Here is a 72089-nt window from a genome sequence, read left to right as displayed (position 1 = left end):
GATTTCTATTGTATGTAAAAGATTGGCCATTGGTTTGCATCAGGTTTTGCATCCGTGGTAATGCCATAAAGAAATGTACTTTTAGAAATTGGATGCTATTTGACCCTGTAATACCTATAGTAAAGACGGTGAGTTACTTTCTTGTTGCAAATCCTTTATCTCCTAAATTTTAATCCTACATGATCATCATGAGCACTCTAACCTCCATCAGGCTCAGGAAGGCTGATAACAACTAGGATATGCGCAGGAGAAAACACTAGCACCATTAGGCACGCTGCAGGCGCCCTCAGTTCTGAACCAGACCAGGAGGTGAACTGAAGAAGCTGGTCGAATTTTAGCCACTGGGACCATTGCAAATACTACTCACCCAGCCCCATGGTCTCCCTTAACATGTTGCTGCGCATTTTTTATGTATTTCACCTATATACTAAGCCATTAAATTGAAGACTCTGGTTTTGAAATGTGCGACTCATAACTGCAATTGTAAACTGCAGTAAAAAAAAAAAAAAAAAAAAGGGGGGGGGTGTAAACCCAGACTTATAGATTTTACATGCTTATGGTCTCATAAAAGCAAAATTGTTTTCAGTTCTTGGAGTTGTTTGAGATTAGAAAACCATGGCTTCTTCCAGAAAGAGCACCACTGTGTATGGTACTGCAGATACTACAGTAAATAGATGGGGCTGAACTGTAATTCAACAAACAACCTATGCACAAAGAGTGGCACAGTTTCTAAAAAAGAAATCTCCAATGTTTGTCTGTACACAACCATATTAACTTTCCTGCTAGCAGTTAATAACCATATAGGTAAAGCAGAGGGACATAAAAAAGAAGTATTGTACTAGCACACTGTATACTACAGCAGGTGTAAGTCCACCTGTTATCTCCAGCATGCATATACAGGTTCTGTAAAGTTGTAACAGTCACTGACTTGCTTCATATGAGCCCAGCTGGAAAAAATGCAGAGAAGAATAGAACATAAACTCGGCTAAGAAACTCATTCATTTTAATGTTTTTTTTTTTCTTTTAGCATAGATAGAATTACTACCAGGGGCAATCTGTGAAACAGAAGAAACCATTTGATTCATACTTGCCAGGGTGAAAATGAGAGCATTTTATGGTTAAACACATTTTTTGCTTACCAATGTTTAAAAACGGAATAATTTTTGCAGGGGGCATGCAGTGTCAGCCTCCTAGATACCTAGCTATATCCACACACACTCATCAGTGTAGTAACCCTATGTTTAATATCACCCCCAAGATGTTGGCGTGGGGGCACAGTGAGGATCTTATCTCCTTTGCGTGCAGATGGTGTTCCAGACTAAATAAAGTTAAAGTGAATTTGCCAGGTGTGGAAAATCGAATGTTGCCTTTGAATGCGGCCCACCATTTTCATAGGCGAGACCTCAGGCAGGAGAATAGACACGACTACAAAGTCAAAGCGTAATGTTCCAAAGAGTTTACAAGAATAGATTTCAATGCTTTGCATCTGTGCAGAAAAATTATGAATAGGTAAATATTAAAGTATATCTTCCTGCTTAAGACATGTTACCTACTAACACCATGAAGATTTAGCGAGAACCAGTGTTCCTGCAACGCTTTAAACACTACTACAATATACAGATACATGGCCTTGGTCTTTAACAATAATTTCACTGATGGTAATTGTAGTAAAAAGAGATAAAATAGCAATGTATTCTGCAGGGGGAAAAAGAATTTGTAACATTAGACTGGATCAGGTTGTATCTTAATAGCACTATTGATAGTCCTCCTAGTAAAAAAAAAAGTTCATCTAAACTGCTTAGGGCTCGTTCACATCTGCGTTGCCCTCTCCGTACTTGAGGTTTCCGTTTCCTGCCTAAAACAGAGGCAGGAGATGGAAACCTGCAGGAGACTTTCTTACCCATTCATTTGAATGGGTGAGAAAAATGTCCGGCCGTGAGCGGCGGTGAGCGTTTTGCGCTCTCCGCCGCAAAACCGGGTTTTATAATCCGGACACAGAGTCAGACATGTAGTACTCTGTGTCCGGATAAAAAAATCCGGTTTCGCGGCGGGGAGCCTAAAACGCTCACCGCCGCTCACGGCAGGACCCGGTCTATGGTTTCCGTCTTCTGGCATGCAGAAGACGGAAACCATAGAACGGAGACCGTGAACGCAGGTGTGAACCTAGCGTTACCAACAGTCTGAAGTTTGCAGATATTGCCCTGAGCTTTCAGTGGGAACCCCAGTAAAATCAGCTTGTTCCATACATAGGTTCTTCACTGCTTTTCTGTTGTGTTTTTCAGTTTTGCCTTCCCCACCAAATATAAACCTATGGGGGAAATGCAGCATTTCCATAGGTAACATTAACATGCTGCAGTTTAAAAACACAATGCCAAGCCAAAAAAGATATGCAACATAAGAAAGTTATGACACCCTACTAACAGGTAGGAGGTTCCAGGAAGTAGACAGGGCTGAGGGTCTTTGAAAAAGGGGTGAGGTACTTGAAATCAGGGTCAGGTGTTTTGGAGATGCAACTTATTAGCCTGTAGATCTGTCAAATACTTTCAGCTGAAGTTTCCAGGCATGCTTAAAGGGGTTGTCCCATCACAAGGATCCTATCTATACTGCTTGTTAATGTGGATGTAAGACTTTTCCTAAATACATTGCTTCAGCAAAACTGCTTTGTTTGTCCACTATCTTACTTTATTCAATTCTTTGTGGCCACAGCCCTGACCTAGCTGCTCCTGAGTCAAGTGATGTATCTGCTGCTCTCAGGGGGGGGAGGGAGGAGGGGCTAAGTGCAGGGAGTGAGCCTGTGTATCTAGCTAATCCTGTGTCTACACCATGTGACCTAGGTCCTGCACTCAGATAGAGGAGCTGCTTTCATTTCTTTTGTTCTCCCAGTTATCAGGCTAGCTAATTCAATTGTGTTCATTATGGCAGAGACAGGCAGTCTCTGTATGTAACACAGAATGGAGTTGCTGCTGCCTGTACTTCATAGTCCAATATGGGTGGGCGGAGCTGCATGCTAATTTGGAGGCGGAGCTAAACGGCAGGTTGCCTGTAAAACCCCGCCCACCAAATGATGCAAGAAACCAGGAAGAAAGAAGATTTTACAAGAGTGAAGACTGCTGAGTATGTGAGGTGGGAATACCCCTTTCAAAAAGGTCTGTTTTATTTTATACTAACCTCTGCCCACGACTTTGTCTGCATGTTGTTGGCGTTGATGATCCACCTATATTCAGCAATTTGCTGCCGTCGAGGTTCGCCTGCTCTGACATTTTGGCAGTTCTCAAGCTGTCCTGTTGCTGAACTTGTTCCTTATAAGCAGCAAGTTAACAATCAGTTCTTCAAGTTGATATGTTGGAGATAGGAAAAATGGGTGTAAGTTTCAGGCCAGATTCTGATGACTCGATCAGCAGGTTCTGTGGAGTGTTCCCTTTATGCAGTGGTTCGTACAAAAGTGGGCAAGCAAAGTACAATAATTGAAACAGCAACAGGGTGATAGATGGCCAAGGTCATTAATATCCAGGCTGGTACGTCTGGTCTTATTCCACAGAAGAGCTACTGTAGCACAAACTGATGAAAAAATGTAAAGGGCTTTTCCCAGATCAGTAAGGAAGCCTTCACACGGAGTAAACGCTCCGCTCATTCTGAACGTAAACTCGTTCAGAGTGAGCGGCGTTAAAACAGATCCCATTGATTTCTATGGGTGCCGGCATACGAGCACTACCCATTGAAATCAATGGGAGGCTTTTTTACCTATTGCTTTCAATGTGATACGCGCGTATGCCGGCACTCATAGAAATCGATGGGATCAGTTTTAACGCCGCGCACTCTGTACGAGTTTACGTTCAGAATGAGCGAAGCGTTAACTCAGTGTGAAGGCGCCCTAACATTTATGTCAAGAAGAGGAAATGGGAAAAGTAACAAAAAAACAAGTACTATCTTGTTAACTATCACTTCCATTCCAGGAACACAGATCCAGTGTTCCAGTTGGTCTTTGACTACTTGTTTGCAGTGAGGACTTGCTATCTACCACATAGCACCATTACAGCAATGGTTGGCAGATGTAGTACACTACAGAGACCAGAAATTGCCTTCTTATGTTTGTCAGACCATACAACATCACTAACAACCAAGTAAACAAAGAACTTCAGGAAGTAGCGGATCAGCAATGCTGGAACAGGAGGGCATCGATCAAGTGAGTTCTTGGTCATATGTTATTTTATCTAATTTTACCTGATGAACCCCTGTCTATGATAGAAAGGTGTTAGAACACACAATGCATCATGGCTTGCTACATATAGGACTGTATAGCCACAGACTTGTCAGATTTCCCATGCGTACACTGAGGCGTCTACAATGAGCGCATGAGTATCAGAATTGAACTGGTGCTTTGGGTGCCAGGTAGGGTGCCAGCTTTGTGTTTTTTAAGGGTTTTTTGATTTAGAGCGATTGAAGTGAATTAAATTTTTGCTCAAAGTGAAGGAAAGCCCAGCTGCACCTCTGACTGAATGTCTCCATTCCTCTATAGACAGAATTATGCTAGGGAAACCCATTACATTTGATATTTAGAAACAGATACTTACATAGTGTCTGATTTCACAGCACCCCATTCTATATTTTATTGGCAACCCAATATAAAAAGCTAGGTCAGTTCTCCTTAGGCTATGAACAGTGAGATCTATCACAGCCCCAATGCAACATCGCAGGTTGTAATATTTGTGTATCTTCAGTATCAGACACAAAAGCATAGCCTGCAGGCCTCAGCACAGCCTCTACTATTACAAAGCCACAGCAGAAGTGCAAATTCTGTACAAAACCAAAAAAAAGATGCACACAACTAAGAAACCAAGAAAAGTGGAAGTGACCGAGCCGTTTACATTGCAAATGTTAATATTGCAGGTTGTTTACTTGCTAAAAACGATAACACCAGAGGGTCCGAAGCGTTTTCTCAAGTGCAATACCTCATTATTTAATTAGATAATGTCCTGGAAAGTCCTGCAAGGGAGAGACAGTAGTTTAATGGAATGTATACAAGCAGGATGAATTAGGGCAGCCTGTATGTGTTTTATCTTCACTATACAAATTGTGGTAGCACTGTGTACTTCTCCGACTCAAGGAGATGAAATAATTTATCAAGAACTCGGGAACTCTAATCAAAGGCTTGTGCTCGACACTGATCATTCAAATGTAGAAAGTATACTTTCCTGGATCTGCTATGAATTATACATTGCTGTGCGATGGGTCTGTGCCAAGGCAAAAGGAGCTATATGTGCGGTATAAAACCAAGATTGCCCCAGGAGCAGCAATCAGTACCAAACCTTCCCTTTTCCTTAAGTGACAGAAGTTGATGCTCCAAGCGCTAGGCAGAACAAAGGAAATTTTCAGGGATAAACCAGAGCATAGTCCCCCTCCCCCTGCCCTCTGTAACAGAGACATTGGTAGTAATTGAGAACATTGCAACAGAATATTCCTTTTTTTGACATAAGAAAGCCTCTGTTACCTTGAACATTATGTAAGAAATGACCTTCTACTTAAAACCTTGGTAGAGGGGGAAAAATGCTAAATATTCTGGTACATAAATAATATTTATTTTATAAAGGCATCTTGTAAGAGCATAGGAAATCGCCTAGAGTGACCTGTGCAAAGTAAAAGAACATGACTAGCAGATGGGACTCGAAACCAATACATCTATAGACATGCAGTGGTGTAGGTTACAGTAGGGGTTGGATAGTTTATTTTTATTCTATGTCTTTGTGGGGGTTTTCTTCTGAAAATTGTTATTTTCAATAATAGAAATACACACTGTGAAAAGATTTTACCATCAAAAAACACGATGGTCATCTTCTCCGAAGTTGTACATTGTTTTCAGAATACTTGAGCCACTGAGCATGGTACTCAGCAATCCTAAACTCCTCGACGCAGGGTTATGGCAAATGCAGGGTCTAACAGGAAGTCCCCGTGTCCAACACTGTCCTGTCAGGTCCTGTACCAGACATAACAGTGCATAATAGTAGTTTCTCCTGGAGTGATCCTTTAAGAATACATATAGATTGTACAGTTCAAAAGTTGTACAAAAGGTAGTGACTATGTCAGCTTGTAGAATAGAAACATTTTGGTGACCGTGGTTCCTATTTAAAGATTCCAGTCCATTTTTCACGCTATGTGCCATAGTTTTATATATATATATATATATATATATATATATATATATATATATATACCGTATTTTTCGGACTATAAGACGCACTTTTTTTCCCCAAAATTTTTGGGGAAAAGAAGGGTGCGTCTTATAGTCTGAAGGTGGTGCCCAGCATCCGCTGTAATAGAGAGGCGGAAGCCGGTAAGTGATAGACGCCATTACAGGTGCCGGGGCCTGCGACATCGCTGCGCTCCTCTGCCCCGCATGAAGCCAGCAGCGGCAGGGGCTCCTCCGTGCCCCCGCCCCTGGCTTCATGCAGTGGAGAGGATCGTAGTGATGTCTCAGGCCCCGGCATCTATCCCTCCCCGGCATCCGCCTCTCTAGTACAGCGGATGCCGGGTCAGTATCAGCAGCCCCTTCTCCCCCGGGGCCGGTCCCCACCGGCCCCGTACCTGTAAAGTTGCAGGCCGGCTCCTGCGTGGCGATATCGCAGGAGCCGACCTGTTCGGGTGACAGCCGGGAGCCTAATGAAGCTCCCGGGGCTGTCACTGCTATATATTAGTATTGCGGCTGGGTCTATGACCAGCCGTAATACTAATACACAGAATGTCCCATAGACGGCAATACAGTTGTATTGCCGTCTATGGGACTTGCGATCAAGTGACCGCAGGTTCAAGCCCCCGGGGGGGAATAAAATAGTAAAAAAAAAAAAAAAAAAGCTTTAAAAATATGAAATAAATAAAAGTTCTAAATCACCTCCTCTTTTTTTTTCAATACAAGGTGATCTAAGCAATAGATATCCCCCAAAATGGTATAACTAAAAAGTACTTCTGGCCCCGCAAAAAAAAACACTCTATGCATCCCCGTACAGCTGCAGGGTCACCTGTCAATGTGGCCTTGCAGCTGTTGCAAAACTACAACTCCCATATATTAAATATTTTACCAGTTTTTGCTTCAAATTTTTTTTCGCTATTTTCCTCCTCTAAAACCTAGGTGCGTCTTCTAGTCCGAAAAATACGGTATATATATATAATTTTTTTTTTTTTTTTTTTTTAAGAGATAAGAACAATTACAAGTCGAGCCGCGCTAATAGGAGTTGGATGTACAGTTCATCTGAGTGTCCCTTTTTGGGGCGTAGTCAAGTGTTGGATCACCGGCTATATAGGGCAGCGTCTTTGGTCCTTCAACACTTAGGTCGAAATACCACTGTATAATAATACCAACATATCAGTATCTCATTCCACCGCAAGGAGCGCAAAGCCGGTTTTCCAATCTGAGGGTATATCCCCCAGTCAGAATCCAGATCCAATTTTTCTTCTCTTTCTATTTCTGTTCCCCTTTTTTACCTAGTTGTGCATTTGGTCTTAGGTTTCATATGGTTTATTACATACTTGCTGCTATCATTTGTCTCTGAATTTTACTGACAATTTAGTCTCTAAGGGAATCTTGTCTTTATCATATATCTGGATTACTTCTCTATGTTCCACTGATGTACATTATCTGTGTATCAGCTTGTCGTGGATTTCTATATACCAGTACTCAGTAAAAACAAGTGAAATGTAAGTGAAAGCTGCAAAGAAAATGTTGAGGATTATTACAAAGATGGCTTCCTGTATGGTTTGCAGGCTGTTTATCAAAGGTGCAGTTTCATATTAAGCCCTGAGGTTACCGGCATTGGAAGCTTGAAAACAATGAATGATTTTCCCTACAGTTATCGAATGACCACAGACACACCTATGGTTCAGCAAATGCCTTGAGGCTGACATTCAGTAGACTGTGGGCTAGAGTGGCCTATTCTGGGCTTTTTTTGCATTCCCTTGACCAGGGGCAGAATGAAGGTATTCTGGACCCCTCAGCATTAAAGGTCAGGGTCTCTTGACTATTCACGATAGCTATGATATACTTGATGTGGGTCAGTATAAGAGCACCAGAACCTATAGCAGCATTTGCAGTTGGACTTCAGCTATGGGATGCCATGTAATCTAAGCAATATGACTAGAGGCAGGCAATGTATCTAATTAGAATCTAAGTGATATAGCTAAAGGCCAGCCAAAGACATGTTCTGAGGATTAGCATATTCATGACATAACAATCATTAAGCATATCATTTGGATATTTATGCATTAAACTTGTAACATATGTGGGACTGTGAGTGCTAATAAGGGTATTCTCCATAAGAGGACAAAGATAAGATATGTCTATGAAGCCTAAGAATGAGATTGAGAAGGTTTGAAATGCTTCATGGATCCCATGACTATGAGTCTATTCACACATCCATTTTTTTTGATGGACCATTTTTCACAGCCATCGAAAAACTGACATGTTCTTGCTTATATTTGTCCATATTGTTGGTCATAAAAATAGACATGTAAATAGACCCATGGGTTTTAAAATGGATGTCACACACAATGCCGTGCGATTCAGTCCCTTAAAGGGGGTTTTCCATCTCACTGTTTCAGCTTTGTCTGCAGTCTCTTCTTCTCATTTCCTGTATTCCCCCTCCCCCCCCCAACTTGATTAATGGGCCAGAAAAGGATCACAATACTTCTTCAGATCCGATAATATGCACATACTTGTACAGAACAGACTCAGTGTTATCTGTGTATTTACATTGAGAGATAACAGACTGGGCTTTATTAGCAAACTGCAATTAGCTGAGCTGATTGTCCTGCCTGCACTGAAAAAGTGACATCACTTGTCCTGTCTCACGGGTCCCTGGTTACGGCAATGCTGTATAAACAATGGGAGGAATAAGTTCACATAGCAGGCAAACAAAGCAACATTTCTAAAGCAACATAAGCCACCAGTATAGTATCCTTGAGATGGGACAACCCCTTTAAACTGACACTAAATCTATGACTAAATTGCACAGACATGTGAATCCACCCAAAGACATTGGTATTTTAATAGAGGAGGCATCAATATTAAAAGAGTATGACACAGAATTTTTATATGGCTTTTTTCCCTGCTAAAATCCATGTCAAAAACATCTACATTTCCATTTCCAAACCTTTGCTCTGTGTACACATGGAATAGGTTTTTTCAACACAATGATTTGAAAATCTTTAGTGTTGGCAAAAATAGGCGACATGCTGAAAATAAAACCATGCCCAGGAAGAAGCACACAGATGTGTATCTACTGACTGTAGCAGGAAGGCATATTCTAGAGATAGATAGAGGATAGATAGATAGATAGATAGATAGATAGATAGATAGATAGATAGATAGATAGTTTATTGACAAGAGGTGTGATATGCTATACAGTTTTAGACAGCAAGTGAGCAGTTAGTTTTTAACCCTTTAAGGACATGTCAAAAAAAAAAACACCTTAAAGGTGTTTTGTATGTAAATTGCCTCAGTAGTTTTTGAATGAGCCCATTTTTATTCATATGCTAAATAGCTTCCAGCCAGCACAGGAAGTTCCCAGCAGCCTCCTCTCTGCTATTCTCTCCTATATGTGTATACAAACAGGCAGCAGGAAGTCAGCAACAGCAGCAGCCTGTGCTGTACACATACATAGGAAATAATAGCAGAGGGTGCTCACAGACACTTCTGGGGTGTACCAAGAGGTTAATTAGCAAATGAATAAAAACAGGCTCATTCAAAAACCACTGAGGTGATTTACATACAAAAGGTAGGTGTGGAATAGCCTTTCTAAAGGCTATGCAAGGATGTTCTTAGTTAAAAATGACTTTTACCAATGATAGAGCCCCTTTTAGTCTGGGGCCCCATGTGGCGTAAATGCTTCAGTTTGTCTGCAGCATATTACAGTCAAGGCCAAAAGTTTTGAGAATGACACAAATATTATATTTTCACATGATCAGCTGCCCTTTGGTTTTTATGTGTGTTTGTCAGATGTTTTTACAACATACGAAATATAATTGCAATCATATTATGAGTAACAAAAGCTTATATTGACAGTTAGAATGAGTTAATGCAGCAAGTCAATATTTGCAGTGTTGACCCTTCTTCTTCAGGACCTCTGCAATTCTCCCTGGCATGCTCTCAATCAACTTCTGGACCAAATCCTGACTGATAGCAGTCCATTCTTGCACAATCAATGCTTGCATTTTGTCGGAATTTGTAGGTTTTTGTTTGTCCACCCGTCTCTTGGTGATTGACCACAAGTTCTCAATGGGATTAAGATCTGGGGAGTTTCCAGGCCATGGACCCCAAATCTCTATGTTTTGTTCCCTGAGCCATTTAGTTATCACCTTTGCTTTATGGCAAGGTGCTCCATCATGCTGGAAAAGGCATTGTTGATGGCCAAACTGCTCTTGGACGGTTGGGAGAAGTTGATCTTGGAGGACATTCTGGTACCATTCTTTTTTCGTGGCTGTGTTTTTAGGCAACACTGTGAGAGAGCCGATTCCCTTGGCTGAGAAGCAACCACACACATGAATGGTTTCAGGATGCTTTACAGTTGGCATAAGACAAGACTGGTGGTAGCGCTCACCTCGTCTTCTCCGAATAAGCTGTTTTCCAGATGTCCCAAATAATCGAAAAGGGGATTCATCAGAGAAAATGACTTTACCCCAGTTCTCAGCAGTCCACTCCCTGTACTTTTTGCAGAATATCAGTCTGTCCCTGATGTTTTTTCTGGAGAGAAGTGGCTTCTTTGCTGCCCTCCTTGAGATGCACTCACACCTGCCTGCTGCCATTCCTGAGCAAGCTCTGCACTGCTGGTAGCCCGATCCCGCAGCTGAAACACTTTTAAGAGACGGTCCTGGCGCTTGCTGGTCTTTCTTGGGCGCCCTGGAGCCTTTTTGCCAACAATGGAACCTCTCTCCTTGAAGTTCTTGATGATGCGATAGATTGTTGACTGAGGTGCAATCTTTCTAGCTGTGATACTCTTCCCTGTTAGGCCATTTTTGTGCAGTGCAATGATGACTGCACGTGTTTCTTTAGAGATAACCATGGTTAACAGAAGAGAAACAATGATGCCAAGCACCAGCCTCCTTTTAAAGTGTCCAGTGGTGTCATTCTTACTTAATCATGATAGATTGATCTCCAACCCTGTCCTCATCAACACCCACACCTGTGTTAATGGAGCAATCACTGAAACGAGCAATGATGTTGAAATGTGTTTTGGGGGATAAAGTTCATTTTCTAGGCAAATATTGACTTTACAAGTAATTGCTGTTAAGCTGATCACTCTTTATAACATTCTGGAGTATATGCAAATTGCCATTAGAACAACTGAAGCAGTAGACTTTGTAAAAATTAATATTTGTATCATTCTCCAAACTTTTGGCCATGACTGTACAGTCACTGCAAAGTGGATGGTAATGCTAGTGAATCCCATCTAAACATTGTAGAAAAATACACGCAGCAGAAATAGATAGACTATACTGTACTTTATTCTAACTAAATATCCCCTTTTTAATAACAGTTTATCACTGTTTTATAAAATGCAGAACAGTGGCCCTAATGTGCTGACATAATAGGTAGTTTAGGGGTCCTGAATATTGTACTATATGCAGCCCAGACAGAACGCCCTAAGTGTCAGTCTTCACTGTAGGTCAGGCATTATTTTTCTGATGAACCGGGTAGGTTAGGATGAGCATAGTCATAAACCCCGCCCAAGAGCATTGGAACCTTACTGCAATGCGTTATGAGGCAACCAGTATAAAAAGGAAGATGAGATCTAAATAGCAAGATAAATAAACTGTTTACAATAAAATATGCGATTATCACTAGTAAGCAATGCTGCTGTTCTGCAATCTATGGGGACTGGAATAGCATTTTAATGAATTATTGCAAATTTACTAACTTTGCATTTTCTTTGCATCTAAAAATTTAAGAATTACAGTAATTAGGAATTGAGACAACTTTTTGTATCCTTCCCCTGAACAACTATGTTGAACAATCTTTGTTTTCAGATCATTTGAGAGCGGGCTGTCCATTCTCGGCGACCATCAAACTTAACTGAACTTGAATTGTTTTGTAAAGAGGAATGGTCCAAAATACCTTCATCCAGGATCCCGGAACTGATTAAAAGCTACAGGAAGTGACTAGAGGCTGTTATCTTTGCAAAAGGAGGATCTACTAAATATTAATGTCACTTTTCTGTTGAGGTGCCCATACTTTTGCACCGGTCAAATTTTGGTTTAATGCATATTGCACATTTTCTGTTAGTACAATAAACCTCATTTCAATCCTGAAATATTACTGTGTCCATCAGTTATTAGATATAGCAAACTGAAATGGCTGTTGCAAACACCAAAATATTTAGAACTAAAAATGATTAAGATTAATAGGGGTGCCCAAACTTTTTCATAGGACTGTACTTCTTTCATTGGGAGTAAGGGTGGGTGCTGTAAAGAAGGGAAGCTATATGTTCGGCATTTTGAAACATAGAACAGTCTTCTGGTGTTATATGAATGATGCGTTTCTCAAGTTAGATATAACACCAAATTCGCCATTCTAGCTGTAAATTTCCAGAGGAATAAGCAGTTAATAACATAGTATGGCATAGGATGTAGGGGAAACTGGTAAGAAGCTTGGAATGCGGATGAATTCACACCGCCACACGATTACAGAGCAGAGAATGGACCTCCCTGTGCCAAAACACTTTTGCAATCAAGATCATAATGTTATCAATGACATGAAAATTTTGGTTTTAAGGGGAAGCTTCAAATCCAGAAAAGACAGAAAAGTGTATGAATATAGGCTGATGACTTTGTTTGACACACTCCAGGAGGGTTTGAATCTGTCACATGGGTTTATGTCCTTCTACAGGAACAAGCCCTCACATCACTAATGAAAGCATCCATAAAGCCACTCATTGAACTGATAAGGGCCTTGTGAACTGATGATTTGTTTACTTGTGTGTACTAACTACCATCTACTCTCCCACCAAACATTCTATTCCTATGTGTCCCCATTTTTGCATAAATATGCATCCTTCAGAGATTGTGTTTAGAATATGCCTGACGAAAAGGCCTAAGCAGCCTCAAAAGCGTGCAATCTGTCATCATTTTTGTTAGCCATTAAAAAAAGGTATCAACTACTGAAGACTCTCAATTTTTTATATATAGTATGGCGTGGCATATTAAAATGTTAGTTTGACTTGTTTTTATTGTTTAACAGGGCTCCTATAGGAGCAATAAACATTAAAATAATCTTTTGCTTGGCCTCCATTTCCAATGTTAACAGGTCTGATTAATCTGTATACAAGTACCTTTGTGAATATAACCAGTAACATCCTTTATGTGCTGGGTGACCACTGCAGACAATTACTGCTGTTACTGAAGAGGTCATAGCTAAGCCTTGTGATTGGCTGAAGCAGTCACCTGGTACAAACAACCTGGGGATTTCTAAATGGAAGACCAGGCCTGCCTCTGCTGGAAACAGAAATGTGAGTAAGGTTTTAATGCCTATGGCTCCCTTATCGTCACTATTAAACAATGAAAAAATGACTTGGACAAATCCTTTAATATACAACTGCAGCTGCTCTAAATTCTAAATGGTTTTCAACCGATATCATCTCTGAAAATAATAGAAAATGTCTTCTTTCATATGGCACCAGAAGCACTTTTCTAGAGCATATATTACTATATATATATATATATATATATATATATATATATATATATCTGTATGACATGGTTTCCCCCAGCTTTAGCTTCCCATATTATAAAATAGCCCACCATCCCTATACCTTGTAAAAGCAATGTAGAGATATCAACTCTCAAAAGAGAAACTCAGGAAAGAATAAAGAAGCGCAGGATTTCACAGAAAGGAGCTGAAATTTGTGAATAAATTATATTAGAAAATTTATTACTTATACAAATACTACCAGAAAATCAAAAGCTGTTTGAAACTTGCACTTTACAGGGATCCTGCCATCTTACTGTCAAGGAAATGGTACTACTATAAGACAATGCTAGTGCTTGTGGCTGGTCTCTAAATGAGTTTCCTAGTGACAGACGCCGTTAAATATTCCTATGTCTTATTTTGAACTCACCAAGCAAGCATGTCAGAGTATGACAATATTGTAAAAGATAGAAAAACACTGAGCACACTTTATAGTGTAGATAGTCTATTCACCTTTTTAGATAATTGTAATGAATGTATCAGACCTGGTGGCCTCTCACCTGGTTTGGTTGTGACAGCGTTCACAACTCCGTACTAAGGTGTATATGATACCAGGTATGGGGAGCAGCACTTCTCAAAGGCACCAGTTGTGTCAACCGGGGAAACAGCAGAGGAATAAGGCAGGACGGCGCTCACAGGTCCAATAGATTTTATTAATAAGAAGAATTGCACAACGCAAATAATCACAGCGTTTCGGGCTGGACGCCCTTTCTCAAGTGCGTATCTAATTAAAAACACACAAATCCATATATAAGGTAACATATAGAATCTATTACATATAAAATCACAAGCAGTTAAAATTGTAATGTTGCCAAACTCAGATATAACACTTCAAAGCTGATATACAACATAAAGATATATATATATATATATATATATATATATATATATATATATATATATATATATGAATATAGCACATTGGGAGCATATATAGCTTATCCATATACTCATTGTCAGAGTATGACAATAAGCAAACATTATGTAAGATAAGGGGTTCCTGTTCTAGGTACAGATCTTTTATTCTTCTCCGAGCTAGAGCAAGGATTAGAGCAAATGGTCTTTTACTACTGATTTTAAGGGGCCCTTAGATCCACTTTTCTATCATATATGTCTTTGGCGCCTTTCTTGCCTTCCCATTAATTGATCAACATCCCTTCTTCCCCTGTCCATATCGAAATAGTAGTAGTAGTAGTCACTTCTGCCAGAGTGTAACTTGCAACTGTTATCCTTATTCATATATTTGGGTATTCAGGTCCCAATCAGGGTGGGGGAATTTGAAGCCTTTAACACTGAACCATTGCTAATAAAATGCCAACAAAAAGTTCACATCTGATGTAAATGACTCCTTTCTGTTATAGGTTGCATTAATTTGGTGAAAATTATATTGACTTGGCAATAGACATGCACACAATGCCTCGACTTGTAATACATCCAATCCATCCTTAACTTTCATAAAGTTGAGGAAATTTACAGGGACCTGGTGTAGAGGAAGAGAGTGGTCTAAAAAAAATGGGGCTACCAAACCCCTGGCCATATTACCTAGCATTTGTCTACAAAATTGAAGTGAATTAACTTTAGCAATGTACTCAGCCATCATAGGAGGCACTGTATCTCTTCAGTAGAGAGGAGTCAGTTTAGGACAGAGCATTGGTGTCTGGTGATCTCATTTAGCTGAATGGATGGTACTGCATGGACTTTATTTGATTAATAGATGGACTTCACATTACTTTATCTATTTTTGTAGCATATTAAGATGTGTCACATTGACTCACAGTATTGGGAAAGGGATGGGGAAGGCTTGGTGTTATTTTTCTTTCTTGCTTATTTTATAAAAAATCTTGATAAAGATTAGAGATGAGCAAGTAGTACCGATTGAGTAGGTATTCAATCGAATACTATGGTATTCGAAAAACTCATATACCACGCGATAAACACAGTAAAAATTCGATTCCCCTCCCACCTTCCCTGGCGCTTTTTTTACACCAATAACTATGCAGGGGAGGTAGGACAGGAACTAGGACAACGTAGGCATTGGGAAAAAAAACGTATACAGTCATTGGCTGGCTAAATCAGCAGCAATAATAATAATAATACTGAGACTTGGGCGTGTTAGATGCACCCAGACATGCTTCCCCTGCTGTCCCAGTTGCATTCCAGAGGTGTTGGCATCATTTCCTGAGGTGTCATTGTGGACTTGGTGACTCCGATTGGTCGAATTTTGGTTTCCCTGAAACGAGCATGTTTTTCCCATAGACTATAATGGGATGTGATATTCGAACGAATAGTCGAATATTGAGGTCTACTTGAATCGAATTTCGAATATTTCACTACTCGCTGATCTCTAATAAAGATATCAGATTAAAAATAATAAACTAGTTTAACTACAAGTAGCTCCGATATATAGTTTGTGTCCATTGAGAGTTAAAGGTTAGTTAGAATATTGTTGCTGGATAACAAAGGGTCTACATGTATATCGTCATCATCCTTGACCAAGTAAGATATTGTAATTGGACAATGAGTAGCCCCAACAAATGTACTCTTCATTCTCAACAGCACAATAGAGCTTGACAATGCGTGGAATTCATGTATGAAGATAGTATCCTTGAATATATAGGGGTCAGACAAAGTAATGCATCTGGACAATGAGGAGTCAATATCAATAGTGAGGATGAAGTAGCAGAATAATGAGTGGTCCTCATATACATGTTCATTATTCCATCCTGAATTGCTAATGGTCGGGCTGGATTATGTACAGTACTGTGTAAAAGCTTTAGGTAGGTGTGAAATGCTGCAAAGTAAGAATGATTTGAAAAACAGAAGTGCTAAAAGTCTATTTTTGTCAATTAACAGAATACAAAGTGAATGCACAAGCTTGAAATATAACTCAAATATTTGGTGTGACTGTCTTCTGTCTCTTCGTGTAATCCAAGACACTATTGATGATGTTGAGATTGGGGCCTTGTGCCGGCCAAATATCACTTCTAGGACTCCTTCTCCTTCATTCACTTTCTGTGTAAGGCTTTTCCTATTAATATTATAACTCTATTTCAGTTTCTAGAAAATTAAATGTAAATATAAGTAATTTAAAATTTTGCAGAGTGTTATAGATTTTCTCTAATCATCTTAGTGGAGACCTTTTGTTACCTTAATCAGTTACCAGGGGACAAGACCCTAAATGCAGGAACTTTCTATGGTCTGAGACTTGTCAGAAACTCCTTGTTGTGGCCGGCTTATCTTCTCATGTAGATCCCTACCTGTTAACCTGTCCATAGTAACGAAATAATGGCTGTGTTTCTGACAAGTGTCAGACAATAGGAAGTTTCTGCATTCATGGTCGCATTTATTGGCAACTTAGTAAGACAACAGACGTCACCACTGGGGTTGAGTGATCAGGATCGGAAAAGATCGGATCCCAATCGGCGATCGAGCAAATTTCACGATCGGGATCAGCTGGAAAATGATTTTGAAATCGATCCTGAAATCTCAAGATTGGCTCAACCCTAGTCACCACTAAGATGTTTAGAGAAAATCTTTAAAACTCTGCTAAATTTCAATGAAGTACAACCTTAAACTTCATTATGGTTATAGGAAAACCCTTTTCATTTTGTTGACTGACAAGAATAAATATAAAGCACAACAAGCATTCTTACGTTGCAGCAGTTTTTCCCCACATGCCTAAAACATTTGATTAGGGCTATAGCGGAACCATGGGGCACCCTGTTGAAGGACTGGTTACAGTTGGGTGTTGTTTTTTTTTGTAACAGAGCCTCAATTGATCTCTCCATCTGCATTACCCTTTGGTGAACCTAAGCCTATATATCCAGATGCTATTTAACGCTCAGTCATGAAATGGATGAGGTTATCTTCTATTGCCCAGCCAATGACACCTGTATTGACTGCTTTACATCATGTGGTGTGGGCTGCTCAGGTTTATTACCCAAAATAGTAGTTTTCTGTGCCATATTCTTCAACATCCGTGTGCCATCATTTTGAATAGAATTCTTATAATTAGACAGTGTAAAGTACAACATTGTTGATAAATATGCCTTTAAAGGGATTCTATCATTAAAACTCAATTTTTTGTCCCTAACATATAGGAATAGCCTTAAGAAACGCTATTCTTCTCCTACCTTTAAATGTCTTTTCCGCGCCTCCGTTCCGTAGAAATCCCGGTTTTTGTCAGTATGCAAATAAGTTCTCTCGTAGCACTGGAAGCGGTCCTCAGTGCTCAAACAGCACTGGGGGCAGTCCTCAATACTGTGTAAGCGACCATTTTCTTGTGGCCGCGGGTATGCGGGCTAGACTATGTGCTTCATCCACATTGTTATCCTGCTTACATTGTGTATACAAGCTATGTATATATAAGATAGTATTGGATGGTAGGTTCCACCTGTCTGTACATATGCCAGGCAGTGTAACATTTCTGTGTATAATTAGGTAATAAATGTATCTGGTGTTTAGTACAACAGCTCATTCATATTAAGATAAAAACTAGGAAAAGATGCTGGAAATCATCCCACTGTGAGCAACAAATCCTGTCTCCTGTTCGTAAGTTCTTTTCTCTCAAGACATATCTGAGCGAGCCGCTATTATCATTTCTGATATACAAGCATTTTGAGTATAATTTATAGGTGGAGAGAGTCACAGATTTGAGATACCTGAACCTGACATTGAATTTCTACATAGCTGCAGGGATATGGCTGGGTTATTGCAGGCTTCAAAAAACTTCCTCAGCATTGACTCTTCAATGTAAGATCAGCAGTACAGATTTAGTGTAAGATTCAGAAATAAGAAACATTTGTTCCCCACTGTCACTTGTGTTCAAAGCTATTGACACCCACCTATATATAGGCTACAATTGGGGTTGATTTCAGTTACACATCTGTGACCGAGGATTCACCTTTTACAAGGGGCTGTAAACAGCAAGTAATAAGATGCTGTGTAAGGATGCACAAGGCTGTCAACACTCCTGCAAGATGAAGTCATTTCACTTTTCTGTCCTGTCAATAACTTTTTATATAAAATTGAAAGCCCCATCCTTGCCATTAAAATGCTGCAGAAAAGTGTTTGCTGGTGACAGATTCTTCCGTATGTGGAAGTGATAACAATCCTAAGGGAGTTTTCCCAGCAACACAGACTTAAAATGACTAGGGTGTGTTTATAGGCTGCTGACTGGGATTTCCAGCTCTGAGTGACAGAGACAGAACTGCTTTATATAGTGTCTGGACACAGAGATACCTGCAGAATAATAAAAGATCACATGCAGCAAAATAGTTTGAGGCTTAAAAGGACTGCCCAAGACAAGATAATGATGGCCTATCCTTAAGGCAGGTCATCAATATCAGGTTGTTGGACATCTGACACCAGGCACCCCCACCAATCAGCTGATATCTGCACTGTGTACAGTCACAAGATCGGCCGTGTTATGCTATTGCACTTGAATGGCAGCTGGAGCTATCTGCTTCCACCACAGTTTTTAGCCAAGAAACTCGCTTAGATGCAAGATAGTGCAGTACCATTCTCTTTTCAGCATGCTGAAGAGTGTTTGTCACTGACTCCCAATGAAAACAATGGGAATTGATTGTAGGTGTTATTTAATGTAGATTTTGGCACAGAGACATGTAAAAATCTACTTCCAAAAAATCTGTGTGAATTTATCGTAACACTTACTGCGAAATGTAAATAGCATCCAGCATAAAAGTATGTTTAGTAAGGGTAAATAAAAGTTTCTGTATTTTATGTTCAGAAAATAAAATTTAAAGTATATTACAAAATGTATTAATGCTAGATTCTGCCAGAAAATCTGAAGTTGTTTGAAAGTATAGATATGTTTTAAAGGGTAAGTGGTCATTTATTCAATTTGCCTCATGGACAGTAGACAATGGGTGGACCTCCAGAAGCTAAAATAAGTGTTATTTTCATAGCTTATCTGGATGAACTTGTTAGATTTGTGCCTTTTGTTTCATTAAAATTATTAAATTCTGACAACACTTTTGACTTTTGAGACAGAGGTGAATTACAAGATCTATTTCCATTTTTAACATAGTTTTGCATGACATGAAAAATACTGAGGGTACAATCTAAACAGTTTATGACCATGTCACTTCTCAGACACTGCCAAGCCACATTTCCAAGAACCTTTGACATTTCAGTCATCTAGGTGCAGTTGTTGCTAGTGTTGACCAGGGGCGTGACTTGAGGCGGAGTGGAGGATGTACTCACACCTGGTCTAGGAACCTTAGGGGGCCCATAATGTGTGTCTTCCCAATATGAGGAGACCCGTACTATGAATGATATATTAAAGTTGAGAGGCCTGGAACAAATTTTGCACCAGAGCCCAGAAGCTTCATGTTACTCCTCTGAAATTGACAATTGTTCCTGTAATGAGTTACAAACTATCGTCTAAAAAAGAAAACAGATAAAGAACTTAAGGTAGTCAATGTGCATATACAGTTCCAGATTTCTTGCATATGTTTAAAGTTGTTTGAAGATGGTACCACTGATGACCTACACCTAGGATAGCTAATCAATGTCAGACCAATAGGGATCTGACTCCCAGCAGCCCAATCAATCTACTGATTGAAAGGGACTCTTCATTAAATACCAAGCACAGCATTGTACATTGTATAGTGGTTGTGCTTGGTACTGCAAGTCAATCCATTTAACTAAATGAAACGGATCTATCATGAGACCACTAGAAGATCACATATTGAAAAGAGGCTGCAGTTTTGTCTCAGTTTTGTAATCAGCTAATCTCCTGGAGGCATACAGTAGCTTTGAGATCTGGCCAATAGTAGACATTACAAATCAATATTACCTGCACTATTTCCAGAGATATCACTAGTTGAAAACACAGTCAGGATTAGAATTAGAATATTTAACTCCAGCTCCTACTGAATCTTTAACCAGTAACATCTATGAATTTCCCCCTTAAAAACACCAGAAGATTATATATATATAATCTGTTTGAAGTGACCCTGTTAGGAATCTCAATTTATGTAATCCTGCTTGTATCCATCATACTTTACAGTGCGGCACTCCTCACAGTCATTGCTTTAAGGTTGCTATGCCAAACTCTGGCTGGGTCTACAGCCAGTCATAGCTTTGAGATGCAGAACCAATCAGAGTGCTGCCTCAGTGTCTAATCCATACCAGAGGCGGGGTATTTAGTCCTGTCAACTCCTGGACTCGAGTATGGCTTGGACCCATTTATTCTTCTGTTATCAATTTGGAAACCCTTTGTGCTCCTGTTTTTCTCCTTCTGCTGTAGGTTGGCTAGTCTGGTCTGGTCTTTAGTCAACAAGTGTGGCTATTTTCTGACAGCAGTGTTGGTGTGTAAGCTGAGTCCCTATCTGCTAAGTACATTCTGCCTTACAGCAGACTAGTGAAAACATCAGGGGTCTAAGACTACTAACCAGGACAAAGTTGGATTAGGTATAATTTTATATAATTTGTATATAATATTATTGTTGCCTTTGATTTTACAGTTGACTGCACCACCTGAACACCATACAAAGTGAGATGCAGGCTACAGCTCTCAATAGAGAAACAGGAGAAAGAATAAAGAAACACAGAATTTCACAGAAAGGAGCTAAAATTAGTTTATAAGTATATCACAAAATGTATTAATGACACAAACACTGCCAGAAAAAAATAAGTTGTATAAAAGTTTAGTTATGTTTTAAGAAAAAAAAGTGCTCAGTGCAAGAAAGTGTGCATTGATCTGTGCATCAAGTTGCCAGTACATTTTTCTTTTATCGCAAGTTTCATAAGCTGTCTCTTCACAAAAAAAAGGTCTAAAGTTGCATTGCCAACAGGTAAGAAGACTGATCATTCATGCTTATTCCCAAAGTGGCTGCATTTTTTCCACTACAGCTTTAGATAAACTACCTCTTTCCACGCTTGCTATACAGCTCTACTGGGTGTCCTCTACCCTTTCCAACGGAATGAAAAAAAAAACCTTACATTTTACAAACATTTACTTTCATGTTCACAATCTCTCTCATTTCTTACTGCATCTCTAATGGTCCTAGGGATTCCTATCAAGGTCATTAAAGGAAATCTACCACCTCAACAAATCATATTCAACTGCTATCAATGTGTTACAAGGTACATAATGGTGATAATCAACATACAATTGTTGTGTATGTCATTGTTATAGCTTGGGAGAAAAACAACTTTGAAATCATATGCAAATTAGACAGTTTGTGCACTAGGGACGGGCCTTCAGTCTTGGGAGCACTGTTCTTGCTGCTACTGTACTATGTGCGATGTCTTAGTAGTGGGAAGATCAACGCTCACTGCACTGTTAGTGCTGGCATTAGACAGTAGCAGTCTGGCAAGAACAGTGCTCAAGAAAACTGAAGGCCCGCCCACCAACTGCCTCATTTGCATAATACTTCAAAGTCATTTTTCTCCAAGCCTACAAAAGTGACATAAATTACAAAAGGTATGTTGTTTGTCACTGTAATGTGCTTTGTCTTGCTGCGGCTGCAGTTGAATATGCTTGGGAGGGACAATAGACTCCCATTAATGTTCCATTATTTTCAATACTAAATGGATTTTTATAGAAACAAATATTTGGCAAATAGCAAAAACCCTCTTCCAAAACTAAATATGCTTCATAGTTAATCTGTGGTCATTATAAAAATAAGAAATCCGAATAAACTACAAAGTGAAACAATGTAGAAACCAATAGCATTTACAAAAATCCAAAAGATTTGCAGTCCAAATACATCATCACGTTTCAACAGTGCCAATCATTCACATACACGCACTACATCATCTGGGGTTAAAGTGCCAACAGTGATTTTACAGGTAGCTGCAAAGTTGCATATTAAATGTGTATGGGGACAAAGGTACACAAGAGTACACAAACACACTTAGGACCAGCATTCACCACATCAGTTAAGTGCAAGAGATCGGTCTGTGAAATAAATCTAAGCAGAAGAAACAAGCGGTGGTTCAGCGCAAAGCAACGCTGTAATACGCTCAGGTACTAGTGGGTGTAAAAACCACAGTATGTAGGTCCCCACACTGAGCTCTGACTCACAAGGAGAATTTAAACTCTTGCAGTGTGCGCGTGCTGTAATTAACCAGTTGCGCATGAGCAGAACACAGGGAGAGTCGATCGATATGTGCATGCCTGGACTGGACATATCAGGCATGCGTATAGTGTGTACAATCACCATAGAAGCCCCACAGGTAAGTATAACCTGGCTCTTTTGTGAGGGATACGATGGACCTCCTTAAGAGGCTTGAAGGTATTCACATTGATGACAGATGTATTCTAGCTTCAATTGATGTAGAAGCCTTATACTCCTCTATACCGCACCATCACAAATTGGTGGCTATTAGAGGTTTTTTGTAGACTTGGGGATGCCAGTTGCGGGCCCACAATGAGTTTGTTCTTCGGCTGCTAGAGTTCTCCCTTACCCGGAACTATTTTTTGTTCAACCAGCAAGTCTTCCACCAGCTCAGGGGCTGCACAATGGGGAGTCCCTGTGTGCCGTCTTATGCAAACTTGTTCCTGGGCTGGTGGCAGCACTCGCTCGGTTCTGGAGGAGAGGACAATGGCTGCATGGAGCAGATTCATGTGTGTGTCTACTACATTGATGACATTTTTGTCATCTGGGAGGGGTCCGATACTGAATTTGGACACTTTGTTTCCTCCCTTAATCATAACGAGATTGATCTTCGTTTTACCTCTCAGTCAAATGTCAATTCTTTGCCTTTTCTGGTCAAGTGGTGGTGAATTACTTTCCACCATTTACCGTAAATCGACTATTAATTCACTCCAAGATGGGAGAGTCACCACCCATCACCTCTGAAAAGAGGCATCCCGAAAGGGCAATATTTGAGGTTATGTCATAATTGTACGACAGTTGAGGAATTTAAAATCCAGTCTGAGGACCTGAGATCTCGTTTTTTGGCTAGGAGGTACCCGATTTTGTTCTGCGGCAGGCTTATCAGGCCGCCTTGTATAGTGATTACACTCAGTTACTTGTTCCTAGACAGATTACCTCTTCTGAAGGTCAAATTTGTTTGATCGCCACTTTTAATGGTGTGGCATTCAGTTGAACCTTTTCCAGCTCTAGGACATCCTTTCTATGAACTGGTGCCCAGAACTGAACTGCATATTCCAGATGGGGCCGCACCAATGATCATAAAGTGGTAATATTAGGGCTAGTTCACACAGGGCAAAATGGTTAGGATTTTGATGTGGAATCCGCGTCAAAATCCTGCTAGAAAAAACTGCCTCCCATTGAAATCAATGGAAGCCGGTCATTTCCTTTTTCCATGAGCGGTTTGTTCCCGCTAGTGAAAAAAAGAAGCGAGCTGCCCTTTCTTCAGGCTGATTCAGCTGCGGACGTCCACCTCGCAACACCACCCTTCGGACTAGGCCCATTCCTTTGGGCCTAATTCGGAGCAGAAAGCCATGACAGAATGTGCACACGCTGAACCCTGTGTGAACTAGCCCTTACATCCCTGTTCTCGAGTCCAATCCCCCTCTTAATACAAGACAGTATCTAAGTGGCTTTAGTAGCAGCTGATTGACATTGCACGCTGTAATTTAACCTACAATCTACACCCAGGTCCTTCTCCACTAGTGATTCCCCAGCTTTGTTCACAGGTGCACAACTCATTACCAGGCAGATGTCTGATTACTGTGCTGTGACTATAACAAGCTGTGCACCTGAGTGTTCATCACATGACCATGGACTGTATATCACATGACCATGGTCCATATATCACATGACCATTAACCGATTATCCACTAGAAGTAAGAAAATGAATGACAGCAAGCAGAGTTCTAGAAAACTGTGAGGAATTGTTATAGAAAGTATATTGGAAAATTGTATACACCATACAAGATAAAAACAATGGATAATGGAGGCTTACACGTGTCTTTTAAATGTAACAGTGTTTTTATTTACTTTTTATTATTTATTTTTTTATTCTTTATTTTCAACCTTTTAAACTTTATTTTTAAACATTTTTCCTGTCCTGCAAGGGAAATTGCAGTATCTCAGATCCCCAATGCAGTACACAGTATTGCAGTAAATTCCACATGGGTTCCCTATATGTGATGTACATAGGCAGTCCGGAGGCTGTTGCTTGGCCTCTTGGCTGTAATGGCAACCTCTCGAGCCCCTCAATCTTATTGCGGGGGTTCCAAGTGGTGGCGGAGGAAGGGTGTGATCTTGCCCCTCGACCCCCTGGATGCCGTGATCACTATTCTTCACGGCATCCAAAGGGTTAATCCGCCAGAGTCAGAGTATCTTCCAATTCCCACATCCAGGGTTGCGTCGGCTATGTAATACAGCTGAATGCCACAGGTGCAGGGATTACAGTGCTGCACTATTACTGAGTTAATAGTGCATGTTACTGAAAGTTGACTGCATGTTCATTGCAACATAATAGTATTTTTACATTTGTGATATTTTATGTTTTAAATTTTATATTTTATATTACAAATATTTTTACATATAAAACAAAAATAAAAATGTTTACATGTGAAGTCTAATATAGTTCAGGGGTTAGGAGGTAATGCTGGGGTGTTGCAGTGCTCCTACTCCTGCAGTTTGGTACAACTGAAGACAAAACTCTAGAAATGTTGCTCTAACAAGATGTTTATTAGGCTTACGTTACAAGGTACAGCATGTTAACATTACAGAACAACATAAAGGAACACTCCAAGTAAAGCTAATTCGCTTTGTTATACCTGGTGCTGGGCATAGGGGATAGTGCAAGGGATTCACAGAAAACCAAAAAGAATCCCTGTCTCACACTTCATCTACCCAGGCCCTGCACCAGGTATAAAAGAATGAATCTATTTTGCCTGGAGTGGCCCTCTTAGAGACTGTGTCTAAAGAAAATAGTTTGAAAACTAGGCTTATAAACTTTGTTTGTGCATGAACTGTAATAACTACTGTCTCAAGAAGGATGGTTGTTCATGAGAGGGTTTTGCAAATGTTATTCCATTGCTATTGTTGACATAGGTGTCAGTAAAGGATGGTTCAGTGCAGAGAGTGAGAGCATGTTCTTCGGCCTCCAATACACTACAATTACTCCTATGGACCATGACTATAAGAAGGGAGTATTTAATATTCACATAAAAAGTACTTGTGGTAGGTTAACCTGCTGTAATGTACACTACCTCCAACTGAGTGAAATATAATCAAACTATTGTCAATTTATGCTCCGAGTTTTTACTGTGACTTTCATCCAAGTATAGTATGTGCAGCAAACCATCTGATTTTGGCCAGACGATTTGTCCTGATGGAAAATCAGCAGTGGAGCTTTTGTGCATGACGCCAGCCTAACAGTATGGGCTAGTTCACACGTGAGTATAAGGGGAGGTTTTTGACAGCGGATTTCGCGTCCAAAACCTCCCCTTATAATGGTGGTCTATGGAGACCGCCGGGCTTCTGTTCTCCGCTAGCGGCGAGCTGCTGCTAGCGGAGAAAAGAAAGGACATGTCCTTTCTTCAGGCGGAAGCCGCGCAGGCTCAGCCGCGCGGCTTCCACCCCCGGCAGCTCCCTCCTATGTCGGCTCATTCATTTGAGCCGACAGCAGAGGGTTAAGCCGCGACAGCGATGGTCGCGGCGGGCGGGTTTTGACAAGAGAGAGACGCGGCTCGCCGCGGCTCTCTCTGTGTCAAAACCCGCACGGGCAGTTCACGTGTGAACTAGCCCTAACTGATCCTAGTGGGTCTTCTTTGCTTGATAGGACTGCCCTAAACCACTGATATCTCCGTCTCCATTCTTCAGCTTCACCACTGTGCAGAACTTTACCAAACAGCATTTAGCCTCCTAAAACTGGAACACAGTTGTTACATGCGGCAGAACATCAATTGATAGGAACATGACTTGTCTAAGCTCCCTTATCGAAACATGATATGGAGAGTGTAGTGAATGATCATTAGTGTAAACCCACCCCGTTCTGAGCTATATAACACTACCCCTCCTCTTCACGGCACCTGGGGCCTTTAGGCGCTATATTTCTAGAGATATCTTACAAACCATCAACACCAGAACTACTCTAAACACATAAAAAGCATATTACAAATAAATCTCTTATAGAAAGAACACAATGGCATGAAAAGCTTGAAGCATATCCTGAGAATAACCAGAGGGATTACTCCATCCCACCTTCTAAAAACATTCAGTAACTTGAAATCAGTTTTACATATTAGTTAATACACAGGGTTAAAAAATGTATTAGTGTTTTGGCTTAGATTTATTAAAAAACCTAATTAAAGCCTTAACATAGACACCAGAAGGTTTTCAATGTGATTACCCGCGCTATGACATTCATCCATCAGGCTACATTCTACCTATAGTAGGAGAGAAAAACAAGCTGTAAGTGATTAGTGTTTCTGTTTTGGGAAGTTTTCCCCATTAGCAGTAAATTACGCATGCATTTCTTCTGCCCTATTTCAAAATAAAAACTTGAGCCGACATCAACAGCCTTGGTGATAGTGAAGCTACCTGAAATGAAATGAAAGTGTAACGCATGCAAATACTCTACCCTTGGGGGGTCGCTATATATTAATGTATTAGTTTGCCAACATTAAGATCAAAACGTAAAAAAGCAACAAATATATCCTAAAAAGTTTTTCGTCAGATTTTCTATTAATGATATGCAAGGAATGGGGTATAAAACATTAATCGGTGTAAAGCCTTGATATGTCAATTGTAATATCTCCAGATCTGCTTACCTCCGTTTTCCTGTTTCAGATGAGCTTGCCTTGAGCATTCTAGCCTCAAGACGATCTGTTCAAGATGGAAAAAAGGAAAAGGAAAAAAAAACGGAGAGAGAAAAAAAACCCAGGTTAACAGATGGATAAGGACCTTCGTCTGTGCAGTAAGTTAAAAAACAGCCTAGAAAGGAAAACAGGATATAAAGTGTTGGAGATGGGATGTTTCAAAATAACAGAGGTGCAATCTCAAGCCTGTAGGCCTGACCCTGCAACCTGCTAAATATGCAGCTTAAAAAAAAACATGAAACGAAAACCAAACACTAAAATAACTTATAATATATTTTCATGTAGCACACATTTCTAAAACCACATGTCTAATGTGTCTTATATTCATATTCAGTCCCCCAACAAGTGGTATAAGATGGTAAGGGGATCACAGTTTGATTACATGTCTCATCTATTCATTGGGGAGGGGGAGGGGGAGTGGACACCAACAAGCCGTTCTGCTTTGATCAGACTAAAGCAACAAACTGCTTTAGGAAAGCCAAACAACATCACCCAAACTCTCCTCTGTCAAAAATTGTGATCCCAAACTCTCCTGTGTCAAAAATTGTGACCCCATTGTTCAGCTAATGGGAGAGAGTTATTTTAGATTTAAGCCATATTAGTAGTGTTTATGCAAATTAGGGTATATTGGCCAAGTGGGCAGTAAAACTGTTGTCACTTTGGGGCAGGGTCGCTACGTGTCATATATCCAACGTTACCACCCACTGGACTAATAGACTCTAATCTGGACAAATATACCGTATTTTTCGGACTATAAGACGCACCGGACCATAAGACGCACTAAGGTTTTAGAGGAGGAAAATAGGGAAAAAAAAAATTTTAAGGAAAAAAAATTGGTGAAATATTTAATAACCTAATAATATAATATTTCACCAATGTAAATAGAACCGGAGGCTTTCGGACACAGGGATACCAAATGTGTATGTGTTTCACAGTAATGTTTTTGTTTTATATGTATTCTAGGGATATGGGGGTGATTTGAACATATCTATCTATCTATCTATCTATCTATCTATCCGTCTATCTGTGTGTCTGTCTGTCTTTCTGTCTATCTATCTATCTATCTATCTATCTATCTATCTATCTATCTATATCTAATCTATCTCATCCATGGATGGAAAGAGACACCCTGCAGTGAAGCTATGCAAGAAGAGAAAAAGGGGCGGGTCAGATGGGTGAAGGAGGTGTGGTTTTCTAAGCAAACTTGAAAACGCGCCTCTTTCACCCATCTGGCTCGTCCCTCCTTCACTGCCTCTCAGATCTTGCTCCGGCAATGAAGCCACACAGGCAGGGAAGTAGGGGCGGGCCAAACGGGTGAAGGAGGCGTGGTTTCAAGCTTGCCGAGAAAACCACGCCTCCTCCTCCCGTTTGGCCCGCCCCTCCTTCCCTGTCTGTGTGGCTTCATTGCCAGAGCCAGATCTGAGAGGCAGTGAAGGAGGGGCGGGCCAGACGGGAGAAGGAGGCGTGGTTTTCTCGGCAAGCTTGAAACCACACTTCCTTCACCTGTCTGGCCCACCCTTACTTCCCTGCCTCTCATATCTCGCTCCTGCAAACATGGGACACAGACAGGGAAGGAGGGGCAGAGCAGGCAGGCACCGTGCTGCTCTCCTTTTGATTCACACAGACGGGACACAGACGCTGCACACACTGCATTCGGACTATAAGACGCACACACATTTTCCTCCCATATTGGGAGGAAAAAAAGTGCGTCTTATAGTCTGAAAAATACGGTACTTTTGGAAATGCTGGATAAATAAGACACTAGAATACTCAGGGTACCAGTGACTATAAGATATTTATGGCACATTTTAAAAGCCCACTCGAGGCATGTTAAGTTAATACTGCATTGTCCTTCCTTTCTGTTGCCAAAATTCAATAATTATATTCCATGCTACTCTTGACAGTGGAGGACTACAAAGCCAACGACTACGAACACTGGAAAACATGGACATCCAGTCTTACAAATAGTTCCTTGTTGTGCTTTGCTTAGAAATGGCAGCATGGTAATAGGACTCACTCCAAATGAATAGCTGGCTGCTAGCATGAAAGCAGAATCACAACTGCAGAAACAGTTCAGCAGTTTATTGTATTCAGTTCCTTCAGTGCCAGGGCTCCTCATAAAATATATCATTTTTATATTGCCCTTGATACGTTTATTTTGTTACCTGTTATTATGACGTTGTTATAGGGCCATGTGAAAGGAGGAGGAAATTTGGTGGCATACTCAGATTTCTTACACACCCAAGTGAATGGGGTGATCATGCAATACGTCCGTTCTCCAGCACCAAAGCTGGTCCTTGCAGCAGCTCTCCATTCTCACCACCAGATAGGAAAGAAGGGAGGGAGAAGCAAGCAAATACCGAATTCCTTTTCTGGCCCTGATAGGGATGACCTAGTGGAGAGTAATGTGCAAAAGCTTCCTACAAATGGAGAGCTCTTTCTGATCATGCAATACATCCTTTCTCCAGCACCAAAGCTGGTCCTTGTAGCAGCTCTCCATTCTGACCACCAGATAGGAAAGAAGGGATGGAGAATCAAGCAAATATCGAATTCCTTTACCGGCCGTGATAGGGTTGGCCTAGTGGAGAGTGGTGTGCAAAAGTTTCTTACAAATGGAAAGCTCTTTCTGATCCTCGCTGCTAATAATATGGATTCCATGTCAGTGCCCAAATCACATCTAGAAGAGACAACACCTCAAAAAACATGACATGGGTTATGTCCCAGCTACATAATGTAAAAATAAGATTACAACAATTGAAGCTGCTTGTATTTGTAGCATTCATGGCTTGAATTACAGGTGCAATTATGCATAATTTAAGGGTGGTGAGAAATTGCTACCACAAAATGTATCCACACCCCAGGTTTTCTCTTTCCTTTCCGTCCCTTTGTTAATGAAACGCTGAGAGGAGAGCTTAAGGGCTTTATGAAACATCCCACACCTCGGGTGTGTGAAAAATATGGTTACACCCAAACAGCATTCATGTTTTATTAATTCGATAGGCAGAGTCTTTTTATTATGCTGCCTCTGGAATAATACAAATATATGTATATATATCTCCATGCATACATATGGCTGAGACTCTGACAACAGCCTTCTAGGTGTAGCTACATGACACAACGCAACCATTTGATTGGTAGATCACAGATAACTATGAACCTGTTCAAAAACATCCAGCTGGTTATCGGGCACATCATACATCTTCATAGATCTACCATCAGTAGTTGTAAATGCAGAAATGGTTAGGGACAAGGATACAGCTTATATACAGTACTTCAAGCATTATGAATACGGAAGTATCCTAAACAATTATCTAAAATAGAACTGTTAAAATGTTGTACAGAGTCAACAAAAATAAAATTAGACCCCTCTTACCCCAAAATAGGTCAAAGTGTGGAATGGGGAGGGGGGGGGTATGTTGAGTTTCACACAAGGATCTCAGGGTCCAACGCTTAAGGTAGATGTAGCTAAGTCCCTATTCACACCCTTAAAAAAACAATCCAAGACTCCCGCCCTGATAAGGGTAGTACCAAAACTATCCCTAAACCAACCCTATTAATTCTCCATCCCAAAGTGTTTCAACCCAATAGACAGGGTGCTCATCGGGGGAATTGTGGAGTATGGTACAGATATACCAGAGTAGTTTGATGGCAGGGCTCAACTCCCACACGCAGGGGAGCTAATGTAGGTCTGGCAGTGGCAAGACCGAACTTCGAACATTTTATGCAATCTCTTTCAGTTATATTAGAAAATAGGACTCAGGCTAGATCAGAAAAACTGTTTATAGTAAAGGCAATAGGGCAGATTTGCTATGACTTTCACGCCAGTTTTGCACAAAAAAAATTGCTACTTTTTAAAATCCACGCAAAGGTGTGCGGGAGATTTACAATCATTTACACCAGAAATCTAGCATAAATGATGAGGGAAACTTCCTTCAGCTACAAGCTGGCATACATTTTTTCTGAGCCACACAGCCCGGCAGAGGGGGCGCCACATTAATGAGGAGGTATGCACCTTGTATGAGGTGCATCCACCGCTGGATTTAGAGCTATGAAGACTGGTGTGAGTAATGCCACTCTTCATAAATCTGCATCACTACGATCAAGTCTCACTGTACAAGCTGGTGCAGCAAGAAGATGGTAGGAGTCTGAATGGCAAGAACAGTGTTCCAGGAGTCTAAAGTCCCACCTCCATTGCTCCAATGCCCTTATATGCATAAGACTTTAAAGGGATTCTACCACTAAATCGCTTTTTGTTTTGCTTTAGATGTCAGAATAGCCTTTAGAAAGGCTATTCGTCTCTTACCTTTAGACGTGGTCTCCGCGGCGCTGTTCCTTAGAAATAACGGTTTTAACCGGTATGCAAATGAGTTCTCTGCAGCAATGGAGGCGGGCCCCAGCGCTCAAACAGCGATGGGGGCGTCCCCACTGCTGCCAGAGAGCTCTCTCCTGCGACGCCTCCATCTTCAGCTGCAATCCCGCCTCTTCTGTCTTCCGTCTCGGTCCAACCGCCGACGCCTGCGCAGTCCTGTATACCTGGGTACAATACCAAAAATACATGGAGTACAGCAAATATAGAAAATGAAGCCACCTAGAATCATGGAGCAGTTAACAAGTTTAATAAGTTTAAGGGGTCCCCGCGGGGTCAACCTGAGATCGCAAGGAAGGAATAAAATAATACTAGTGTATGGCTAGTTATTCAATTCCCTGATATATTAACTTAAATTTTTGAGACTTCTTCATAGATCTTCCATCTTACAGAATAAGTGCACTGATAAAACTATGCAAGTAGATGCTACACTAAAAGAATAGATAGACAGATAGATTGAGATGATAGATAGATAGATAGATAGATAGATAGATAGATAGATAGATAGATAGATAGATAGATAGATAGATAGTACAGTGGATTGTTATTATTTCTTGTTATTATTATAGATTGTGACTACTGGAAAGGAAAATGAAGTGTCTTCCACTTTTCGTACCTCTAATAAACATCTTCCACAGCGACAACACATCACCCGAGTGTGCTTTCATTTCACAGCTGTGACAAAGAAAAGAGGGAAAAAAAATCACACACAATCAGTGTGACTCATTAAAGATCACACTGCAAATAGCAGTGCTAAGCAGATACACAGTGACTTGTGTAGACTGCCATTATTAATAAGATTTCACAAGCATGCTCAAGTAAAAGCTACATTGCTGAGAACAGGACTGTTACTTCAAGCTGTTTAGTGCCTGTAACATCTACTGGAGGAGAGTCAGCCAACACATCTTGTAAAGTTACACACAGGGCAGGTATGCTTCCAGGTATTAATGCAGAATTAAATATCATTTCCATGAAATATAAAACCAAATTCATCTATAAATATATGTTTTTGAGTTTTCCCATTCTAAAAGTTGTGAAAAAATTTGTAATATCTCTTTTTGAAGAACAATATACGTACAATATAGCCAGTGTGAATGAGCCAACAGACTTCTGAGAGTGGTTGTGTGATCTTTCTATTAGAAGGATCCCTCCAGAATAAACAGATCACAGTTTTTTATGCAGCAAGGGGCCCCAATAAATCTGCTATTTAAAGTGCTCATTAGGGTATGTTCACATGAAGGAATTTGTCACTAATGTTGAGACGGAATACATATTAAAATCATCTCCAAATTCCATTCAGAATCTGCCTCCTACTACTTTCAGAGACCAACACAACGGCATAGCCGTTCTTCTTGAACTTTCTGTGGATTCCTTGGGTGGTTTACTTCCCGTGCCAAAACACTTTTGCAATCAAGATCATAATATCATGAAGGAGGAGAAATTTCAAATCCAAGAAAGAGAGTAGGATTTATGAATACAAGTTGATGACCCAGTTCAACACACTCTAGGAGGGGTTGAATCTGTCACCGGGGTTTATGGCTTTGTACAGGAACAAGTCTCATCACTGATCAAAAGCAGCCATAAAGCCACTCATTGAACTGATAAGGACCTTGTGAACTGATGAATTGTTTACTTGTATGTACCAATTACCATCCAACCTCCCACGTAACATTCTATTCCTATGTGTCTCTTTTTGCATAAATATGCATCCTTCAGAAATTGGTTTTATACTATACCTGAGGAAGAGGCCTACATCCTCGAAAGATTGTAATCTGTCATCATTATTAGTTAGCCATTAAAAAAGGTGTCAACTACTGAAGACTCTCAAGTTTTTATATTGGGTGGTTTAGTCACAGAACCGCAGCACAAGCCTCAAGCTGAGGAGCCTCATGGCTTCTGATGCGGAAAGCCAAACCTCTGCTTCGAATTTCTACTGTGTAATGCAAAGGGCCATAAAGTGGAGAGGAATCTGAAGAAGAAGACTGCCTCAAATACTTCTTCACTTTCCGATGTGTGAACAGACCCTAAGGGTTTGCAAAATGTGCCTGTGACATTTTTACACATAGGGTTTTTTGTGGAACTCTGTAGGACTCCTTATTTCAGCCTGTAAAACAGTTTTATGTATGACCCATTACTCTTAGGCTATGGTCTCACATTACGTAACGCAGCTAAGAAATTCTGCCACAAAAAATGCAATGGAAATAAATCACATTTTTTTCTGCAGCAATTTCATTGCGTTTTACTGCATTTTTCTTTGCGTTTTTTTCCTACCTTATTAAATCTACAGGGAAAAACGATTCTGTATATAAAATTTACATGCTGCATTTTTTTCTGCAGCATTTTCTTTTCTGCAATGTTTTGATGGGATTAGCCTGAATCTCATTCACTTTGCTGGTACTGTAAAGCACACCATTTTTTTCCGGCTGCGTTTCAGCAGCAGGAAAAATGCTGTATTTTTCCAACATGGGGTCTTAGCCTAAGGTGGGCCCACACTTGAGGATGGTGCAGCAATGAGGTGGACACAGTACAGTCCAAAGTAATAGAACTTTACAATGTCTGGGGCAAAGCCCAGTGCTTACAACTTTGCCAGTAAGCTTGGTGGTTCCAGTCATAAATAAGTAGAGAGCTTGATTGGTACATTTGGATGGAACACAGTTTGGCAGTTAAAGACTTCATTGGGCAGGTAACTTGGAAATGACAAGTATTCTGCAGTCACACATCTTAATGGTTAAAAGTTTCATAAATATCTTAGTCTCTATCATATATTATGCAATGTGGGCTAAGCTCCCTCCATCTCATGTCATAGAATCACAGATAGGGGTATCACAGTATTGTAAGTGGCCATTTTCTCGTGGCCTGTGGGCATGCGCAGTCTGCTCTGCCCGAGGCCTAGAAGTCTGAAACCTGCGCCAGAAAAAAAGGATGAGGAGGCCGTTGCTGACGAAGATGGAGGCGGCGCTGGAGAGAGTTCTCTCGCAGCATTGGGGACGCCCCCAGTGCTGCGAGAGAACTCATTTGCATACCGACAAAAACTGGGATTCCTACGAAACGGCGGCACGGAGAAGACATCTAAAGGTAGGAGAAGAATAGCCTTTCTTAAAGGGGTATTCCCATAACGCTTGTTCACTAACCTGCAGGCTGTTGTGCTCTCTTCACTTCCTGCTTTTCTCGGCACATAGGTGAGCGGGGTTTCACTTGCACGGGATTGGTTGTAAATGAATTACCACAGTGGGAAGCTGATGTAGCAGAGCTGGATTTGAGTCAGTTTGCATTACATACAGAGGTAACGGACTCCCTATCTCAGCCCTTATCAGCCAAATTCAATTAAACCGACTGATAAGAGCTCAGAAATCCCGGAGCTCTCACCTCCCCTATCTGAGAAGCTCCGCTACTTATCAGACACAAACAGCTCAGAGCTGCTCCCAGCCCCTCCCTCCCCCTCTGAGAGCAGGCAGCTACATCACTTGACAAATGAGCAGATAATCCTAAGCGCCATAGAAACGGAGTGTAAATAATGAACTGAATAAATTAAGATAGCGGCCAAACAAAGCAGTTTTGATAAAGCAATGTATTTAGGAAAAGTCTTAAATCCACATAAACTAGCAGTATAGATAGGATCCTTGTGATGGGACGAGCCCTTTAAGGCTATTCCGACGTGTTACTCAGAAAAAATGTGTTTGTATTATAGGATGCTTTTTAATGAATTTTGCTTTTGACATATCAGTACAGATATATGAGAACTGGTATTTGGTTGCCATTTTTTCATATTTTTACTATGACTATGGTATAATTTGTTGCAAACCAGCATGAAATTTGTACAATTTTTTTTTTATAAATAATAATAATAATAATAATAATAATAATCATAAGATACTGTATTTATGTATGAAACCTCTCAGACTTACGCTGGGTCATCCCTATTGAACTTTCATAGAGGGGTACTATACTTATATACATCTGTGTAAAATCTTCATGAACGTGGCATATGAAAGCCAATGAAAGCCTTACAGGCAAAATGACACTTTGTATAAATGTGCCCCGCTGTGATATCATTAAATAAATGCAGAATTTTTTTATTTTATTTAATTCAATAGGTAAACTTATGCCAACATGTGCAATTACAAACTGCCAAATCTAAAATATACATTTTTTCCCTCCCCCATGCCAATATCACATTATCCTGACCAAATCCAACAGCTTCAAACCGTCATATGTCGAAAAAATGAAAGGAGTGCGGTGAACGTTATTTTCCTATTGATATTTACTTCTGTGTTGTGTTTTTTTTTTTTAATGATGTGATGTAAAATGAACTGGCATTCTTCAGCATCACCCTTGGCTTTATGTCAGCTATTGGTTTGTCTCAGTCAATCAATGCCACATCTGCCACGCTGAGCTGCCATTCACCAGTAGGGGGCACTGCAATGATTTTATCTTAGGGCACAAAAGGAAACTAGTTGATTAAAAACAGTTTATTAGCCAGGAAAAATGGCTAAGTAAATTAGCCAAAAGAAGCGCAATAAACGATTACCCAAGTTCCAATTAATTTATTCAGCAGGACTTTCTCTTATATTTAAGGTGTATTTTTTATAGCATTTTATCAAATATTTAGCATGAAAAGATAAAAAAAAATGTGAAGGGGGGTTATAATAGACGTTATGAGAAATTGGCGCTGTCACACAATGAGACGCCTTAGAAATGCTGCACATCCTCATAGATCTGATTCATCTGTCCTTTGTAAAATGATCACAAGCTGAGAATGAGTTGATTAATTGATGTAGAAAAGGGTGGAAAAAAGCAACTAAAAATTGCTACAAGGTTATCATGACAATATAGAATCATGTCTACACCTTGCTTTCTTCCCAGTTCTCACCTGCATTTATAACTGCGGAAGGAGAGGGGCTCATGTGATCATGGAGTGAAAAAACACTCCAACTGGTCAGATCTGTGGCACCATACAAGCATTGCTGAGCACCAGGAATACACAATATTATATGTTACGTAAATGAAGTTGGTTGCGCACTAGCATTGTAATGTCTGTTGTTCTGATACATCATATAAAAGGATATGACATTGGAAGACTGACCGACACAAAAGGAATACTTTCAATTTGTATCTGTTGTCATAGACAATATAAATGGCAGGCCCCTTACTTTGCCTGATGGAATGATATGCCATTTTTATGTTAATATTGCTTCTAATGATGATGGTTTGTGCAGAAAGTATTCTTTTTTTATCTGGCAATCATTGCCAGTTTTAGGCTAAGACTCCACGTAGCGAGCAACAACCAAAAGATGGTGCAGAAAAGACCACGCAGTGTAGGTATAACTGATGTGCTGCGAATTAGAAAAACACAATGGTTTTTGATTTCGCAGCATTTCCACATGGGGACCCCACATGGGGACAATTGCAGGTGCTGTGTAGTAAAAGCACATGGATCCTCATAGACTATAATGGGGTCTGTGTGCTTGCCGCCAGATTTCCGCACAGAACATGCGGACAGGAAAGTAGTTCACAATCTAATTTCCTGTCCGCATGATTTGTGCAGGCAGCGCACAGCAAGCGCACAGACCCCATATTATAGTCTATGGGGTCCATGTGCTTTTACGGCACAGCACTTGCAATTCCGCTTGGTATTCCATTCGGGGGGTCCCCATGCGGACTCCCCCGGACAGAATACAAAAGCAGATGTGAACGAGGGGTTATGCCAAACAAAGTCCATGAACAGGTATGATGCTGTTTCTAGAAGCAAACATCCATGTTTTTCTGCTTTAATAGAATATATCAGTCACAAACTGGGATATTATTAAAAATTTCATTCCAAATACACATATTCTCTAGGTCTATTTGCATAGGGAACACATACTGTACAAACCAAATGTCTGTCCATAGTATGAGTGTAGATCTGACATCTTTCAAAAGGCGCCTGACACCAGCAATACACAAAATAGCTAACCTGCTTTCTTCACACACTTGTCATATGCCTAATCCATATATGACCCTTAGAGATCTATCAATGTCAGAAATGGAAAATCAAAAAAGGTATACAATATGTCATATATTAAAAAAAAAACAACCTTCCCCCTGTGTCATACTATTAGTATTAATTAAAGGGGTTTTTCATGAGATGATATCCATAGGATAGATCATCAATATATGATCAATGGGGTCTGACATCAGGGATCCCCACAGATCAGCCACTCAAAGTGGCAGTTCAAGTGAGCTAATAGGTCATCAATATTTAACTGTACAAAAACCCCTTTCATGCTCAGCATATAATAAAGCGCTGAAGTGTTGCCAAAATAGGAGCTGTCAGTGTTGAAGATACCTTAGATTAACCCCTTAGATGATGTCATCGTATCTAATGAGGGCATCTAAGTGGTTAGAAAAGTGGGTTCCAAGGAGGGCCATGGCAAGCAGGTGGTCTAAAAACTGTCTCTAGACTCCACTAAACTCAAACTGCTAAAAGTATAATATATTGCAATACAGAAGTATTATATCATATCACACAAGCAATCGCTTGTTAAAGTTCCATTATGGAATTGAACATAAAAATGGAAAGATTAACCCCTTCTTTCAAATTCAATTACATGTACGTGATTAGGCATGAAGGGCTATATGGAGAGGGCTCAGGAGTTGAGCCATAGGCAGCATGTATTAGAAGTCAATTAATTTTACTATATATTTTAGAAGTGATCGGGCCCTCTAAGGTTCAAGGTCCCTAGAGTTTCTTAAAATAAAAGATTTTAAAAAATTAAAAGTATAAAAAAAAACACAAAAATAAAAAAATCCAATCACCCCCCATCCCTAGATTACATATAAAAATAAACAAACAAACACAAACATAAAAACTTTAGGTATCCCAGACTCAAAAATGTCCAAACTATTAAAATATAAGAATTTTTATCCCATACTGTGAACGCTGTAGTGAGGAAAAAAATCTAAATGGTCAAATGGCTGTTTCTCAAGACTTTGTATCCTTAAAAAAATTGAATAAAAAGAGATCATACCATTAGATCTTCCCCAAAATGGTATTAATAAAAACGCCAACTTGTACACCATAAAAAGACACCATACACAGCTCCATACATGAAAAAATTAAAAAGTTACATTTGTCAAAATATTTTGCAAAGTTTTTAATTTTAGAAAAGGTATCAAAACATTAAAAATACTATATAAATTTAAAATCGCCGTGTTTGTACTGACTCACAGAATACAGATAGCATGTCATTTTACCACGTAATGAATGTCGTAAAAATAAGAAACTGGCGCAAATGCATTTTTTTCCAATTCCACCCCATTCTGAATTTTTTTCCAGTTTCCCAGTACTTTGTACAAAGTACAATTTCTTTCACAAACAATAAGCCATCATGTGACTCTGGGAACACAAAAATGTCTTGGAATGTGGGGAGGGAAAAACGGAAATGCAAAAATTAAAATTGTCTCGGTCTTGAAGGGATTATAAAATATTTTAATAATTAATTACAGTAAAAAATAAATCTTTTTCCATTTCTTATATATATTTTTTAAAAAATCAACATAAATAGTATAACTATGTTAACAAAAGGCTGAAATATTGAAATATGTTATTTATATTTTTATTTAGATTTTAAAGGAATAAGGCTAAGTTCACACAGAGTTTTTTGGTCAGGGTTTTGGCAGAAATCCGCCTCCAAAACCTGAACCAAAAAATGCCTCACCATTCAAAGTATACAAAACGCTTCTGAGTCTTCTCCGCTAGCATTTTTTCCGCTAGCGGCAAAAAAGAAGCGAGATGTCCATTCTTTTTGAACCCATGAGCGTTTTCCGGCTCGTTTTTGGACAAAAACCTGAAGCGGAACCTGAAGCGTTTTTGGCAAAAACCTGATCAGGAAACGCCAGGCGTTTTTTAAAATATAATTCACGACCACATCCAAAGAGGAAAAGGATCAGGAAACTCCTCGAAAGACGCCTCAAAAAAATGCTTCAGGAAACGTTTCAAATGGTAAAAACCGCCTCAGGAAACATCTCATGTGTTTTCCAGTCCGGTTTTGACAATGCCAAAACCCTGACCAAAAAACTGTGTGTGAACTTACCCTAACAAGTGTTCAAAAAGTTGTACCACAAAATGGTACATGAAAAAATGTACGATAAAATAGTATTAAAAACTACAGCTTGCCCTACAAACAAACAAGCCTTTACAAAGTGTCACTAAGAAAATAAAGTTCTGTGTCTCAAAATATGGTGCCCCCAAGCAATTTTTTATTATTTTTTCACAAAAGGGTTTTTTATTTTGGAAAAGTAGTAAAACATAACAAAATCTATATATTTAGTTATACTTTGTAATGTGTCAACTCTATCAATAGATGCGGTATGAAATTTAACATATGTCATATAAATAACGGAAAGGTGAATTATAATGTTATAGTTATATTTATAATGAATTACTATTGCGTGTATGAAACAAAAAAACATTGCACTATTTCTGAGAAATCTTCTCATCAGACACTCCAGATTATTACCGCTACCTCCCTTATAAATGGTTGCCAGATAATGACCCAGAGGTTAAAAAAAAACAAAAAAAGCAAAATTCCTGGTAATACTTTCCTTCTGCATTTTAGAAGGATTATAAAGAAACCTAAAGTATGGCACCATCTAGTGGTCAGGTGAGGAAGTATAAAAATCAGCTGCAAAGCAATCTGGAATTGTCAGCATCACTTATAACACAGCGCCATCTTGACATATGGAAGCTATACAACATAATGTATATTGTTATGCGAACACTTCACAGAACAGTAAAAGTCCTTTAATTCAGCATATAATCTGGAACTCCACTTTGGTCGCCATTGGATTTAAAGATGATGGATTGTGAGCATTAGAACAGTAAGTAATTGGATTATACACGTTTATTGGATCGCTCTGCCCCCACTCAGAAAGGCAACAAATATAATGACACAAATTAATCAAAAATTGCTGCATTTCAGATAGGCTGCATTTTTTGGATGTGTTCTGCAATGTGGGGTCTTAGCCTTACAAAAGATCTGTAGTTAGTTCTCCAAGATGGTTAGAAGAAACTCCTTACAGAATACACTATGCAAGTTTATCTTGAAGAATTGATGTCCTTCTGAAGGTAAAGAGTGGTCACACCAAATATTTATGTGGTTCAGATTTCTCTTTGTGTTGTATGTATTCTTAATGTGTAGTCACATATCAGCTATCAGCTCCCTCTGGTGTGGTGTACACGAGCCAGAGGGAAACTGATGCCAGAACAGATTCCATACTTTTATTTTTATTTTTTAAATAAAAAGAGAACAATGAACTGGGGGGGGGATAAAGAGATACAATATACCGTGTGGGAGGCAGTAAACAGAGCCATGTACTGTGTGAGGACCATTAAACAGGATAACATACTTTGTGGGGGGCAATAAAGGAGGCAATAATAATAATAATAATAATAAATTTTATTTATATAGCGCCAACATATTCCGCAGTGCTGTACAATTTGTAGGGTTCAAATACAGACAGAAAGATACATTACAAAGAAAATCATTTTACACAATGGGACTGAGGGCCCTGCTCGCAAGAGCTTACAATCTATGAGGTAGAGGGGGTGACACAAGAGGTAGCAGGGGCGGCATTGCTTATGCAGAGGTCAGACCCTTTTGTAATAGAGGTGACTGTCATTGCATAAACATAAGACTTTATGAGCCTTCGACAGTCGTGTCCTTTAACATGTGGATGGAGCTTGGACCTATGGAGTTAGCATTAGATGACATCATATCATGTGGGGAAATGTGGGAGCGGGGACAGAGGAGGGTTAAGGGTTTACGTTAGAAATTGTGATAGGCTTTTCTGAAAAGATGCGTCTTTAGTTTGCGCTTGAAACTGTAGAAATTGGGAGTTAATCTGATTGTCCAGGGTAGAGCATTCTAGAGAAGTGGTGCAACTCGGGAGAAGTCTTGTATACGAGCGTGAGAGGTTCTGATAACACTGGTCAACAAATTTTCAAAAGTTGTTTGTTTCTGAAATGAAATGAGTCATTCCCTAATGATTTTTATGTGCTGAATTCAAATATCACAAGGAAAACTGTCAATTGGCTCTAGTTTCTGTGATATCGAAGAGTTCTCATTTTACTGTTTTGTGAATTGTATAGAATATGATACATATTTATTACTTCTGCAATAATAGAGGTGCAAGTTTACAGTTTTTAAAATTTTGGAAATATATTCTTAGGAAACTTAGTTCTATCTAAAATCAACTATAATTTATAGTCATATCTAAGAATTTTTTTACAAATGAAGTATGTTTATTGAACTTTGGAACGTAGATCCTTATTGAATTGCTATTCGGCTCCTTTACTCACGTCTCTTGTATTCAGACATGGGATTGTCTCTGATAATTGTCCAGCAGTAGTCTGCAAGCATTGATGGGTTCCATTTACCCTGATATCTCTTTTCCATAGTCGCAATTTCCTGATGAAATCGTTCACCATGTTCATCGCTCACCGCTCCACAGTTTGGTGCAAAGAAGTCTAGATGAGAGTGTAAGAAATGAATCTTTAAAGACATGTTACATCCCAGGTTTTTATATGCCTTCAGGAGATTTTCAACCAACTCTTCATAATTATCTGCTTTGGTGTTTCCCAAGAAATTAGCCACGACTAACTTGAATGCTTCCGATGCAGTCGTTTCTTTGCCACGCAGCAAATGGTAAAACTCGTCATCTTGAAGAAGCATACGAATCTGAGGACCAATAAAGACTCCTGCTTTTATCTTCGCTTCACTCAACCTTGGAAACTTACAGAGGAGATATTTGAATGCCTCTTCATTTCTATCCATTGCCTTTACAAAATTCTTCATAAGACCAAGCTTGATATGTAAAGGAGGTAACAGAATCTTTCCTGCTTGAACAAGTGCTGGATGCATAACATTTTTAGTCCCTGGCTGCAGTGACTTTCTGAGTGGCCAGTCTCTTTTCTTGTAGTGTTCTGATCTTACACGACTGTCCCACTCACATAGGAAGCAGCAGTACTTGGTGTATCCTCCCTGTAGACCAAGCACTAGCGCTACCACCTTCAAGTCACCACAGAGCACCACAGATGTTGATCATAGTTTATGCATCTCAAGAGCTCTTTCATGTTGTTATAGGTTTCCTTCATGTGAACAGCATAACCAATTGGAACTGATGGTAGTGCATTGCCATTGTGAAGTAAGACAGCTTTAAGACTTAGCTTTGATGAATCGATAAATAGCCTCCACTCATCGGGGTTATAGCTGATTTTGAGAGCATCCATTAAACCACAAACGTTATTGCATACAACAAGATCACTCTCCTTGAAGAAGAATTGGACAAGAGACTGTTGACGGTTCCTAAAGAAAGAAATTCGAACATCATCTGCCAACAGATTCCACTGTTGAAGTCTGGAACCTAAGAGCTCGGCCTTACTCTTGGGCAGGTCTAGATCTCTAACAAGATCGTTAAGTTCACTTTGCGATATAAGGTGCGGTTCAGTGGAGAGTGATGCAGGAAAGTCTGGATCTGACGAGGTAGATGGTTCATGACAAACTCCTTCTTCTTCCTCATCAGTGGAATCGAGCGAGAATGTTTCTGGAGCATTTGGAACTGGCAATTTTTCAGAATGAGCTACTGGGCGTATCGCAGATGGAATATTCGGATACTGTAAAGTCCACTTCTTTCTTTTTGAAATTCCTTTCCCAATTGGAGGCACCTTGCAGAAGTAGCAATTGTCACTATGGTCAGATGGCTCTCTCCAGACCATTGGCACTGCAAACGGCATAGACTGTCCCTTCCGGTTCAATCACTGTCTGAGATTTGAAGAACATGTATTACAGCATATGTGTGGAGCCCAACTCTTGTCCTGCTCACCTATTTTGCAGCCAAAATACAGGTGGTAGGCTTTCTTAACCAAATATAAATAGAAATATAAAATGCACGTCTATATCATGAAAAGTAAAGCCAATTTTAAAATTTTAGCATCAATTTCAATCTCAGCACCCCAAAATTAGTTAAGAACAACTGGTTTGATGCCCGAAACATTTTGGCTGTTGACCAGTGTAATAGAGGATGTTAGTGTTAGGTCATTGAGTGAATGGAGAACACGGGTTGGGCAATAGACAGACATGAGGGAGTAAATGTAGGGAGGTGCGGCATTATGGAGAGCCTTGTGGATGAGAATGATAACTTTATATTTTATTCTATAATGAATAGGCAGCCAGTGTAGCGACTGGCACAGACCAGAGGCATCGCTGCAGCGTCTAGCCTGATAGATGAGCCTGGCCGCTGCATTCAGAATAGATTGTAGAGGGGAGAGTTTAGTGAGGGGAAGACCGATAAGTAAGGAGTTACAGTAGTCAAGGCGAGAATGAATCAGAGAGACAATAAGTGTCTTTAGTGTATCTCTGGTGAGGAAAGGGCGTATTCTGGAGATGTTTTTGAGGTGGAGGTGACATGAACGTGCGAGTGATTCAATATGAGGGGTGAAGGAAAGGTCTGCGTCAAACATGACCCTGAGGCAGCGGGCCTGCTGCCTAGGAGTTATAGTAAGGCCTGAGACTGCAATGGATATATCAGGGACAGATCTATTAGATGGTGGAAACAGTAGTAGTTCAGTCTTGGAGAGATTTAGTTTCAGATAGAGCGAAGACATGATATTTGAGACAGCAGAGAGACAGTTGCTGGTGTTCTGTATGAGTGCAGGGGTGATGTCACAGGAAGATGTGTATAATTGGGTGTCATCAGCATAAAGATGGTACCTGAAGCCAAATCTGGCGATGGTTTGTCCAATGGGGGCTGTGTAGAGAGAAAAGAGCAGGGGGCCTAGGATGGAGCCCTGAGGAACCTCAACAGCAAGGGAAAGAGGGGAGGAAACAGAGCCCGCAAATGATACACTGAAAGTGCAGTCTGAGAGATAAGAGGAGAACCAGGAGAGCGCAGTGTCATTGAGGCCAACTGAGCGGAGCATAGTGAGGAGGAGTTGATGGTCAACAGTGTCAAAAGCTGCAGAGAGGTCCAGAAGAATAAGAAGAGAGAAGTCACCATTTGATTTAGCCATTAGGAGTTTATTGGAGACTTTTGTGAGAGCCGTTTCAGTAGAGTGCAGAGCGCGGAAACCAGATTGTAAGGGGTCAAGCAGAGAGTTAGCAGAGAGATAGCGGATTAAACGAGAATAGACCAGGCGTTCCAAGAGTTTAGAGATGAAGGGGAGGTTAGAGACGGGTCGATAGTTAGCAGCACAGGATGGGTCCCGGGAGGGTTTTTTCAATAGCGGAGTTATAACAGCATGCTTGAAGGAGGATGGGAAGATTCCAGAAGAGAGAGAGAGGTTAAATATTTTAGTAAGGTAAGTCGTGACAGCAGGGGACAAAGATTGGAGAAGGTGTGAGGGGAAGGGGTCACTACTGCAGGTTGTAGGGCGAGATGAAGAAAGTAGTTGGGAGACTTCCTCTTCTGTAACAGGTTCAAAAGATGAGAATGGACAGGCTGAAGTGCGGTTGGTGAGGGGATCAATGCCACCTGGGGCTTGGGCAGTAATTTCCTGACGGATATTATCAATTTTATCATGGAAATAAGTGGCAAGGTCATCGGCACTAAGGTCTGTGAATGGTGTCTGCACCTTTGGTGTGAGTAAGGAGTGAAAAGTTTCAAAAAGCCTTTTAGGGTTGCTGGAGAGAGAAGAGATGAGGGCGGTGAAATAGTCTTGTTTGGCAAGGTAAAGGGCAGAACTATATGTTTTAAGCATAAATTTGAAGTGGAGGAAATCTGCAGGTGAACGTGATTTTCTCCAGAGACGTTCGGCATACCTAGAGCACCGCTGAAGAAATCGTGTCTGTGGCGTGTGCCAGGGTTGCTGCCTCCTATGTGGGACTTTACAAGTGGAGGGAGGAGCCACCTCATTCAATGCAATATACAAGGCAATATACTTTTGGTGTCAGTAAAGGAGGCAATTTACTGTATGAGGGTCAGTGAAGGGGTTATTATACTGTGGGGGTAATAAAAGAGGGTAATACATTGTGAGGGGCCAGTAAAAGCGATATGTGGGCCAAATCTAATGAGGTCTAAGATTTTCATTAGGGGGCCCTATTAGGGAACCAAAGACTGCCTTTTTATGTTCCAACATGACTGTGCGCTAGTGCACAACAGCAGGGTCTATAAAATTATGGTTGGGTGAGTTTGGCATGGAAGAACTTGACTGGCCCACACAGAGCCCTGACCTCATCTCCATCAATCATCCCTGGCCTGATCCGGAACAGACCCCGAAAGCCAAGCCCTATTGTCCAAAATTAGTGTCTTACCTTGCAAATGCTTTTCTGGATGTATCCACAAAAACTTGCATAGACATATTCCAACATTCTGTAGAAAACCTTCCCTAGAGAGTAAAAGCTGCTTATCTGAAAAGGGGGATCAAGTCCATAGTTATGGTTATGGATTAAAGAGGACCTTTCATGTCCTTGGGGCACATGCGGTTTTATATACCATTAGAAAGCCATGACACTGAGCTGCAAGGAACACCCCTTCCCCCACTTCCTGACTGTACTCGTGTATAGACTAGTACTGGGGGGCGTTACTCACTCGCCATCGCTGGGCAGTGAGGAACGCCCCCTCACAGTATAACGCTACGGACATTAGTGTCCTCACAGACATGCCCTCTGACAATGAAGAGTCCTTAGTAAATGCACCGATAGCTCTTCACACAGCGCACTGTCGGCTTTCTAGCAGTATGTAAAACTCCATGACATGAAAGGACCTCTTTAAGAATGGGATGCCAAATGCTCCTCTAGATGTAATACATTGGTGTCCCAATACTTTTCTCCAAATAGTATATTTACAGACACATATTCACATATAGACAGAAAGAAGTCAGAAAGTTTTTAAGACGGTAACTCCATAACAACACCAGTAGACCCAGACATAAGTAGTGGCATGCTGGCGGAAGGATGGGGATCCAGGTCCATAATTTTTTACTGGGGTCCATAAGACTAGTTATGCCAATGTTTGCAAAGCAGTGACAACCCTGAGCCAAATGGTAGTATAGCAAAAAGACAAGAATTATATAGAAGCATTCTTCAGACAGGGCATAGGACTGCTTTCTTGGGGTCCTCAATACTCATCAATTCATTTTTGTTTATAAGCTTGCTAGCACACAACATCTTCATGTGGCATGCTGGGCAACTTACCTCCAGGGTATCAAACTGTCCACTGGCCAGAAAGGTTTATGTAACTGAATAGAGGGATCTCCATATAAGTGACACTTCTATGTCCACAATGGGAGACCAGTGTAAGCACAACTACAATATTTTTACAGCAACAACTGGTGTCAATAGACGCAGCTGAATCTAAGCTTGGCATCTCAATCACACAGAATATATTGTCAGGTCAAATGAATGGATGCATACTGAGAATTGGCCTGAGGACCTTCTGCTGTAAGACAGATGACCTATACATCAGCACTCACCTACTGCCTCTACATGGCCTCACAAACATTCTTTCAGGATTGGCTGGAAACCTGGAATTATCTAAAAATTACCTAAATATTGTTTCCAAAATAGATGTTTCTTTGACATTAACTTGGAGGGATCAAAAGTGCAGATTTTACCCCCCAAATGCAGAGAAAAGCCAAGTATTGCGCGAAGCAATGTATAGTTCATTCGGTGCCAGCAAAGTTATTGTGGCATGAGGTGCCTTGCGCCTCATTCATCATTGAGTTTAGGATTTCCTTGCTTATGGCAACTACTTTGGAAAACAAGAGCTTATGGAACTTGCTACATTAGTGAATGAACATGTGATAATGGCCCAGATCCCCCTGAGTAGCTCAATGTCACACATTATTTGTAACATCTTTGCCCGTCCGGGCTTTGGCATCATCATCCGGTTGCATGCTGCGGCGCAGGAGACGTGTCCAGCTGTGATTTCTTCTTTTGGGTTTGTTTTGCATTGTCTGAACACTGTCCTATTCCTTCACCTTGTTAATTGATTTCCCACCACACCCATCTCCTTCACCTTCATTTCTCTCTGCTCCTTTATTAGTTAAACTTATTCTTGCTCTGTGATTGACAACCTGCCTTCCTGTCAGGTCCAGGGCAGGTTCTTCCTCCCTATTTAGTCTTGGCTCACATTCACACTGGTGCTTGCTATTGCCTTGTGCATACTTGCTTTCTCTCTCGCTGTTATTACTTATATTCTGATTCTTGACCTCTGGCTTTTCCCTACTTACTATTCTTTTGGATTCCGATTTTGACACTTCATTGCTCGACTGTTACTGGCCCCTGGCTAGCTGACCTCCCTTTGTTGTTATTGTCTTGTCTGCGTTTTGTGTGCCACGTATATAGGTAGGGATCATCTCCAAGTTGCCGCCTATTGTGTAGGATAGGGCCAGGCAAGAGGAAGGGACAGTGGGGGGCTTCAGCTTAGGGCCCCCTTTTCCCCAGGGTTCATCTGCGCACTGGGGAACTGCTGTCTACACTTCCCTAACATTATTGCTGAGCAATATTTAGTAACATTTTTATAAGTAGGTGGTTACAAATACCTATTAATCTATTAGACATAGGTCATGTTTATAGGAATAGAACTGAAAAGCTGAAAGTGGATTACAGATCCATACTACTAGCCTAACATCCAACTGGCACAAAAACATGCTGTTCCTATATCTGCACCCTAGGCCCACTTATATGACCGTACTGATGTCTCTGTACAAGTACAATCCACCTTTTCTATCATATGATTTGGACCACTGCTTGTTTAGTTGCACTTTGTTTTCCACTGTACGGGATTTGATACAATGTTGGATATATTTATTTTAGTGATTTATTGTTGTATGCGACAAGGTGGAACTATAACGGCCATAGTTAACAAGTACATGAGGGAACACTACTCAGTTCATGGAGGGCTTAGTCTTTGTAAGGTTTGTTTTTGGCACAACAGAGAGTGGTATGGAATAGCTAAATTATGCTGTGTGGCTAGAAGGCAACAAGAGTCTGTGGGTGGAAGTCATCTTAGTAGTTGTTGGTCATCTTGTGGTAAAGAGAGTAGATCCCAGGCAGGGCACAAGATGCCAAAGAGAGATTACCAGGTAGAAAGGAAGCTGTCAAGATACAAGTGGGTCTACAGGCTAGGATACATCACATGAAACTGGAGCCTAAACTGTGTCTGCTGTGTGATTTACAACTGATGGTAAGTGCAGAACATCCAGTTTCTACATCATAGTGGATATATTGTTTAGCCATTATGATAGACCCTCCATCATCGTCATTGTGTACCAGAAACCATAATGCTTGCCTACTTCTATGTGAGAATGACCGCGCTTCTGAATATATCTTGTAACTGTAAAGCTGGTGCCAGATTGTACAATAACCACTAATAGTTCACACCTCTGATGTGTAAAGTTAAACTTCAGTTTTACAAGCCTGATGTGATTGGTAGGTTAAATCCTTAGCCATTGCTCTGTAAGCAGCTTTCCATTGGACCCCACCTTCAACATACCCTTGTCTGAACAGAGTCATTATATGTATGGGATTTAATAATTGTATGCGCTGTTTTACCAAAAATAATTGTGTAAAGTAGCATAAGAGAGTAAAAAATAATCCAGTGTCTAGCAAGTTGCTCCACATTTATGATACAGAGTGCCCAACAATTGTAAATTTGGTTTCTGTAGGTCCGGTCTAATTTTATCATGTCTGTCTAAGGACAATAATAATACATTTCTCCCAAAGTGTTCTATCTAGCAAAGGGATTGAGGGGGGAAAGCATAACCCAGGAATGTGAAGAACACTAAATAAAGACATCCCTAGACTACAGATAACATAGTGTACAGTATATGTTTTATCTGAAGTGTTCCCTTAAGAATCCCATAAACTTTCATAGAAAACATCTTGGTTTATAGAATAATTTCAACCCCGACATAGGCACTTCTGCGAATAATAAGATGCAGACAGGCAGAATTGGGACAAGTTATTCATTAGTAAACTTTCCATAATGACAGTATAGGGCAGCAGTTTAATAAAGTCCTGGAACCCTTTTAGTATCATCCCTCATTTCTGTGTAATCCTGGCTACACGGCTCATTTTCACCCACAGTCATACATTATGTGACATTCAGGTGCCATCCAGTGGCCTCTGTAGCAAACTCAGCGCATTCTCAGCTGCTCAGTGACTCTCCATAGAGAAGTAGTGACTTCATAAACATCATCCAAAATCATTTTGGAGACTATTATGGGTTAAATGTCTCCTAAAGCCCTAAACATATGCATTCCCTCATTTACAAGTTCTTGGCTTAAAACAAAGTTTCCTTCCCACCAATGCCCTGGCCAACAATTATTCCATTACTATCTTTGCTGCATTTAACAATAAAATGGAAAAACTTGTTTGCAGCAAAAATGATCACATGAGAGAAGGAATGAAAATTAGGTCAACACCTGACTCAACCTTGAAGAAGCCACAAGGGTTGCTGGAGGCTCTTGTTTTCAGAAGATTGAATAACATAGAAATAAGAGCTGGATTCAAGGAGCAAATAGAATGAGGAGATACTAATTCAAAGATATATATGCAAGCCATAATTGTTGCCGTGCTCATTATGTGTATACATGTAAAGAGTTGTGTATATAATAATTAAAATAAAAAAGAACAAAAATCAACCAAGATTCTAAGAGCAAAATACATTTATAAAAGGTTATTTCTCACAAAAAAAATATATTATTGCTTTTAGATGCCAGTTTCCCCTTGGGCTACTCACACATTCTTCATACACGCTGGGAATTGCAAGGCAGCATTGAGAGGATTAATACAGATCCCAGCTCCTCACCCTGAGGCTTTATACTCAGACGTCTATCTGTCCTTAGGAGAGGTTAGGGGTTGAAGCTAAAATATGCAAACAACAGACTCATTTGAGGAGCGTTCCCTGCCTCCTACCCCTCCTCCTCCCCAAAACTTTTTTTGATCTCTGCAGAGAAGCTAAATTATATTTTTGTTTTGTAGTGGGTTTATATAATCCCATGCCTGTTCCCGGGGCCTGTGATGACTGGAGTTCTGCAGAGATGTGTTTGTGGTCTAGTCAGACATGTTGTGGCTCTACATGCTGCATCTTTTAAGTATATTTACAATACTGTTCCTTTGTTTGAAGGCAAGTGGTGAACTCAGCTTACAAAACAATGTATAATACAGCTTTAGTGAGAACTGTTAGATAAGTTATTCAGCCTGTTACAATTGATAGCCTATCCTTAGGATAGGCCATCAGTATCAAATTGGTTGGGGTCCAACTCTTGGCACTTCTTAGATCAGCAGTTTGAAGGGAAAACAGAACTTGGGCACTGCAGCGGCTTCAGTGTTAACATCACTCTGGATCCTGCTTGTATTGCTAAACACTGCACTTTTAGTACCAGCAGTGCAGAGTTACGCTGGGTTCACACCAGCGTTCGGCACTCCATTCTCAGATTTCTGTCTGGAAACCTGTCATGCCGAGTGCAGCCGTGAGCGCTGGTAAGCATTTTATGCTCTCCGCGGCGAAACCGTTTTTTTTTAAACCGGACACTGCACCGCGGAGCGCATAAAACGCTCAACGGCGCTCACAGCCGGACACTTTTCAAACCCATTCAAATGATGCCAGCAGGTTTCCGTCTCCTTCCCAGTTTTTTGCAGAAAACGGAAACCTGCAGAACAGACTCCCAATCGCAGATGTGAACGAGCCCTTATACAGTATTGTCCTATTCATGAGTATAAGACAAATATGTAGTACCCTGCACTACTGCTACTAAAAGCAGTACAGAGTGATATAGACAATGGAGAGGCCATAGTGCTCACACAAGTACTGTGGTCCTTTCACACACCTGACTGGTAGAAGGGCTGAAAGCCAGAATGTGGTTAATTCTTTTTAAATGACAGTCCTTCCTGCCAATGTGCATTTGGGCATCACATGTCTTTGTTTTTGTCAGTATTTGTAAGGCTAGGTTCACACTTGCACCAGGCTCCCTATTGTTCAGGTCTGCCAGGGAACTTGAATGATAGAGAGCCTGTCCGCTGAAACAGCAGTTACCCGCAGACCCTATAGACTATAATGGGGTCCGTCAGGTTTCCAAATTTTTTTTACTGAAAGTGGCAGAGAGAAGTGTACTTTGTGCAGGACTTTTCTCCCCGCCAATTTTCGGTGAAATCTGTAACGGAGTGTCCGATGCAGATGTGAACCTAGCCTAAGCCAAAACTAGGATTGGAAACTTGCACTTGTTGTGTTTTATATCCAGTTTTGGCTTACCCCTCATTCACATCTGCGTTGGTATTCCGTCCTGGGGAGTCTGCATGGGGACCCCCTGAACGGAATACCAAGCACAATTGCAAGCGCTGTGCAGTGAAAGCACACGGATCCCATAGACTAAAATGGGGTTCGTGTGCTTGCTGGGCGCTGCCCGTACAAATCATGCAGACAGGAAAGTAGGTTGTGAACTACTTTCCTGTCCGCATGTTCTGTGCGGAGATCTGGCGGCAAGCACACGGACCCTATTATAGTCTATGGGGATCCATGTGCTTTTACTGTACAGCGCTTGCAATTGCGTTTGGTATTCCGTTGGGTGGATCCTCATGCGGAGTCCCTGAATGGAATACAAACGCAAATGTGAACGAGGGGTTAAAAACACTGATACAAAACACTGTACTGACCCAACCATTGACATGGACTTAGGTTACATTCACTAATGTGTGCAAGTATGGGTCCATGAGAAAACCGCACCACCAGCACATGGATGACATCCATGCATAGTACGTGACCTCCACAGACATACATTTCATTAATAAGCCCGGGCTGCAAAACAGACAGAAATAGGACCAGTCCTGAGTTTTGCTTCAGAACTCATGCCCCTCTAAAAAATGAATCACAAAAATAATGCCAGAAATACAGACTTTTTAATGTAGAACTTCATCTGGGAGACACCAGAGCACCAAGAACAGTTTTTTGTTTATTTTTTCACTGTACCCAATTGTCTTTATCTTAGAGGGCTAGAAATTAGATAGATAGGTTTGTAGGAGCCCTGAGCATGTTATATACTATGTTTTAGACCATTTTAAGGTGTAGTTCATTCAAAACTTGTTCAATGAAAAACTAATACTGGATCTGAGCCGCCCAAAACTAAACTATGCTAATCCTGAGAAGTTTGCCCATCTCTAATTATAGCACATATTATTAAGATACATGCAGGCATACCAAATATATAAAGGTATGACCAGGTATATTACACGTATACTGTATAAATCTACAACAGTTATACTACACATGTAAACAGTGGCGTAACTAGGAATGGCAGGGCCCCGTGGTGAACTTTTAACATGGGCCCCCCCCCTTCCTGACCGACACCGAAGACATTGCTCGACCGACCCTCCCACGCCGCATTCCTGCGTGCTTTATTGTGGTCCCTGCACACGCTATGATTAAGAGGTCAGTTCACCTCGAAACGCGTCAGCGTTTTTTATTGCACTTATATGTTTGTTTTTTTCGCTCTGTTACACTTTTGTATGATGTCTATCTCGTTTTTAAGAAGATGAATTAAAATATGGAGTTTTAACATTTAATTTTGGAGTGTTGCGGACCGCACTTTTTCTTTTCTTCGCATGGCTGTGTGTCCTCCATTGTCCAGAGGCAAGGTCCTGCACCTCATTTGAATCGCTTGTAGCGGTAAGTCACAATCCACTTTCTACGTTTTTGAACACAGTATTATGCCCTATAGTGGCCCCTGCACACAGTATTATACCCCATTGTGGCCCCTGCACACGGGATTATGCCCCATAATGAACACCCATGAACAATTATTATACTCTGGGATATTTTCAGACCCCAGAGTATAATAATCGGAGACCAAGGGGAGATACAGACATAAAAAAAAAGTTACTTACCTGTCTCCGGCTCCGCTGCAGTCTTTGGTGGTGTTGGCCATCTTTAATAACGCACGGATGTCACATGACACAGCAATTGCAGGCAAGTCTGAATACAAACAATGTGTAGATTACTGATCCATCTACTGACATTGACCTCCCCCTCCTCCTAATACACAGATATAAGGACACTGACTTCCCCCTCCTCCTAATACACAGATATAGGACACTGACCTCCCCCTCCTCCTAATACACAGATATAAGGACACTGACCTCCCCCTCCTCCTAATACACAGATATAAGGACACTGACCCCCCCCCCCTCCTCCTAATACACAGATATAAGGACACTGTCCTCTCCCCTCCTCCTAATACACAGATATCAGGACACTGACCTCCCCCTCCTCCTAATACACAGATATAAGGACACTGACCTCCCCTCCTCCTAATACACAGATATCAGGACACTGACCTCCCCTCCTCCTAATACACAGATATCAGGACACTGACCTCCCCCTCCTCCTAATATACAGATATAAGAACACTGACCTCCCCCTCCTCCTAATACACAGATATAAGGACACTGTCCTCTCCCTTCCTCCACACCACACATACATACATACATACATACATACATACACACTCACACACAGACACACACACACATTCTCCATTCTGCATCTCACATTAATCCCTCCCCTTCATTACCTAGCAGCAGTCTCTCCTTCTCTTCAGCTCTTCCAGGACTGACTGCACGGGCTATAAAGACACGCCCACCTAGTTATGTGACGGCTGACGTCACACAAGGTCCTACAAGCTTTCCCCTGATCTTATCGCAGTTACAACAGTTTGTCTGTGATAAGAGCGGGGGGGGGGGGGGGGGGAGCAGAGGGAGCTGTCACCAGGCCCCTAATGTCCCGGCCCTGTGGCAGTTGCCTCTGCTGCTATGGTGGTAGTTACGCCACTGCATGTAAAAGTACAATAAGGTGCTTTGTTCTCCAGTCTAAATTCCACAAAATTCATTTCAAAGGGACCGCCTGGGATAGTAGAGTGCTGGACTGTGCACCTATTCATCTAGGGAGTAAAACACTCTTGGTCGGTGAAGGTCCCAGTGGTTGAATCCCCACCGATCTACAGCTTATCTGCTATCCTTTGGATAGGGGTCCTTTTAGGTTCAATTACACTTGCCACATCCAGGAACCCAGGAAGCTAAGAATTACTTGAATGTAACTTGTCACATTCTAAAGATATTCAACTATGGATGTGAAATAAGTTACAAAACTCTATCAGTCTAATAAGGGTTACAAAGCCATTGCTTAAGCTCTGGAACTCCAGCGAACCACATTGAGAGCAATTATATTAATGAATGAAGTAAGTTTGCATCGCTTTGCAAACTGTCAATAATACTGGGAGGGGGGGGGGAGTATGTTTAGTTTTCATTCTGGCATAATAAACTCATTAGAGCAATTTACTGTGTGAGGCGACTATGGGACATTATACAATGTAGAAACCCACATTATAGGGTGCAGGACACTATAAGACATCATACAGTATTGAAGGCCACTATGTAACATACAGTGCAGAGAGCCAATATGGGACATTATACTTTGTAAAGGGCCATTAAGGCACATTATACTGTATGAGGGCAATAAAGAGGTGGGGTGAGGGGTTAGAGGTATGATTTAAGATTTAAAATTTAATGCAGCATTTGTTCCTCTTTCTGTATTTTCATCTGTTACAGTATTTGGCGCACAGTATAAGGGCCCCTTCGCGCGGTGCTTCAAAACAGAACCCATTGATTTCAATGGGAAGCGCGCATATATCGGCATATATATACGCTTCCCATTGAAATCAATGGGCTCTGTTTTGAAGCGCCACGCTCGGACATGTGTATATGTGTCTAAATGAGCGGCGCGCTTATGCCGTGTGAAGGGACCTTTAGGGGTTGCAGAAGGATGCAGGAAACTATTTAAATGTGTAGAAATAACTTGTGGCTGGAAGAAATGTTCATAGTGGTCTGCACCAAATGGAGAAAATGAAGAAAGAGAACATCTACAATCCAAGGAAGCATTACCAGATGTAATAGGTATGGATTTCACTGAAATCAAAGGGGTTGTCTAGGAATTACAGATGTCTGGCAGGAGGCCGGGGTAAGGTGAAAAATAAAATAAAACCAAACATACTCACCTGTCCCCAGTGCTCTTGTATCCCCTGCCGATATCTGGTGCAGAAGTGCCTGGGGGCTTGTTTCTGTAGAAGTCCTCACCTCATGTGACTGCTGAGGACAGTAGGTGGCCTTAGCGCTCACAGGAAAGAACATGGGACGTCACCTGCATACATCACTGGTGACATTTTAGAAAAAAAATTGTAACAATTTTTGCTTCTAAAAGCAAAACCATGAAAAATGTAAAGAACACTACCTTTATGTTTTGTTTACATTTTCAGGATATTATGTACATATAATGTAAAGAGGATATTTATACAATAAAGAAAGCCCCATGTATCCCCGAAAAAATGTTAGAGCCAAAGCACATCCAAAAAACAAAAATGTATCCAGTTCTGAACCTGGAAAAATGGCCCAGTCCTAAAGTGGGTAAAAGATGCAAAGATATGAACTTGCGGGTGGTGATAGGTGGTGATAGGTCGCCAATAAATGGTTGTTCTCTATTTCCCAGAAATATGAAAATTTCCAATATTTCACATAAGTTACTTTTACTCTCTGTATTAAAAATTGGTAAATAAAACAGAAAAACAAAAGTCAAAATGGACCTTGTTTAGTATTATTCACAAGAGTAAAAAAGGAATAAATGTGCTCTACCCCTGACGGTTTCTAAACAAAGCTCGGTAAAGATTAATTGATTTATCAATTAGCGCCTTCAGCCTCTGCTGGCCACAGGGAACGTGTATAATTCTAGCGATGATAACATGCTGTGTGAATAGGGCATGTGCAGTGTTACAGGCTTGGATAGACAGCAAGGAAAGAAATACAATAACAGAAGAGCAATCACATGAAACTGGATGATGACAATGAGTTGTAGGATGACATTCAGTTCATTCTGCATATACCAACACTGCAACCCAAATCTAAACACTTGGAATGCAAACCATGACTAATATTTAGTAATATCAGTTTTGTTCAACTCAGTGTCTTACATAATGCAGTGGTAGCAAGGGTGTACACATTGTATCGGCAGATCATGGAGCCCTTGGATAGAAAGGGACAGTACTGGTTGCCTCTATCCCCTTTCTGTTAGGTGAATTGCTAGTCAACAAGGGGGTTACTGGACCAAAGTTCATTAGAAAAGGGTTTTTGGGGACACCTATTCTGTGTACACCGTGGAATAACAATCTAGATTCTTTGCATTGTTGTGGATGGGTATACCACATTACTGAAGTGCTGAGGCTAGGTTCACTCTAGTTGTGGTCTCCCTCATTTGGGTTCTCATGGGTGCAAGCTGGACCACTAAAACAGCAGTTATTGACTATTATGGGGCCTGCTGGGTGTCTGACATTTTCAAACTGAAACCGTGCAGGACTTTTCTCTCGTTTCAGTGACGGAGTCTCCATTTAAGAATCTGCCAGAGATGTGAACCCAGCCTTATATTGTTAAATAAGGACAAGTATTACTATTTTAATTGCAACAATCAAGAAAAACTGGTTGAAGCTTTTATATTTCAACATACCATAATGATAAGCATTTACAATTATAGTTCATTATAGTCACATGCATGGGCCTGGTCTTCTCTTTAAGGCTAGGGCTACACAGTGATTTTTGCTGTGACTCCTGCTCTGCAATTTCATGTCACAAAAAGTTAAGCAATGTTCGACTTGAAATTGTGGTCGCTGCACTCCTGGAATTGTAATGCAACTTCATTCACTAACATTAGTCAAAGAGCCATGTGGTGACCCGGCGATCCATGGATGAGTGACAGGAATCATGGTTAAAATCATTGCGTACCCCTAACCTAAGGAAAAGATCACACATTGCAGAAACACAGTGTTTTCCCAGTGGCGCTTTTCACAGAAAGTCCACAGAGGTTTCTTCTATAAGGAAACTGCCAGCGTTTTCGTGGTTATAATTGACATTCTGCAATCTCCAAAACCGCAATGGTTTTGGAAACTGCAGCATGTCTGAAGCGCATATTTTTCCACAATGTGTGGATGGAATTCGTTAGAACCACCAAAGATTGTCTTTACCCCTGGTTCACATATGTGTCCGGTATTCTGTTCAGGGAGTCCGCTTGGGGACCTGTCCTATACGTATTAAAAAGCGGTTAGCTAAGAAACCACATGGACCACATAGACTATAATGGGTCCATGTGGATTCCACTTAGTTTCCGCACAAAACATACGGAGAGAAAAATATCCCTTGCAAGTATTTTAGTTAGAAGTGGTATAAATACTCGCTAATCGTTGACAATGACGTAACAAATTTGATAAATTCCACCCATTATCATTCAAAAACAGCGTCACATCTTGCCATGGTGTTTGTCTTTTATTCTAGTTCTGTTTCACTAAAGTGAACGAGACTGATGTGCAATACCCCCACATAACCCATGAAGAGCTGTAGTGTTGTTTTTGGTAATAAAGCAGACATCTTTTTCTAATTCTATACAATCCTTTTCATTCACAGTATTCAATGTACTTGTCTGCAGTTTTATAGAATGTATATACAGTATTTCACCGATTTTTACTGACAGCCAGTCACAATTTAGAATAATATTAAATTAAGCTTTATTTATGCAAAAGATGAATGTAGTCATTGCAGTGATGAGTCATTAATAACACCAGGTCGCCATCCTCTCTGCATAGAGCAGATCAGAAAATATATAATAGGACTCAATGGCAATGCACTACAAACGCACACAGAAGGTATCAATCGGCTCCAGGCAGAATCCGTTCACAAAGACTTTTTAGAACAAAAGGACTCTGTAAATGTATTTAAAAAACACAGCTTATGGGGAAATTTGCTCACATTGATTCAGAATGCCTTAGGGCACTGCAGGAGTTATGTTTCCATCAAACAGACCCGCCTCAGGGGTTAGATGACCCATCATAAACAATACCATCCCCCTATCTATTGTAATATCAATGCCTTAGTAAACACATACTACATTAAGAACATAAAGATGAAGCGGTGTGTTTGTATGCATAGATTGTAAGCTCTTACGGGAAGTAATACCAGGCACCCAATAATCCAGAAATCTTGCTTGTCACATGCAGCTTAATGCTGGTGCATATCTTCTTCGACTAGCAGGATTTTTTGTTCACATGGTATCAAGCAAATGCGTAATGGACAAGATTAGATTGGTGATCAGCAAAATGGATGAGAATGCTAGTTTTGAGATTTGATAATTTCCATTAACTCCCAAATTAAGTAATATCATTACAAGATATATTAGCTAACCACCCATTTAACGCTGGCAATATACTTTAAACAGGTTTGGCTAACAGTTGAAATGGAAGAAGAAAAATCTAGCATGGAGAGGATGAAGTTAAAAGTCAATTTGTTGATCAAGCATTAAAATCTCATGATGTGCACAAAATAACAACACATGGGTCGCCATCCAGCACCACACAGCGGGACCCCTCTCCCCTCCGGCGCATTTCGAACTGTATCCTCTGGGTTTTAATCATAGAGTGTCAAGTGAGGGCTGACCACAGGCTAATATATAATTGCTCACCTGCTATATCCAAATTAGAATGAAATCATACCGAATTGGTCATCAATATCAGATTGGTCGGGGTCCGACAACTGGACCCCGGACCCCATACCAATCAGTGGTATAAGAGGAGAAGCAGCTCTGCTCCTATTCAACTGGAGGTGATCACTGAGGTGACTTAGAGTCTCCTCCCCTTATCCCAGTCAACTTCAAGTTGGGCTGGACCATGGCTCTCTCAAAAGGAGAGTTGTTCCTCCAACCCCAGTGGAACAGCCCTAAAAGGTAAGCATACACATGGAAGCATACTAGCTATATACAAGTAGCACTTACAGTATGGAATATAGTGCAAACTATTTTAGCCGTGTCCACTGGAATGTTGCACAGAGTTGCAGTTCTAGATACCCCCTCTACAGAGTATAGACAGGAAATTGTATATAGTGTATGGAGCTCCATACACTGTAACAGTGAACACTGATCTGCAGTTCTGCTCCCATTCACATGAATAGCAGCAGAGAGCTGCTTCTGGCCGTATACCTCATAAATGGCTTCTGGCGGTCAAAATTGCTGATCGGTGTGGAGTCCATGTGTTCGAATGTGACCAGTCTGATACTGAAGACCTATGGATAGGTCATCAGTATCCAACTTTGCTAGTTTGAGGACAACTGCTTTTAATCAACAAAAAAGCAAACATTACTCACCTATCAAACACCCTAATCCCTACCACTTCTGCACTGCTCTGGTAGTAGCCACCATTTTTTGTTGGTTTATTTTTTGGAATGATGCCATATGTCCACGAGACTGCGGTGGTCCATCACTGGCCTTAGTGGTGTGCAATAATGTATGGCACATGAATTTTATTCCATTCGGCTTGGAGAAGACAGGTAAGTTCTTTCACTGATTTTGGACGGCTGCAGTTTTGGGGGTCTGCCGACTCGGGGCACATTCTGACAATCACCGTTCACCTTCCACTTCAGAATCACATAGGCCACTGTCGATTTTGGGTAATTCAGTTCGCTTGCTATGTCCCTTAAGGATCGACCATTTCTGTGGTACCCAACAATTACCCCTTTCTCGAAATCGGACAACTCTGCACTTCATGGCACCTGGCATGTGACTAATGCCAATGCTGTTTCCTACATGATATTTAACGGCCGAAGGCGTGATGTACATCACGACCGCAGATATCTTCTGTTGCATTTGCATGGGTTTCCAAATACTTATTGGTAGACAGTGTATTAGCACCAACTAACCGCCTCCCCCCCTCCCCCCAAAAAAGTTAACAATATTATAAAACAATTATTTTTGATGTGAACAGCTTAAAAAACATTGAAAAGGACAACAATTGATCCTGTGCCGGTTGCAGCGATCATCATTATGTGTGTGGGCATGTTTAGTTAGTTATGCAAACTGAGACATGGCCCTACTAACCTTGTTGAACAAAAACATGTTGCAGAAACAGTAACATTTCAGTAAGAAGAGATATATGAATACTCAGCAAAGAGATACAAAAGATAGTTCTCCGATAAAATGCACCTTTAAGGAAGTGTGAGGTTCTGAACCAGAAAACAATAGATTAGATACCCCCCACACCTCCCCTTCAACTTGCAGAGCTCTTGTGGGGAATGATACGGGTTCAATGTACAGAGGCAGATGTTAAAGAATTTTAAACTAAAGTTTCAAGGGTGTTTGAAAGAGCTGGAGAAGAGAATCACACGCTTGTGATAATGGGTTGATCCTCTGAAGCAGTTATCTCTGCAGGAATCTAACAAGACCCGCTGGTTACGCCATGATGGCTCCTATCAGCGATCAGGTACCAGAGAGATTTTCTCTCCCACACACAGCTTGCTGCTTCTTCCCGATAGCTTGATGGAACTGGATTATAAGAACTGCAACTTTCTGCATTATTAAAGGCAACAAACATACCCCAGTTACGCATGAAGCTTGTCTTACCTTTGATGGCCGGTGATATAATGAATATTATATTAAGGCAGTTATTATGCCTCCAGAGAAGTATAGCTCTGGTTTGTATAGCCCAGTTATTTATAATTCCAATGCTCTTCATACAATGGATGAACATATTTGCTGTCACTGGACAGATATCTTAAACTGGCCATAGATATAAATGTACCTCCGCCTCCCTCCATATGAGTGTTCAGATACACATGTACAGTATATTTCTTAGGAAATAGTGAGATGTAGATTCTGACTGAATGCTATGAACAAGTACTACTCTTTTCTCTTGCCTCACAATGGTTTAATACATAAACATATTCACGATCTCTGCTTGCTTCCATGGAAGTGTTCAGTAGCTAATACCTCCCAACCGTCCCCGATTTGACGGGACAGTCCCAGATTGTGGGTCCTGTCCCTCAGTCGCGGTCGGCGTTAGGTATGTCCCGGATTCAACTTATCTGCGTCCAGAGAGGATGCAAATGAGTTGAATACAGTGATGAAGCAGGAGCCGTCCGCGGACAGCTGCTACTTCATCACTGTGCTCCTGTATCCACCAGCCCTGAGTGCTTTAGATGTGATGTGATGACGTCACTCACATCGCGCCTGCAGCTTCCTCAACAGTCCAGAGAGGCAGATCTCAGAGAGCAGCAGGGGAGCAAGGAAAGGTAAGTATTAGTGTTTTGTTATGTTAAACTGTGGGGGTAAATGAAGGGGGGACACTAAACTGGGGGCAGATGAAAAGGGGACATTAAACTGGGGGCAGATGTAAAGTTGACACTAAACTGGGGACAGATGTAAAGTTGACACTAACCTGGGGGCAGATGGAGGGAGGGACATTAAACTGGGGGCAGATGAAAAGGGGACATTAAGCTGGGGGCAGATGAAGGAGGGAACATTAAACTGGGAACAGATGAAGGGGGACATTAAACTGGGGGATTAAACTGGGGACAGATGAAGGGAGGGCAGATAGAGCATTAAACTGGGGGCAAGTTGGAAGAGGACATTAAACTCGGGGCAACTGGAGGGGGAAATTAAACCGTGAGGGCAGCTGGAGGGGGACATTAAACCATGGGGATAGCTTGATATGCCTTGCCCTCAGTTTAACATCACCCTCCAGTTACCCCCACGGTTTAATGTCCCCCTCTAGTTTCCCCCAGTTTAAATTGGGGCACCAGGAGAGAGACTTCATATTGTGGGGTAAATGGAGATGAACTTTATAATGTGGGAGCATATAATGGGTGACTGTAGCAGCATTATATTGTGTGCAGGCATATAGAAAAATGGATCAGAGTGGTCGGAGTCAACATAGAAGTGGGTGGAGCTAAATTTGCTGTGGCATGCACGGCGCACCACATGTACTGTCGTTCTTTCTGTCCTTTGAGAGTTGGGAGGTATGAGTAGCTACATCCTCACCCTCACGCACCTATTTTGTCTGACTAAATTTCTTTATTCTTTTCAGGCACAATCTTAAATTCTATATTTTACAGTTTTCTTGAGATTCGCTGAAAGACAAAATGTACCACAACATGTAAGGGCTGGTTCACACCTGTGTCCGGTCTCCACTTTGCCGACAGGAGACGGAAACCCGGCATTTAGTATCTGCCCGTGAGCATCTTCTGGTCTCCGCGGCGAAACCATTTTTTTTTTTTTTTTTACTGTGAACTGTCCTTTTGCCTGGGGTGAAGGACGGCCTAGCTGACAGACTATTGAGGTGACGTATGTGGGCATCCTTATGCAAGAACATATATATTGGGAGCATTACCAGTACAAATACAGCTTTTAGGGCAGAATAGCCTACTTTCAGAATCTTTAACTTTATTTTTAAATAAAAATAAATTACAAGGCTTTGGTTACAGGCATTGCATATATATTGTCACTGTGTAGTCTTGGATTTGTGGTTGAAGTTATGAAGAGTTTGCCATCCATGCAAGGACTATGTACTGCCAGCAGGAGAGCAGAAAAATACCTAGAATCTTCATATAGAGGTAGGGACAAATCTGGTGTACAGGGCAAAATAAATGTGGGCTACTGATTTGGCGACATCCAGAACTAATCCTTGTGTTTGGTTATTGCTGTGTGGCAAATGAATATATAAAAGCATTAATACAATTTTCTTTCCAGAAACATATATTACATTACAATGTGGTGGTGTAAACCTTACATAACAATAATTTCCTGATTCTAGCTAAAGATACCCTAAGCTAGTCAACTTTTGTAAAACACTGCCCTCTGGTGTATTCTTGTTTAAAGCTAAGCCATTTTTTTTTACCTGGTAGAAGCGCCTGAAGGATCATTCAGCTTGATTTTGTGATTTGCAGAGACCTGAACATTGAAGCCCCCAGGTCTGTTTCTGGTTTGTATTGTTGGTGCCTTCACTACTATGCCTGGAAAACACCAAGCCGTGTTATTATGTGCTGTCTGCACCAATTTGCATCAAAGACCATTCTGTCCAGGAATTGTATTTAACTGTCTCCAAATTAGCAAGGCAGGAGGAGGCGGTGGCTGTGCATTGTTCCAGAGGTTTCATGCAGTAAAAGCAAAAAAAAGATCAAATGATATTATTTAGCCCCAACATTAAATATCGTATCACAGCAAATGTATGGTCACAAATCAAGAGAATTTCCATCCAATAATAATGATACACAGATACTATAGGCCCTTGTGTAATTTGGGAATTTTGGAAATCTTGAAGAATGTCTTTGTGGAAACAAAAATAGAATGACTGCTGGACTACACAAGTATGGTGACGGGGGTCAACTGTTCTATTTGTAAGAGAGAAGAGCGGACAGGGCTAAAAGCAAACCTTCCAATCGATTTGGTGGAACAATGTCAGAGTACAGACCCAAACAGGGATACAAAATATGCAGCAAACCAGTTTATAGAAAACAACAGGAAAATAAATAAACCTTCACTTCTGGCAAAACAAAATACAGTCTTAACTTCAGGCAAAAACAATAAAAAATCCTGCTCGTCTGAGCGACTAACTAAACAGAAATGTGAAGCTAAATATATGTGTGGCTTACTACTAGCCACATGAACAAAACAAGCACAACGTTGTCTCACCAGAATCAGAGTTACAGGTCAGATCCAGCTGCTTCCTCTCATTCCCTGGACCTGCACTGGAGTGCAGGATTTGCAGCCATTTCTGGCCCAGTAATAAGCCAAGGACTCACATCTGGGCTGAGGCCTACTCAAGACCCATACTGGACCACACATGTTAAAAACCTGGGGGAGATATAGTGTGATTCCAGTACTCTACCTGTCAACTTCTCACATATTATACTGTATAGTTGCCATAAGGGGACATCAAACTGTGTGTGGGTCACAGGGGATATTTGGCCTTGTAGGGGCCACAAGCAGGACATTCTACTGTGCAAGGCCACAATGGTACATTACACCTTGTGGGGGGATACAGTAGCAAATTATACTGTGTGAGAGTCACTGTGGAGACATCATATTGTGGGGGGCACTGAGGGAATGTTATACTGTGTTGAGGACACAAAGTAACTAGAACTAGATAGGATTGGATGGGGTTAAAGAAGACATGGTCAGGGTGCGACTTCTCGTATATAAATTTGCCACACCATGTTAATCACACCACATATTTTGGCATAGGAAGTGAAGATTCTACCTCTGAAAGTTGGGCAGTATACTCAAAGGGTACCTGTCTTGGCTGTCTCTGCACTTGCATGTTCCTTCTGAACATAGTGGTATGGCAGCTATTTCATATGGACCCGCAGAGTCTCAATTTACTGCCACATTTTGCTGTGAGTGGTGCTGTACATACAGAGCTGTTCTCCCATAACAACATATCTCTGTACATCTAGCTGAAACACCCCCTTTGGCCACACCCCCGGGTAGCGGGGTGTTCGGACAAGTATGAGTTGCCGTTCTACCTTGCTTAGCGCAGTGCCTCCACCCTTGTCGGTGATATTCTGGTGCTTCTGGGTTGACAGTACCTTTCTTCAGATCTCTTCCCGGGGCTTGACAAGGGAAAGCCCCGGCCACACCAACACGCCAGAGAGGATTGTGGTATAAACAAAGAAACCTTTATATGGAACTTAATAAAAGTAATGGTGAAGTACAATATGCAATAACATTCACAGCATCAGTAAGAGGTGATACTTTAAACGATAAACCTATCTAGAAAATGGCAGGTCTATATGGCAAAGCCCTAGGACAATGTATAACAATCACAAAGCTCAGTCTTAATACAAGGCCTGTTGCCGCGGTTCTGGAAAGAATCTTCGTTCGTTGGTGCACATGAAATATGTCAAAAATGAACAATGCTCCTTTAATTCCTAGCAGGGTAATATTCCTTAGTCCAGAAGATTTGGTACACTGCAGAAAATCCAGTACTGGCTACAATCATCTATAAGAAGCAGCAGACTCTATCCCTTACAATAGGACATGGCAGCACAGCAGGTGCCTGGATGCATCAAGTCTCTTTTACTCCTTCTGCAGTGCTCCAGCTTAAAGGGGCTCTATCAGCAAAATCATGCTGATAGAGCTCCACATATGCGTGCATAGCCTTTAAAAAGGCTATTTAGGCACCGGTAAAGTTATATTAAACTACCCCCCCCCCCCCCTGTTTTAAAATAATAACCTAAAAAAGAATGTGCTCTACTTACGGATCGTGCACCCTGGGCGGGCATTCAGGGTGTGTCTTCATCTTCTTCCCCGCCTTATCTTCCTCCGATGTCTTCGGGCCCCGTCCTACTCCGGCGCTTGCTCGCGGACACTGATAAAAAAAAAATAGCCCGGGCGCATGCGCAGTAGCACGTGGCTTCTACTACGGCTACTGCGCATGCAATAGAATGCCGCCCAGGGTGCACGATCCGTAAGTAGAGCACATTCTTTTTTAGGTTATTATTTTAAAACGGGGGGGGGGGGGGGTAGTTTAATATAACTTTACCGGTGCCTGAATAGCCTTTTTAAAGGCTATGCATGCATATGTGGGGCTCTAGCAGCATGATTTTGCTGATAGAGCCCCTTTAAACAGTTATACTAGTCAAGAACGAGTTACTCCTGGATCATAGGATGCAGTCTAAATAAGAATGCTGGTGATAGGTACACTTACAGTTCCAGAGGAATTAACGCTGTCCTGTCCAACAGGCTGCCAAAGGGTTAAGTGTGGAAGAACGTTCCGGTGTAGCAGGGAGGCGCCTCCGTCGGTTGTGGAGGGTATGGATACCCTGTCTATTCGGCAAATCGTCCTGTGGAGTTGGTAACCTTTTCTCTGAAGGAATTAAATCCTCTTTCCTTTTGCTTTCAGCCTCTGGGAGCTCAGGAGATCTTACTCTTGCATCCACCTGTGATCCCTCTCTCCTGCAGACTGCCTGAGCACATGGTCTCCCCTGCCAAGCAGCCCCTCCCATCCTCCAAGGATTTGATAAACAAACACAATTGCTTTCATGCTGCATGCACAATGTTTGCAAACTGTTAACCCCTCGTTGCCTTGAACTGCACACAGTGGTGCAGTGGAGTGGTCCCCCCTCCATCTCTGCCCCCAGTTTCATGTCCCCTCCATCTCTGCCCCCAGATTCATGTCCCCTCCATCTCTGCCCCCAGATTCATGTCCCCTCCATCTCTGCCCCCAGATTCATGTCTCCACATCTCTGCCCCCAGATTCATGTCCTCTCCATCTCTGCCCCCAGATTCATGTCTCCACATCTCTGCCCCCAGATTAATTTCCTCTCCATCTCTGCCCCCAGATTCATGTCTCCACATGTCTGCCCCCAGATTCATGTCTCCACATCTCTGCCCCCAGATTCATGTCCTCTCCATCTCTGCCCCCAGATTCATGTCCTCTCCATCTCTGCCCCCAGATTCATGTCCTCTCCATCTCTGCCCCCAGATTCAAGTTCTCTCCATCTCTGCCCCCAGATTCATGTCCTCTCCATCTCTGCCCCCAGATTCATGTCTCCACATCTCTGCCCCCAGATTCATGTCCTCTCCATCTCAGCCCCCAGATTCATGTCCTCTCCATCTCTGCCTCAGATTCATGTCCTCTCCATCTCTGCCCCCAGATTAATGTCCTCTCCATCTCTGCCCCCAGATTCATGTCCTCTCCATCTCAGCCCCCAGATTCATGTCCTCTCCATCTCTGCCCCAGATTCATGTCTCCACATCTCTGCCCCCAGATTCATGTCTCCACATCTCTGCCCCCAGATTCATGTCCTCTCCATCTCTGCCCCCAGATGCATGTCCCCTCCATCTCTGCCCCCAGATTCATGTCCTCTCCATCTCTGCCCCCAGATTCAAGTTCTCTCCATCTCTGCCCCCAGATTCATGTCCCCCCATCTCTGCCCCCAGATTCATGTCCTCTCCATCTCTGCCCCCAGATTCATGTCCTCTCCATCTCTGCCCCCAGATTCATGTCCTCTCCATCTCAGCCTCCAGATTCATGTCCTCTCCATCTCTGCCCCAGATTCATGTCTCCACATCTCTGCCCACAGATTCATTTCTCCACATCTCTGCCCCCAGATTCATGTCCCTCCATCTCTGCCCCCAGATTCATGTCCCTCCATCTCTGCCCCCAGATTCATGTCCCCACATCTCTGCCCCCAGTGTCATGCCGTCCTCTCCTTCATCTGCCCCCAGTTTCATGTTCCACCTCAGTGTACACATTACACTTACCTTCTCCTGGTTCCCCCGCTGCTCTCTGTGCACCTCTTTCTCTCATTCGCACACAGTTGTAGGCTAAGGACTCAGATGGGCACATATGTGAACTGGGGTATACTGAAAAGGAGGCAATGACAGGTACTCTGATGAGTTAACTGTCAAGGTGGCTTCAGGTCAATCTTACATGAGGCAACAGTCTGACTTGAACATAGTCAGGCATCAATTTCCAGATTAATCTAGTATGACTTCATTTCAACCCTTACAGGAGCCTCGCTTCTCTTAAAGGGGTTGTCTGGAGAGTTTAGAATCACTTACCTGTTCAGGCAGACTCTTGATGATGGACATGGGGGTTCAGCCTCATTCCAACCCCTGAGTCACATGATAGGAAGCTGCGCCCGGGGTCATTGAGACTCCTCTTTGTGCCTGTGCAAAATCTCTCCAATTGACTGATGGTTATGCCACCACCTTGAGATACGTTTTCAGCACTGAAACTGCAACCAGAGTGAAAATACTATATTTTTTTTCTGCAATGCAATGCATTTTTGGGGAAAAAAAAACATGAGTTTCACAGCCCACAGTTTCCTATTAAATTCAATTGGACTGTCATGTGGACATAGCTGGTATCAGCACCCGGCAAACTTCGGGCAGATGCCAGAGCCCTTTAAAGAGGACCTTTCATGTCCTCGGAGCACATGCGGTTTTATATACTGCTAGAAAGTCGACAGTGCACTGAATTCAGCGCACTGTCGGTTTTCCTGCTATGTGCCCCGGGTGAAGAGCAATCGGTGCAATTACTGATAGCTCCTCACTGTCAGAAGGGCATTCATGACAGTCTAACTGGGAATGCCCCTTCTGACAGAACTGTCACTATACAGTGAGAAGGCGTTCCTTACTGCCCAGTGATGATGCTTAGCAATGAGAACCCCCCCCCCCCAGAGCACTAGTCTATGGGCGAGTACTGTCAGGAGGGGGGGTTGTTCCTCAATGCTCAGACACACAGCAAGCTCAAGTAGATGCTGTGGCAGATACCCAACCACTATCCCAACAGCTCAGTGGCAAAGAGAACCGACCAAAGAACCTCAGGACACCGGCTCAAATCCCCAGAAAATACACAACAATCCTATAAACAACTCTGAACCTGACAAATACCAACTCCAAACCACTGTACTCTTCCTCTGGTAGCTTCTGCCTCACTCCATCTACACTCCTTGTGGTTATGTAGTATACTCTTTGTAACTCTACAATGGCTAGGACTGGGCTATACTGACTGCTGAACAAATGCACCCAGTTGCACTGTTCTGCTCCTCTTAACAGTGTTGCTAAAGCAGCTATTTCTGGATGTGCCTCCCAATGTACATGAACTGACCACGGCGTGGTTGGAATACTACTCTTGTATTTCTGTCCTATCCCTAACTTGCATCTCCACAATGCATAGGCTTTATCTCAACTTCTCCTTTTAAATAGCATTCATATTCAGCCCAGATGAAAGTGCAGCCAGGCTATCTGAAAATTATTTGCTGTGTTTTTCCACTTGCCAACCTCTATAAACCCTGTAAATGTCAGCCGCAATCAACCACATTGCCCCCCAATAATGAAAACACCAAATGATTGTGATAGTTTCTCACTAAGTGGCAAATGGCAATACCCCACCAGGTGCCTGTGTATCCTTAGCAGAGAAGGAACAGTATTTTACTGTCTTCCTCCATACCAAAGTTACTACTGCAAGCCATATTTTTAACATAGCAGCCAAACAAGATAGGACAGTCCTGTTACAAACTACTGTGGCTGCAATTTTCTGTAGAAACATGAAGAGAAGACAAGTTTCTTAGGAAAGTCAATAAACAAAATGTTAAGTCCATGGTAGTCATGTCACATCAGAAATGTGATTTAATCCAGCATCATAAAATTTATCAAGCATAAAATCAACTGCAGAGGTATGATCGCTCTTAGTGCTCACCCCCGGCGGATAGATGGTGGGGTCTAGGTAAGGACACCTTACAATCTGTGGTCCTGTTTTGACAACAGGTAATAAAAGTGGCACAGACAGATTTAGAGTCTGCCTCAAAGACATATTTACACATTTTGGTAAAAGAGGTCTATACATCTAAAGGGGATTTGTAATTAGGAAAATCTCATTAATTCTTTTTTAAAACGACAGATTTGTCAATGCATTCAGAGTAATTATTTGCATAATCATTGCAACATTATACTTAGCCTTCTTTTTCTGGTTGATAACTGCACATACCGCTGTAAGCTAACACCCCGATTACTAGTGATCTCTATTGTGAGCAGTCACAAAACCATCAAATATTGCAGCATTATCCTCTAAAATGAAAGCTTCTCATCCTGTAAAGTTATATAAAACTGTATACAGCAGCCTCTTATTCTGCTTCTTGGAAAGCTGGGTAATGATCAATATGGTTACATTATGTTGGTTATCACTGAGCTCTTAGGCCTTATGCACACAGCCATGCCATTTTTCACAAACTTAATGTCCGTGAAATACACCAAAGTATTTCCGTACATGTACATTGACATCCCCTATTCACATAAGGGCCATCACATCTCCATTATTGAAATTAGCTTCTGTTCACATGCCACTATCTATGTGACTAGTGCATGTAAGTTTTTTTGATGGCTGTGAAAAAAACATTCCCTACAACATAAACAGCGCTGTGCTTGGTTTGTAGTGATGAGGGTGCAGCGTTTAGGTAAGCCACTTCAATCAGCTAACATGTGGGTGTTCTGGGTGTCAAACCCCCCAATAATCAAATATTGTTAACTTGCCCTAAGGATAGGTCACCGCTGTGGATTTTCTGTAAAAAGACCTGCAGGAAAAAATGCTATATGTGGGGCCCTAGCCTAAAGGGGTTTCCTGGGATAAAAATATTGATAACTAGTCTTACGGGTTATAAATATTAGGTCAGTAGGAGTCTGAGTCAGAGAGCTCCATTCTCCTTATAGTGGCTGAACTGAGTCACTGCAGCTTAGTTTCCATTCAAATGAATAAAATCTGTTCCGCATAAAGATCATAAATAGACAAGTCATTATGCAGCATCCCAAAGTACTTTTGCTTTTCCTTGTTTGTCTTTTGTGCCTCTGGGTTGTGTTTATATGTCCTGCATTTTATGTTCTGTGTACCAGTTATTATTTTGTTTTGCAGCTTTCCCCTTGTTGTTTCGCTGTTGTTCCCCCTGTGTTTCAAACTTTGTCCCATGGTGGGGCCCTGGTGTATCACAGATCACTGGGCGGGGTCTGAGGAGACTTTTGTCTCCTGAGGAACCATTGAAGCTCAGTATTGCATTAGTATTGGTTCAGTAGTGTGCAGAGGAGACAGTTCAAGGCAGCACTGTGGACTGAGCCCCAAAGATTTCCAATACAGCCCCAAAGAGGAAGATTGATGTCCCTACTAGAGACAGCCCTGAACCAGGGAGTTCAGCTGTCCGCAGTTTGGACTTTGTGCCAGGAGCAGCAGTGGAGTCCGTTGACAGAAGGTGTTGTTGCGGCACCTTATATAAGGTAACCAGATTCCTATCAGGACTATTCTTAAGAATAATACTTGGTGTTATCTTGAGTTTGTTTGAGCTTCCAGGGCAGTCTGGGACTTGTGGTACTACATGTGCAAAATTTTCTGAAATTCTGCGGTGCAGGTAATTATTGGCACTTTGCTACACTGAAATTCTGATTAAAGAACAGTTAGATTTCAGCCCATGGACAATGGGTACCTAAAAACATTATGCACTGTACAGATCAGAACAGCTTCGCTCATCTGTCAGTTCTGGATTCAGGGTAGCTCGGGGCTGATGAGCGATGAAAAGAGATTCCTTCCGTCAAGCCCTGAGCACAATTTAATGACCCCAGTCTGGCATCACAAACAAAAGTTTCCAAAGTGTGTTAATAAAATACATTTCAGCTCAAACTCCTTCCAATAAAATATGGTTCCGCATGCTGCTTACTTCAAACGAATAACTAGCTATCAAACACAAGTGGTTGTACATAATGTTTTATCTAATTCTATATATCTTTTATCTATCAATATAGATGGCTAGTAATTTGAGGCATAAGTGCGGAGACGATGCCCAATTTGTCTATTGCAGGGATCAGGTGGTCTTTTCCATCAAGCCTTGTAAGTAGCCATGATGACA

At 41.3% G+C, this 72089-nt stretch overlaps 1 long non-coding RNA gene across 1 annotated transcript; it reads right to left on the bottom strand.

Annotated features, from left to right (window-relative positions):
- Positions 1 to 26992: 26992 nt before the first annotated feature.
- On the bottom strand, positions 26993 to 32541 carry LOC142213649 (uncharacterized). Its single transcript, XR_012717239.1, has 3 exons — positions 32483 to 32541; positions 27453 to 27507; positions 26993 to 27068 (listed from the first exon to the last, which is right to left on the bottom strand). It is a non-coding gene; the product is annotated as an uncharacterized LOC142213649 (long non-coding RNA).
- Positions 32542 to 72089: the final 39548 nt, after the last annotated feature.

This window comes from Leptodactylus fuscus, chromosome 7 (assembly GCF_031893055.1).
Source record: "Leptodactylus fuscus isolate aLepFus1 chromosome 7, aLepFus1.hap2, whole genome shotgun sequence".
NCBI classification, from domain to species: domain Eukaryota; kingdom Metazoa; phylum Chordata; class Amphibia; order Anura; family Leptodactylidae; genus Leptodactylus; species Leptodactylus fuscus.
This window is presented reverse-complemented; position numbering and strand designations above follow the sequence as displayed.